The sequence below is a fragment of the Amia ocellicauda genome, chromosome 3 (assembly GCF_036373705.1).
Source record: "Amia ocellicauda isolate fAmiCal2 chromosome 3, fAmiCal2.hap1, whole genome shotgun sequence".
NCBI lineage: Eukaryota > Metazoa > Chordata > Actinopteri > Amiiformes > Amiidae > Amia > Amia ocellicauda.
In genome coordinates this window covers 31,396,046-31,456,397 of record NC_089852.1, presented here as the reverse complement: position 1 = coordinate 31,456,397, position 60,352 = coordinate 31,396,046, and the positions used below count along the sequence as shown (strand labels likewise).

General features: G+C 40.8%; 3 protein-coding genes across 3 annotated transcripts; all 3 read left to right on the top strand.

Annotated features, from left to right (window-relative positions):
- Nucleotides 1–14,709: 14,709 nt before the first annotated feature.
- Nucleotides 14,710–15,639, top strand: LOC136747039 (olfactory receptor 8B3-like). Its single transcript, XM_066699994.1, has one exon. The coding sequence runs from the start codon at nucleotides 14,710–14,712 to the stop codon at nucleotides 15,637–15,639; it is 930 nt and encodes a 309-aa protein (XP_066556091.1).
- Nucleotides 15,640–25,115: 9,476 nt separating this feature from the next.
- Nucleotides 25,116–26,021, top strand: LOC136747038 (olfactory receptor 52B2-like). Its single transcript, XM_066699993.1, has one exon. It carries the CDS (start codon nucleotides 25,116–25,118, stop codon nucleotides 26,019–26,021), a length of 906 nt encoding a protein of 301 aa, XP_066556090.1.
- A 9,474-nt stretch (nucleotides 26,022–35,495) lies between these two features.
- On the top strand, nucleotides 35,496–36,428 carry LOC136747037 (olfactory receptor 8I2-like). Its single transcript, XM_066699992.1, has one exon. It carries the CDS (start codon nucleotides 35,496–35,498, stop codon nucleotides 36,426–36,428), a length of 933 nt encoding a protein of 310 aa, XP_066556089.1.
- Nucleotides 36,429–60,352: the final 23,924 nt, after the last annotated feature.

Sequence of the window (60,352 nt, the reverse complement as noted above, 5' to 3'; positions counted from 1 at the left end):
AGGACAAAAATCCAGGTTTCCATCCACGCTTTTTTTTTTTTGTAAAAAAAACTTTATGACAGGCTTGATGGAAACAGCAAATGTCGATTGAATTTCGTGCCGCAGGCAACAGAACAATAATAAATCAATCACCCTAATTAAAGAAAGTCATAATAAAACCACACAAAATAAGAATAAGAGAAGTAGTGCTTCATTAAGAATAAACAACCCATGAATCAAACAATGTGTACAAATGTCAAAGAAAAATAAAAAAGTGAAAAGAACCATAACAAGTAATTAAATAATTAGTGAAATAATTTAGCCCATCATGCCCCGCCCGTGACACTTACTTCAGAGATCTCCTTGTCGAATACACTCCAGGTCGGCTGTAAGATCCCAGGAAGCCGGTTACTTAGTGGTCCCTCTGTCTTAGCCTTTAAATCATGGCTTGTTAGTCTCTGTTTTTCTAGCCAATAGTGCTGCTGCTGTATTTGTGTTCAGGTACTGGTCATGCAATGCAGGACATCTCCAATTTTCTTTTTGTATACACATGTACTGTATACACAAAATACTTTTCATTAAAAAAACAAACAAACAAATACTTGGAGCACAAATAAACGCAACAAAACAAGGTAAAAACACTGTGTGCTCCCAGTCAGCCATGCCCACAAACCCAGGTCTTCCTCCTTTATAGGGTCCCCTCCGACCTGTAGAGGCATATAGGTGGAACAAAAAACACACATATATAAACACACACTTAATATACATACAAACACAACAAATGGCTCCTACATAACCGGCCCCTATTTGGGGTTCTACAAAACAATTACAAATTACTTTACATAGGAGCCTGTAACTATTAACATAAAATATCAATACAATATAACAATTATGCATAGGAGGTGTGTAGTGTGATATATAATACTAATCTCTTAAGTAGTCTTCAGATCAGGCTAGTTCAGGATTCATGGACAGCTGCTGAGCTTGTAACGGCCCAGCTGAAGCAAAGACCTTTAGTCTGTGTCTTCTTGCAGCAAACATATCTTAGTTATTGTTCTCTCAAGGATGTTGGTTTGTGTCTCACCAATCCTTTGGAGTCTGACTTCACTTCCAACATGCTTCCTAAGATCCAAGATCCCCTTGGTGCTGAAGGATCCACCACCATAACCACATCACCAGGTGTAAAGTTTATTTTACTTTTGTTCCATTTCTGCCTTTCCTGCATGAGAGGCAAATACTCAAGTGTCCAACGTATCCAAAACAAGTCAGCCATGTATTGTCCCTGTTTCTAGCGACATCTCATGTATATATCAGTTTTATCAAAAACTCCAGGTGGTATAATGGGTTTGGACTTCAAGAGTAAAATATGATTGGGTGTAAGGGGTTCCAGGTCTTGTGAGACATTGAAGACTGTAGTGATTGGGCAGCTATTTAAGATAGCTTCTACTTAACATAAGACAGTTTGTAGTACCTCTTCATCTAAAGTCTGCTGTTTTAAGAGCACCTGCCTTATTGCTCTAATGAGTTACTCCCATACACCTCCATGTAGACTGCAAGGAAACCTGTCCCCAGTCCTTTTCTGCCTTCCAGAGCATATCTTGGCCATGAATCCATCTCCTGTTCTTCATAAATTTGTCTGCCTTCTGTCCTCGAGAGGCATCGTCTGCAGGGTTAGATTTTTTATTAATATATCTCCATTATCTTTGTAGCTTCCCTAATTACAGAAATCCTATTGGCAACAAATGTATGGAACCTTGTGTGTTCATTTGCTATATACTTAAGAACTGACTGGCTGTTGGTCCAAAACATTGAGTTATCCAGCTGCAACGGTTACTCTGATTGAAGTATTTTATCCACTTTAGTATGCAAACTGCAGCTGCAAGCTCCATCATTGGAATTGTAATTTGCTTTAGGGAGACACCCTTGCTGTAATGTACCATGGGGCACGGGAACAGGAGACCCAGTTGTGGTGCAGGATAGAGGTGGTCAGACAGGCGTGGGTCAGAAACCGGCAGAACAGAGCAATCAAGGGCAAGGCAGAGACGTGGTCGTGGTCACAGGCAAGGGTCGGGCGATCAGGCAAACAGAGTCAAAAGGAAAGTCCAAAGTTGTGGTCGGGAGGTCAGGCAATGAATCAAGGTACGGAGAGAAATGCTCGGAGATATAGTAAGAACTGACAAAACTTTGCAGTGACTGGGAGTGAGTGAAGGGTTTAAATGTGGAGCAGAGAAACAAGATGAGAGGTGCGTGGCAAATGGGAGCAGGGGGTGATCACAGGAGTGCACAAGGGTTCCAGGAATGTTGATTGACAAGGCAGGGTGATGGTGACATCTAGTGGGGGACAGTGGAAGTGCTTTGAACTGTGACACTTGCCTTCCCCATCATGAAGGCAATGTGAACTTCCTTTCTGTCATTTACCAGTCTCAAGTAGCTCACTGTTCCATACCCTTGATCACTTGCATCCGAAAAGCTGTGCTTGTCTCAATGCACCAAAATTGTTAGGTTTAATACATTGCGGGACCTTGAAGTCAATAATCTGCTTGAGGTCTGTTGTCGACCTAATCCATTGATCACAAAAAGCTCTAGGTACTTCTTCATCTCAGCTAATGTTTATTCTGCAAAGCTCTTGTAGTAGCAATTTAGCTGGCAGAGTGAATGGTGCCAAAAACTGTAAAGGATCATAAATTGAGCTTATCATGGATAGCATACCTCTCCTGGTATAAGGTTGTTGCTTGCTGGTGGCATTAAATGTGAAGTTATCACTTTCTACACACCATTGCATTCCAAGTGCACTCTCAATTGGAAGTTTATCCCTGTCCAAGTTCAACTCTTTGCCCTCCTTTGCTCTTTCTGCTTCGGGTATAGAAGATAGCACATGACAATATGTTGGAGATATTTTATTACATGGATTTTAAGCAGTCATCGACATAGAAATTATACAGGATTATGTCAATTATCTTAGACCGGAAATATTTCCGATTGTCCTCTGCTGTCCTCTTGAGCGCATAGCTTGCGGAGGATGACACAGCTCCAAAGAGGTGCATGATCATTGTGTATTCCACAGGAGAAAGCCGAACATCTCCTCCAGACCACCACAGAAACCTCAACAAATCCACATCTTCTTCTGAAACATTCACTTGATGAAGGTTATGGCAGCCATCATCTCAACCAGCTTCTGGCGGAATCTAGTAAGAACACCTACTGTATGAGACTGTTGGTGAAGTCAGAACCTTTATGCAGCTCTGAATTTAGTGAAGTTCCATTATAAGTTGCCCCACAATCAAAAACCACTATTAATTTTCCTTTCTTGGGATGGTACACCCCACGATGACGTATATACCTGACCTTGCCATCGGTTCTCCTCAACTACCTTTGTGGCATTGCCTCAGCATAGCCCTCACTAATAATATCAGTGAGGAATGTGGTGTATTCTTCTTGAAACTCTTTGTTTCTCATGAACCTCCTTTTCAACGATCATTAGGCAGTGAAACATCATCTCTCTTAAATGGTAGCCTAAGGCTATAATGTCCTAGCACCATCTTGACTGATTCATTAGCAATCTTCATGAACCATTTGTCCTCCACAGACATTTATTTATTTTCTTCATATAATTTTTCACTAAAATCAGTGTTGTACTGTGTGATTAGTAACTCTTGAATATTGATTAATGAAATTCTATTCATAGGGATTATTGAGACTTTTGTCCTTTCCTCCCCTCAACGCCCATTAACCACCCATCCTAGTAAAGTCTGGACTGCATATGGTCCCTCCCCTTGGCTATTTATTACTTGCCATGTTCCATTAACTTGGGTGCATTAGTGCCAATCAACAAGTCAATTTCTGCATCTATGGTAGAAAGTTTAACATTTTTGAGGTAAGGCCACTTTGCTTGGGAATGTTACTCTTAGGTACTGGCATGTTTCTTGAGTGTAAACTTCTGGGAGAGCTATGAATGTGTTGCTATGTAGCTCACTCACTTCTAGACCCACAACTATATGACTGGGCACTGTCTTTTCTAGACTCATGGTACGAAGAAGTACATTTGTCCTTTTCCCTTTCATATTCAACTGATGCATAAGTCTGTCTGTACAGAATGTGGCTGAGCTGCCAGGATCAAGAAATGCATAAGTTAAAAAGGTTTTGTTACCTTTGTTGGCTTTCACTTTAACAAGCACAACAGACATCACACAATCCTCTTTACGTGCATTTAGGGGATCCGGTAGATTGCTCTTTGATGTTCCATACTCTTCTGGTGCTTTTAATGTTCCTGTTTCCTTTTTCCACTTTTCCTATGTGAAGCACAGTGGAGTGAGATTGATTGCACACTGTACATAACAGGCTTTTAGTGCAGTTTTTACTCATGTGCCCTGGCATAAGACATCCAAAGCAAATTCCTCTTTCCCTTAAGAAACTTATTTTCTCTTTGTGCATTTTTCTTTTGAGCTGTGGACACATGTCTACTGTGTACCCACCTGAACAGAACAAACACAAATCCTGAAAAATACCATCTTGAGACCATGTTGCTTTGGGATTTATATCAATGGTTGCCACACTGGTGGTAAAGCTTCTGCCAATAGATTTTGGCCTTTGGACTTTGTAAGTGTACATTTTGGCACTGTGCTGCGACTGTTAAAAGGTAGATCTTGAATATCAATGAATACAGGATCTGTTCATATCTGAACTTGTTTCTCAATGAACTTGAGCAAGTCACTGAATCCAACCCTGCTGCTCCACATTTCCTGACATTTACATCTCCATCTCTTTCTGAGTTTATAGGGCAGCTTGATGACTACAGATTTTAATTTCTTCCATATATCTCATCTCCTCCATAGCATTACAACACCCTTTGAGGTATAAGGCAAATGATCCCAAGTCTTTGGAGTCCCTTTGGAGTGGGGTTTAGGGGAATGACAGGGGCGGCCGAGCCTGCTTCTCCGGAAGAGTCAACAGAATTTGAGAAACGGGCGCCAACTGTGTAAATGGGTTAATTTATATATATATATATATATATATATATATATATATATATATATATATATATATATATATATATTGTGCAGGCACATTTGTAAATGGTTTATTTGAAGTAGACAATACAAAGGTTAAGGTTCCCAACAGGTTTTGTACAGAACACTACAGACAGTACATGGTTTTAAAGCAGAAAAGTACATTCAGTATAAAACGTATGTAGAATTAAGATAAGTTAGAGAGACAATGCAAAATTCCTTATTAATAAAATAAAAATCCATCCATTTTCGAAGCCACTTATCCTGGTCAGGGTCGCGGTAAAGCCGGAGCCGATCCCGGCAGGCATGGGGGATCGGCAGGAATACACCCAGGACAGGACGCAGCCCATTGCTGGGCAATTTAGCTTTGCCGATCAACCTGGCGGATGGTGGGAAGAAGCGGGAGACCCAGGGGAAACCCGTGCAGACAGGCACCCGAGCCGAGACCCGAACCCAGTGCCTCTGGAGCTGCCGGGCCACCGTGCCGCACCTAAAATAAAAATACTATTTTATATGAATGTGCTATTTATTATTGTTTCTTAGTTTTTTGGAGTTATTCATATTTGTTAAAGCCGTCTCTCTAATTTTGCATTTCCCAAATTAGCTTATGCTCTTGTCTATTAAATCAGTAAACTGCTCCTTCTGATGGAATTGTTAACGGATGTTTTCTGTTAGTGCTTAAGAATAATAATAAAAATAAAGCACTGTCACACTGCCTTGTAATAATTAAGTACAGTTGTGAATTTAGTAAATATAGCTACTTTTAACCCCATTCTGTCTCCTACCTAAGCTTTCATTCATTTCTAATACATTTTAGGACAGCCCTATAACTCTTAATATGTCACCACAAAGTGGATAGAGAGCAGAAGATCACAACAATATTAATATGACACTTCGTGCACTGCGCAGTTGGCGCCCGTTTCTCAAATTCTGTTGACTCTTCCGGAGAAGCAGGCTCGGCCGACGTGACTTGCTTGCTGTCCAATGGCATCAGTCAAATATATTTTACAATGTACCCTCCCTTTCCGTAATTGCTTCTGAAAATGGTGCAGCAGCTGCTTTATTTTTCAGCACTTCCAAGTCTCACAGCCACTGCAAATCTCGCAGCCCCTGCTTTAATTTTTCAGCACTTCCAAATCTCGCAGCCGCTGCAAATCTCGCAGCTGCTGTTTTACTTTTTCAGCACCACAAATCTCGCAGCCACTGCTTTATTTTTTCAGCAGTTGCACTTCAGGGCCACCGTATTGGACAAACACAAAAGTGTTGTGCAGACGTCACCTTTTATACAAACAGGAAGTGGAAGAGTCCTGTTTCAGTGACAGGCACAAGGGCCAATGGCAGCTTTGATATACAAATGTCTTCGATACATTCCAGCGATGTGCGCTGAAAACCCCTCCCCCTTGGGCAGTGCTTCTAACTCGAAAGACAACCGCAGTGTTTAAAAGCTGCTGGATAGATCAATTGTACTTTGCCTCTTCTGCTTCCACAACAATCCACTTCTCTCGCCGCAAATCCATAGCTAGTGTTTTTACAAATGTAGTGACTATGAGTCCTTTTGTATTCCCTGTGTGTCAATCCTGGGCTGTTGGGAGATTTTTTACACTTGTTTGTTACAATGTTTCAGAAATCGAATGTCCAGATGAAACTCAGGGTGCAAGCCAACGGAGGAGCACCTCACACGGGCGAGATCTCTTACAACAAACCAAGGCGGCCAGGCCTCGGATTTTACTGCTGACAGTCTTGCTGTGGAGAAAAAAGCGCTGTACAAAAAACAACACAGCAAGCAGGTGGATACTATATGACATTATATTAACAGGACTATTATTTTTAAAACTGTCTCTGTGTAAACCAAAACTGAACCGAGGTGCAGCTGGACCTCCAGTGTGTGGACGGAACACAAAGCAGAATTAGTTATAATAACTAACAACACACAGACAGACAGGCACTGTAGTGATAAAACAGCAGTTGACAACACTACAACACGAAGCCAGCTACTGAAATACGCAAGTATTGAAGGGTCTTTTTGCAAACACACAAGACACAGAGAGTTCACATTCTCGAGCCAGCGCCAGTCCAAATGCATGTTCCGATCAGAATCAGAAATGGCAGTGTAAATTAGCTTGCTATTCCATTTCGATTATGTCTGTATGATTTGCCCAAATTGTGTTTTTGTTTGCATTGCTGTTTTTCATATAGACTGTATATATCTATGTATGTATCATTTAAAAAAACATTTCAAAGTTGTATTAAGTTTAACTATAATCGGGGATATATCTGATTTTTTTTTTTTTATTATACGCTCCAGACTACATGTAGCTATGTGATATAAACAGCTTTATTGAAGGTTTTGTATTACTTACAGTACTGTTCAAACGTTTTAGGCAGGTGTGAAAAAAGGCTGTAAATTAAGAATGCTTTCAAAAATAGACATGTTATTAGATTATATTTATTAACTAAATGCAAATTGAGTGAACAGAAGAAAAATCTAAATCAAATCCATAGTTGGTGTGACCACCCCTTGCCTTCAAAACGGCATCAATTCTTCTAGGTACACTTGCACAAAGTCAGGGATTTTGTAGGCATATAGTCAGGGGTATGATTAAACAATCATACCAGTTGCTAATGATCATCAAGTCTGGTCAGAAGTGGCCTTCATGGAAGATATGCGGCCAAAAAGCAATACCACCGATGTGGCAATAAGGCCAAGTGACTCAACAATGCATGAAAACACATGAACTGGGGTGCAGAAAAATGGCAGCAGGTGCTCTGGACTGATGAGTCAAAATTTGAAACATTTGGCTGTAGCAGAAGGCAGTTTGTTTGCCGAAGGGCTGGAGAGCGGTACACAAATGAGTGTCTGCAGGCAGGGGCATCGAAGTGGGGGGAAAAGTGGGACTGACTATGCTTGGCCCCAATGGGGGGAGGGCCCTCGAAAAGCTTGGAATGAAAATTTATTTTTGTTTGCAATTTTGTATTTCTAAGTAATTTGTGTCATAACTTAATATAAATTGGCTGAATAAATAGGTTGAGTGAGTGAACTTTGTATCCCAAAAAAATAGTGGAGGCTCTCTGAGGCCACTCTCACCCCTTACAAAAGGCACAAATTGGTTTAGTCAACCCCTGCACTAGGAGTCGTCTCTAAACACAGCTAATCGAGCTGAGTGACTGCTACTATGATAGTCATTTTTTTCCCCAAGAAAGGGAAATCGGGGTACAAAAAAGAAAAGAAAGAAAGGAAAGAGAAAGAAAGCAAACTGAGGGGAAACAACTGCTAATTAATCTCTTTGAAATGAAAGGTGAGCACAACAGCACAACTGACACAGTTTGAAAATGGTTTAGGCTGTGTGTCTACCAAAGCATTTTCCGCAGCTGAAAAAGATGTGGAGGCGCAGCGCTGTTTCAGGGCTGTGATACGGAACATCCGCGGAAGTCATATGTTGAAGTACCTAACAGATAGTTTGTGTTGCTAATAAATACTCAATGTACAATGTCGGCACAAGGTAGAGGGAAGGCTGAAGTGCATAGAGAGAGAGGACGGATGGTCAGTGTGATATTTGTCCCGCCCCTCCTCCACTGTGATTGGACAGCTGGGTAAAAAGTGACAGTGACGAGTGCTGCATTTTACCCAAAGTTGAACATTTTTCAACTCTCGGCGACCAGAAAAAAAAAAACAGTGCTCAGCGCGAAAAAGACACTCAGCACCGCGTCACGCTGCCGGCGTTTTAAAAACGCGGTGCTGCCATTGCAAACAATTGAAAAAATACGCCGACCTCAGGAAAAAATGCTTTGGTGGACACACGGCCTAGGCGAGTAGTTTACATTTCGGGCGAGTCGAAATTTAGAGCCCATCGTCCGTTCACTTTTCAGCGCCGATTTTTTTTTTTAATGGTAGAAAAGGCCGGAGCCAGAGCTGCTGTCTGTGTATATGAGCGCAAGAACACACAAACTGCCAAGAATATGACAGATTAGACAGGATTAATGCACAGCTGATTTATAAATAAATATCGTAGCCTACATCTTATTTTGTCATAGCTGGGTAGGCACTTAATCCTTCACATATGTGAAGTCAGCTCCAATAATGTTTTGTTCACTGTAGTTATGTGTTTTTTTTTTTTGTATGCACTATTTAAATAATATTTAAAATACATTTTTGCATTATACATTGCCTATTTACACTTGTTTGGATATTCTTGGGTTACGTTCAGTTCAGAAAATATTTGTCTCATTCTAGTGGATATATAATATTGTGCACAGACTAACTTAATATGAATACTGGGAAAATATATATTGAAAACATGTGTTTCTAAACTACTCATTAAATACTTACTACTCATAAATACTTCTCTCATCCCTGTTATTGTCCCCCTTCATCTATTACTTTTCTTATTTTCTGAAATACTCATTAAACTTACTCTGTAAATACAGTTACAAACAGGGCTAGTAACATTTTAGCCGTGCTAGTGGAAATGTTGGTATACTAGCCCGGCTCACTAGTGCCAAAACTGCTTAAAATCCACCCATGGTCATATGACATTATATATAGGGTCTATCAAAATTACCTAGAAAAGTGACGTTCCGGGGGAGCGGGGGCCCCAAATTGCAATCTCTTCATGGGGCCCAAAATTCTTAGCGGCGCCCATCTGCAGGCAACAGTGAAGCATGGTGGAGGTTCCTTGCAAGTTTGGGGCTGCATTTATGGAAATGGAGTTTGGGGATTTGGTCGGAATTAATGGTCTCCTCAATACTGAGAAGTACAGGCCGATACTTATCCATCATGCATCATGATAATTCACACCTGCCTAAAACTTTTGCACAGTACTGTATATTCAAGCGTTTCAGTTTTATAGTAGTGTATATACATGATACTTTTTCTTTTCTATCCAGATTTTGTTTTATCAGTTTTTTATTTTTTTGCTGTTATGCTGTCACGAGTGGGGTGTGACTGGCATTAATCACCTTATTATTTAATTATTGCTTTTTGGGTTATTTTTCACTATTGTTTTTTTTTTTTCTGTTCATGGATAGTAAGTGTTATTTCCTAATTGCTTATGCTTCAAAAGTATAGAAAATGTCCATTATTCCCCACAAAGTTTGCTTTTGTGACCAGGACAGTGATATTTTGAAATTTACCTATTTCCAATTAGAAAACAGGTGAATTTGTCTTTTTGTTCACATAAAGTCAGATAAAAAGAACACATGAATTCAAATTAACATGTATTTATACTAAAGTAATACAAAAATAAATACAGTATAATCATTAATCTCGAAAAACGACTCACTTCTAAATCTTTTTTAGTCATTTTTGTACACCTTTATTGATGTTTTAATACAGGACCTGAGTTTTATTAATTTACTGATTTTATGTATTCTGATGTAACATATTGCTTAAAAATGCTACGGTCTCTTTGAAGATAGACTAGCCATGTAATACTGCACCTAGCTACAGATGGGTGACAAATTAAAGGAAAAAACAACATAAAGTGATTGAGTAATATATTGGGCCACCACGACCCACCAGAACAGCTTCAATGCTCTTGGCACAGATTCTACGAGTCTCTGGACTCTACTGGAGGGATGAACACCATTCTTCCAAAAGATATTCCCTGGATTTGGTGTTTTGATGATGGTGGTGGAGAGTGCTGTCTAACACGTCAGTCCAAAATCTCCCATAGGTGTTCAATTGGGTTGAGATCTGGTGACTGCGAAGGCCATGGCATATGATTTGCATCATTTTCATACTCATCACACCATTCAGTGACTCCTCATGCCCTGTGGATGAGGGCATTGTCATCCTGGAAGAGACCACTCCCATCAGGATAGAGATGTGTCACCATAGGATAAAGGTGATAACTTTGTAATGATTTGCAGTGACCCTTCCCTCCAAGGGGACAAGTGGACCCAAACCATGCCAGAAAAATGCCCCCCACAGCATAACAGAGCCTCCGGACCCCCTCACTGTAGTGGTCAACCAGTCAGACCTGAACCATTCTCTTGGTGTCGCCATACACGCACTCACCCACTTGTCGAGAATATGGTGAAGGATGACTCATTTCACCATATCGCTTTTCTCCACATTTCTGTAGACCAGTGCCTATGGGAAGTCACCCTGGATAAGGGTGTCTGCTAAGAAATTGGGTAACAACATTAACTTGTTTTTTCCCCCACCAGTAATCGTTGGACAACAAATTTCAAAATGAAGAACTCTACACTGGTTACCGTCTTTACTCTTTCTGGACTGAACAAATCAAGGACAAATAAGAATTGAAAGTTGTTGATAATTTAACCCTGATCACTACAATCCTCACTGAGAAAACCCTCCATGAGCCCATGTACATCCTGCTCTGTAGCCTGTGTGTCAATGGACTGTATGGAACTGCTGGGTTCTATCCCAAACTGCTGGCCGACTACCTCTCTGACTCTCATGTGATCTCATACGCTGGATGTTTGACTCAAGCATATGTGATAGGCACTTCTCTTATGTGTGAAATAACTATTCTAACTATGATAGCTTATGACAGGTATGTGGCAATATGCAGACCCTTACAATACCACAATGTCATGACTCCTCTGATTATGGGGAAATTGCTACTATTGGGTCATTCCTAACAATCTATTTAACCTATAGACTACCTCTATTTGGATCTCACATGTCAGTAGTGAAGCTTTCATGTACAGCCACCACACTAAACAATGCTTATGGATTAATTCTTATAATTGCCCAGTTTGCACATGCCTTCTTCATTGTATATACTTACATACAGATCATTAGAGCATGTTTAAAGTCTATCGAACAGAGGAGTAAATTCATGCAGACCTGCCTGGCCCATCTGATGGCTCTGATCAATTTTGCCATTTCTGCTTTTATTGATATGATGTACAGCCAGTACAGCTCAGAGACTCTTTCTCAAAGCCTGCGCAACTTCATGTCTGTGGAATACCTAGTCATCCCCCCCTCTTCAACCACCTCGTGTATGGACTGAAACTGCATCAGATTCGAAGGAGAGTCTTCAGAGCGTGTGCCAGAGACAAGGTCACTCAGATGTGAGAGTGAGGTGGCAGTCAGGAGGCATCAAAGGCCCAGAGGCACCTGCATGTTAAGATCCAGTACAGAGCTCCAGTACTTCTAAACGACAGAAACTGATTAATTAAGAATACTGCTGATCACAACCATCATCTCTCATCACCACAAATCTATCTTATAAAATGCAGACAGAGAGCAACACTGAGTCAGATGGCACCAGTCCTTATCTTGTAAGTCCCCACAGGTTTCATTTCATATCAGCGAGGGATACAATACTCTGTAATACAGCTGGCATTCCATCTGGTAGTGTATTGTTTTACATTCAGTTGGCGACCTCATGTGTCCAAACAATGTATGACAGCAGAATGAAACAACAGAAGCTAGACATAGGAACACACAGTGGGTCATCTCTGCCCATCCAGAAAAAAACTGTTGAAATCAGCAAGAAAGGTTAACTGGAGTGTAAGATCCTGACAGACTTGGTTAAACCAAAATGTTCTTAAATCACCTGTCTCCTTGTACTAAATGACAGTGCCACCATCCTAGTTAAAAACAAGCTGAGCCACACGAGAGAGAATCACAATCATGTCAAATGTTCAAAACAACAGATCATGCACCCCCTTGGGCATGGCTTTCACTGAGAGCTGGATACCATACAGATTCATACAGCACTTCTTTAGCTGCGTTCTGGAGCACCGTGACGTGCTTCAAACAAGTCGAACTCGGCAGAAAAAAGAGAGAGTCAGAGAGACATTGACAACAGCAGCGTGATGAGTGAAGGAACAATTATACAATAATTGCCTGTTAGAAAACAGTAGCAGCCCACTGAGGTCACACTGGGGAATGGGTCCAACTACAGAGGCAGTGCAGCAGACTGAATGGACACAGCAGCTGGAACACAGAGATACCTTCTCCACATCACCCCCACTTAGATCCTCATCCACAGTCTTGGTATCTTTCTGCTCGGGTGATAAAATGAGCAAGAGGTCAGGACAGCTAATGAAATGTGCAAACTTGTAGGCCAAGCAGATACAACCATCCTGTCAGTTAAGGACATTTTAGCCTTTGTTGAACTTGTTGAGGGTTTCTTTCCACTGAATTAGACGACAGATTAATTACAAGTGTATAAAATTTGAACATGAGTTTGTGGGAAACATGACCCTGCAATGTATAATCCCTGAAAAGTGTCCCTTTCAGTGTTGTTCAGTTAATGTTGTATTTTGGAAATATACTTTGTTTTCCCCAAAAATATTATGATCAATCACAGTAGAAGAATGAAAAAGAAAAAGAAAGTCAGCAGACCTAAGGAGAAAAGGGATGTTTTATTATTTAAAACATCCGCACTGAAAGCCTATTAATGCAGAAAATCAGCATATATATATTTAAATAATTTAAAAAAAAGTGCAAAGTCTCTGAGAAATATTTTGTTTTTCTCACGTGCCTCACAAAGGAATGTGCCTGTACTGGTGGTGTGTATCTATATAGGCCGTGTTCACACACACCCAACAGGGCTACATTCACTTTATTCCTCTAGAGCTCTTAATGGAACTCAGGAACAGATTCACTTGTATCTATCAAGGCCAGAGAAAGCTCTTGAAAAACTGTTGTTATGATGATCCAACAGTTTAATCATTAACACAATTTCATACTGTAGATTAGAGCTAGAAGCTTTGTTTATGTACAATTCCATTCCAGGTGACACCAGGGGATTCCAACACGCCAGCCCTAATTTCACCTTCTCTGGTTTAGTGTTTTCCCCACACCTCATCATTGAATAATTGCCCAATCTCTTCAGATCATTTCACTGACACCTGTCCCCAGTTACTCATCCACTTCCATAGTATATACCCCTGTTTGTTAACTTCTTTGTAAAGTCTAGTCTGCCTTACTTAGAACCTTTTCTGAGCCTTATTCACAGTTATACCTATGTTTTGACCATCACTTTTCCTCCTTAGACCTTGCCCTTTGGATTTCCTCTCTTGTATGTCTGTCCGATTGCCCAACCTTATGATAGTCTCCTGACCGCGATTAACAGATTACCTCTGATATAGTATTTGCTGGCCCCAAACCTTCCACTTGTTTTCCAAACTAGATAGCCTCTCCACTCCTGGATCCTTTACCTCTGTCCATCCAGGCATAACATTTATATAATAATTTTTGTTGTTTCAAAATATATTTACTTTGTTATATCTTTGTTATTGGGCTCATTAAAGAATGCCTTGTGGCACAGCTCTCTTAGGATGTGTTGATCATTGCAGATCCCCACAGACCGTCCCCTCGGAGGGAAGTATAAAGATCATAAACCTGCTGAGTTCAGTGCAGTCTAATGCTTCCCTCGCAGAAACATTCCTGGATATATCAATGAGGTAAACTAAGTGAACATGATCATCAATAGTATAGTATAAAAAAATACAAAATGAGTGTGAGTAAGAAATTGTGTTTATTTTAATTACAAATGTTTGGCACATGGGTGCTTTCTTTATCTTTGGTGAAACTGAGAAAATACATTAATTATTTGTGAGACATATTTAAACATAAATACATTCTGCCACTTAATTAATAAATGTAGACTCAGATCTGGTTATGAACTTTGCCCAACTCTGATTAGCTTGGTCCTATTTCCAGGTGGCATTCAAATGTATCTACATGTTAACATAAACTTGTTGTTTCCCCACCAGAAATCGTAGGACATCAAAGTTTAAAATGGAGAACTCTACACGGGTTACAATGTTTACTCTTTCTGGACTGAACGAATCAAGGACAAATAAGAATATCTACTTTGCTTTCACTCTGCTTCTTTACCTATTGATGGTTATTGTTAATTTGACCCTGATCGCTACAATCATAATTGAGAAAACCCTCCATGATCCCATGTACATCCTCCTCTGTAATCTGTGTGTCAATGGACTGTATGGAACTGCTGGGTTCTATCCCAAACTGCTGGCTGACTTCCTCTCTGACTCTCATGTGATTTCATACGCTGGATGTTTGACTCAATCATATGTGATCTACACTTCTCTTATGTGTGAAATAACTATTCTAACTATGATGGCTTATGACAGGTATGTGGCAATATGCAGACCCTTACAATACCACAGTGTCATGACTCCTCTGACTATGGGGAAATTGCTACTCTTTGCCTGGGGCTATCCATTATCTGGGACACTCATTACTATTTATTTAACCTACAGACTACCTCTATGTGGATCTCACATTGACAAACTTTACTGTGACGTGTCAGTAGTGAAGCTTTCATGTACAGCCACCACACTAAACAATGCTTATGGATTAATTCTTATAATTGCCCAGTTTGCACATGCCTTCTTCATTGTATATACTTACATACAGATCATTAGAGCATGTTTAAAGTCTATCGAACAGCGGAGTAAATTCATGCAGACCTGCCTGCCCCATCTGATGGCTCTGATCAATTTTGCCATTTCTGCTTTTATTGATATGATGTACAGCCAGTACAGCTCAGAGACTCTTTCTCAGAGCCTGCGCAACTTCATGTCTGTGGAATACCTAGTCATCCCCCCCCTCTTCAACCCCCTCGTGTATGGACTGAAACTGCATCAGATTCGAAGGAGAGTCTTCAGAGCGTGTGCCAGAGACAAGGTCACTCAGATGTGAGAGTGAGGTGGCAGTCAGGAGGCATCAAAGGCCCAGAGGCACCTGCATGTTAAGATCCAGTACAGAGCTCCAGTACTTCTAAACGACAGAAACTGATTAATTAAGAATACTGCTGATCACAACCATCATCCCTCATCACCACAAATCTATCTTATAAAATGCAGACAGAGAGCAACACTGAGTCAGATGGCACCAGTCCTTATCTTGTAAGTCCCCACAGGTTTCATTTCATATCAGCGAGGGATACAATACTCTGTAATACAGCTGGCATTCCATCTGGTAGTGTATTGTTTTACATTCAGTTGGCGACCTCATGTGTCCAAACAATGTATGACAGCAGAATGAAACAACAGAAGCTAGACATAGGAACACACAGTGGGTCATCTCTGCCCATCCAGGAAAAAAACTGTTGAAATCAGCAAGAAAGGTTAACTGGAGTGTAAGATCCTGACAGACTTGGTTAAATCAAAATGTTCTGAAATCACCTGTCTGCTTTTACTAAATGACTATGGCACAGTCTTAGTTAGAAACAAGCTGACCCACTCAGTATAGAATCACAATCATGTTAAATGTTCAAAACATCAGATCATGCACACCCTTTGGCATGGCTTTTACTGAGAGCTGAACACTGTACAGACTCATACAGCATTGCTTTAGCTGTGTTCTGGAGCACCATGACGTACTTCTAACCAGTGGATCTCAACAGAAATTAGAGAGAGACATGACAGACCTTAACAATAGCAGTGTGAGGAGCTAAGGAATAATTACACAATAATTGCCTGCTAGAAAATAGCAGCAGCCCACTGAGGTCACACTGGGGAATGGGTCCGTCTACAGAGGCATTGCAGCAGCCTGAATGGACACCTGCTCCTCATCACCCTCACTTAGATGCTCGTCCATAGTGTTGCTGTCTTGCTGCTCTGGTGATGAATTGAGCAAGAGGTCAGGACAGCTAATGAGATGTGCAGAACTTGTAGGCCAGCCAGATATAAACAAAATATATTATTTAAAACAGGGGTGCCCAGACTTTAGTTACATAGGAGCTACTTTTCCCACCATCATCATCATCATCAACAATATTTTTGTCTTTTCCTTGCACCTCTAAATTGAGCTCATTCAACTAAACAGTTAAGTCAGTCAAAAAAGCTAAATCTAACAGCCAGACTCCATCTTCCAACTGCTTGTATTCCACAACTTTTGGGTCCAGAAACTCCTTGATTTCTGATAACAGATCACTAAATCTCTGCAGGAATTTACCTCTACTAAGCCATCTTACATCCATTTGTAGCAAGAGGTCTGTGTGTTCAGCTTCACATTCTTCCAGATAAGACCTGAAGAGACGCCTCTGCAGACTTCTGGCCTGAACTGAGCACACTATTTTGATTGCAATATCCATGACATCTTTCATATTCAGCATTTTACCACACAGAGCCCGTTGATGGATTATGCAGTGATAATTGAGGAAGGACGGAAAATCATCATCACTTTTGCAAAATGCAATAAACCCATTGGTAAGACAGGTCATGGCTGGTGCTCCATCTGTAGTTATGGACATGAGTTTCTAAATGGTATAACTGAGTGTTATTAATAAAGTCCTTGAATGCCCTCAAGTTCTTCCTTTCAGTAATATGATTTTTAGCAGTTCCTCTTTTGCAGTCAAATCTTCAAACACCATTCTAATGAAAATGCACAACTGAGATGTGTTGATCACATCTGTGGAGAAAAGAACACACACTCATTTACATATTTTTTTCAGCTGTTCTCCCAAATCCTCACCCATCACTTCACAGTGCTGTGTAGCAGTATTTCTAGAAAGCTGAACATCCTTAATAGCGGAAATGATTTCCGATTTATTTTTGAAATCATCAAACAATGTCTCTTCTAAAAAGGCTTTAAAATCAGCATATATACAGTCAAAAATGAGACAGACCAAAAGTGCAAAGACTGCAACAAAGGAATGTAATCACTTTTTACAATGTGCCTCACGTGAATGTGTCTGTGCTGGTGATGTGTATCTATATAGGCCGTGTACACACACACCACAGGGCTACATTCACTTTATTCCTCCAGACCTCTTAGTGTATCTAAGGAACAGATTCACATGTATAACTTAAGACCAGGGGAAGCTCTTGAAAAACTTATCTTGATATGATGATCAGGTTCAAACTGTGGATTAGAGCTAGAGGGTTTGTTTCTGTACAATTCCCTTCCCGGTGACACTAAGAGCTCTGCAATTCTGTAGTCTGAACTGAAAAGCTGTTTGTTTTAAATGCACTCTTCCTGTAACTGGAGAGGGACACATTTATGAGCTTAACTGTCCTGTTTTTATTTCTGTGTGTTAGAGCGATCTGCCATGGCTGGGCCTTGAAGGTTGCTACATAAAAAAATATATCTATTTATATTGTAATTATGTTTTATTGTACTGCTGCTTTCTGATTTGATTTCCTGGTTGCCTTTCACTCTGGCTTTCATGTGATCTTGTATTCTGGGTGGGATCTCCACGTATTTGATCTCCACTCTTCTCTTTGTTATGTGTGGATTTACTATTGTTACAGTAGTGGATTCTGACAATTGAGTAACAATAAGTGTATTCTTCTTCTTCTTCTTCTTCTTCTTCTTCTTCTTCTTCTTCTTCTTCTTCTACTTCTACTTCTTCTTCTTCTTCTTCTTATTATTATTATTATTATTATTATTATTATTATTATTATTATTATTAATAATTTCTTAGCAGATGCCCTTGTCCAGCAAGGACTTGGAGCAATACCAAGTGTAATAATACATTTGTGTAACAAATGCAATTTTAATATGCACTGTTACTTTATTGGTTTTGTTTTGTTTTTATTTTGCTTCTATTAATATAAGATGTAGCAGCTATAGTTACTCAGTCTGAACAAAAGATAAAGTAATATATAATACAAATTGTTATTTTTATTGATAAATAATGCACCACAGAGTCAGAGAGGTCACCAACAGAGGAAATTCTGGAGTTTTGGGAGCCCTAGGCAGAAAGCCCTCTTGGAGCCCCCCAAACCCACTTGCATCCACCCCCCTTCTTGATTTATCTTGAAAAACATTGTATAATACCACACCATCATAAGTCTCAGTGCCAGTCACTTACCATTTTGACTGCATATCAGTGCATCTCAGAATCTCTGTCTGTGGCCCTTGCCTTTGCAAGAGCTCCAATAATGTCTTTCATATCCATTTTGCCGGTGTATTATTTGGGATACTCATGTTTTTGTAAATGGTTAGCCATGATTTTCCATGCCAGTGATACAGTAATAATTACTTTTCACTTTTTTTTATTATATTTTTTTTTTGCTTTTTACTGCAGACATCATGAACAAGAAGACTTCTTGTGATCAACAAGTTTTCTATTAGAAATCAATACTTATAGTCACAAATTAATGAAAAAATAAATATTAAATATTAAAAAAACTTTCCATGTAGCAATAATTTTCTTTACATACTATGTACTTGAAATATGTTCTTATTAATGTCTACTTTAGACTTATTTAATTAATATACCTTTATGTTTTGCCACAGAAGTAAAAAAACACACATTTGCAAAATAAAAATAAAACCTTTTCAGGTGCATACATGAGCAATGCCTCACCATTCTAGGTTTTATAAGGTTAAAAGCAATCTTTTGTAATGTATAATTTGAAAGAATCATCACATTTCATTTTTTTTTTTTTGTATATCGTGATATCATATCGGACAGTCGAAAATAATCTGATACCAATTTCAGTTGATATCGTCCACCCCATCTGCATCTTTTTCTCCTCACAAGCTCTTAATTTCTTTTGAGTGCTGCTTGGCGTTTCATTATCTAAGCTTGGCATACTCTGTCTAAAACAAAAGTTGTTTGTGAAGTTATATGGTCAGATGTGTGTAGTGACATGTAGTAGCTTGGGCTAATGTAGTGAAGTTTTTGTTGCAGAATGTTATTGTAGCAAAATGAGAGTAAGGGGCTCAGAAAGGGGCGGTATTGACCATCACTACATAATGATAATGATCAGATTAAGAAACAAAGTTATATTGAATTATAGTAATGATTATTCATTTATTCAGTTATTTTTACAAATCTTAGATACATCAGTGTTGATGTAGGCTCAGCTATTTATAAAGCTTGCATAAGTGACTAGAGTTAAACACTTAACTCAGCCGTCACTTTCTGGGGCCTCCCTTCAGCTTGGGGCCCCAGGCAATTGCCAATACTACCTCCTAGCTGTGCCTCTGGTCAAAAATGCAGCGTGTGCAGGTCAGAATTTGATCTACGCCGCTCCAGTGAGCACTGCACACCACAAGCTCTGCCCAGTAAAGAGATAATCCTACTACACCAAATGACTGGTCTCCAGGAACAGGATGTTTATAAACTCTACTGATTTCATAGAGGGCTTACATTAACATAAGAAGCTCATATACACAATTGGTACTTTTACATATGCAGACTCCTACAGTGACTTACCAAGGCAATAATGTTGAAGCTTCAGATTCTTTATATTATTATTTGTATATTTTTATATAAGGGAAAATTACCTGGACTACGAGCATCACAGAGAAGGAGAAATTATTCTGACAGCTGACAAAGCTTACTGGCATTTTATTGGGTAAATGAACACCTGCATGTAAAGTGACTTTTGATTTATATGCAATAGAATGTTAAATTAGGTCATTCTGTTGACAGGCTTTTTTACCTTAATGAGTGTACCTATACTTTCTAAATATGTACTGAACGTTTCATTCACATCCGCTGCTTATAAGTTGGTAGACCAACTTGGATTCCTCACATCAGGACATTCAATAGTGTAAACAGACTTTCAATGGCAGATGACAGTGAAAGCGATGTTACTGGTTCATGTGAAAGTTTTGATGTGGAGGACAAATCACCCCCACAGTCCCCGACATCAGATACAGGGGAGCAGGAAGACACATATACACATTTTATTTTATTAATATGTGGTTGTCACAATTCCCCCATGATGTCCCTATTGTCACCACCAGAGGTCGCCATTCACAAACTGCTTACCATTCCTCCTCATCTCCTCTATCATCTCATTGCCCCACACACCTGTTTCTAGTTTCACCTGCTCTTCCCACCACTATATATTCCAGTCTGCTACCACAAGTCTTCACAAAGTTTTGTTTACACCCCTGTAGCAATCCCAAGCCTGTTATCTAGACATATCTCTGTTTATTGACCTTTGCTTGTTTCTACAACCCTGTCTTTTGGATTTCGCTGTATAGTTTGTTCGCTTGATCACCTGACTCCTGCCTGCCTACTGACCACACCACTTGCCAGACCTTCTTTGTTCTTCTTGCTGGCCCTAGACCATTTGTTTGTATGACACTGCCTTTTCTCTGCATCTGAGTACTGAATCCTGTCCGAAGCCAGAGGTGACAGCAATGGGGCGCTGTTGTTATCCTTACCCCTTAACTGAGAGAAATTAACCTGATAATTACTCTTACACCTTCGTTAAAATGTATAATTGTGCATAATTATCATGCATGGTAAACAATGGTAAATTTGATTACTAATAATGGATACAATCTATTACTTTGCATTGATTTCATTATTATTAATCATAATATTTCCTTTGTTCGTATGAAAACACTAATACCTTACATTAATTTACTTTCTGTTTGTAAATACTATATTGTCTTGCCTTTTTCTGGTCGCTGTGGAATTGAAAACACTTGAAGCAGGGTATTCTGGACAGGTCACCTGGTTCAGATGAGCTGCTCCCTTCCGGTGCTGGATAGTGTATTGGAAGGTCTGTTGTTGTTCAATCCAGCATGCCACCTGCCCTGCCGGCTCCCTGAAAGACATAAGCCAGCATAGTGCTGCATGGTCTGTCCTAATGTTGAAGGGCAACCCACACAGATAGTGGCAGAAATGAAGGGTTGTCTGCATCACAGCGAGCGTTTCCTGAGCCAGCATACCTCCGATGGCATCATCACTGGCATCCGTGTCAAGAATGAAGGGCCTCTGGGGGTCAGGTGCAGTGAGTACAGGAGTGGTGCAGAGGGCTTGCTTCAGGGCGTCGAAGGCCTCTTGGCGGGCAGCTGTCCATTCAAAGGGGAGCCTTTGCAGGTCAGACTGTGAAAGGGGGAAGCGACTGTAGCAAACCCGGGGACAAACCACCTGTAGTAGGAGGCGAGGCCGAGAAAAGCCCGCAACTGGAGGAGATTGGCGGGGCGGAAGGCTGTCTCTCACAGCATCCACTTTGTCCTCCTCATTAGTGATGCTGGCCTGACTGACTCGGTGGCCCTGGAAGGAGACTTCTCGTCGCAACATCCGACACTTCTCCGGGTGCAGCTTGAGGCCTGCCTGGCGCAGTCATTCCAGCACTTTCCATAGCACCGAGAGGGCGTCGTCAAAGCTTCGTCTGTAGACCAGGAGATTATTAGATAGACCAGGCACTCCGTTGATGGCACCCCTGACAAAACCTACTCCATCAGGCACTCGAACGTGGCGGGGGCATTGCAGAGACCAAACAGCATGGCGCAGAATTGCCACAGTCCCTGTCAGGTGGAGAAAGCCGTCTTGGCCGCACTTCCGGAGTCAGGGCCCCTTGCCAAATAACCTTCCCTAACCCAACACAATAATGCCTCGGTTCCACTGGCTTAAGCGTTGTGTCTGCCATGCCGTCCTCAGACGTGTCCCAGAGCTTTTACTGCAAAACCAGGCCGCTGTGATCCGTCCCTCTGATGGAGGAGCAGCGACTGTGGGTTTGGTTTGTGTTTGTGTTAAAAACAGACAGAAATCAATACCAGCGACACAGCCTGACGTGGAGAGGACTTCTGTGTCTGTTTTATTATTTGTGCTTTACATGATTGTAAACAGCGTAATACATACACGTTTGTGTTCAGAGATATTAGGAAGAGCTAAACGTGTAGAGACAACATTATATTCAGACAAGCATGTTCACATAAGAATACGGTTCCATGTGCAACAATAATACTAAATAGCGAATATGTATTGTTATTATTATGGTCATCATTTGTGCTGGTATATATGTATTTTAAACGGCACAGCGTGACTCTCTTAATATATTACTCTTACAACAGATTTGTAACTGTAAACAATACGTTTTGCCGTATTTTTATTTATAATTTACTTTATCAGACGTCCTTAACCAGGACAAGTTACAGTTGGAACAAAATACACACGTTTCACGATTAATCATCCAGATACAATAAAGCAGGTTATAATTGAACTAAAGTGTGCACGTCACAGTAATGGTGTTTATGGACGCATTTATTTTACCAGTCCTTAATGTTTTAGAGGGAACCCCACATCTGCTGTATTAATGTATTCATTAATTTAACTTGTAATCGTACACGTTAACTAAATCGTGTTCGCCTTCACAGACAGTCATCTGCAGATTGTCCTGCACACCATTCACAAAACACAGCCTGAAACACCGGCCAGTTATTCATAAGATGTTAAGAATATCGGCTGCTACCACTCTGATTATTATCCTTCAGTTTATTTTAACTAGTCAGGCACTGCACCGGTCCTGTTCAACCCAAGTTTTTAATACACTCGGATATTAACTGCAAACAGTCATTGTTTCTGTACGTGGATTTCACTCCATGCTGCTAATAAACTTGTAATTTCTTCGTGATCGCACACGGCACTTGACATTATATCTTCCGACACAATGTATCTGATCTCTTCCCTGTGTCTCAAGTCAAACACACACCTCCAATTCTGAAAGCGAATTATGTCCTCAGTGGGGACGGACGCTTACGGACGCGTCCAGCACCAGCAAGTTGACCTCTACGCGTCCGGACACTCAGCCAGTGGAAACACGGGCAAACGGGGCATAACACCTCACATATAACACACATTCACGCTCATGCACACACACAGTCAGGGTCCCCGAACTGACCCACCCACACTGCAGACACATTTTTACATCCCCCCTACATTTGGGCTGCCCTATTGGCACATACACACAGACACAGACGTGCAATTAATCTCCCAGTCTGTAATATTGCACTGCACTGTATAGTGATGTACAACATTGTGGCAACGTAAATTATGTTGTTACAACATTGTGGCAACATTGTGTGTTAGCAGGGTTGTTTGATGCACAGTCATTCAGCAACGGGATTCATTTTACCACAGGTGCAGAAATAATTAACACATTTATTTATTTCAATTTAGCAGCTAATTTTAAATCCTGTTCTTTCTCACAATGCCCCAGGATTACAGGGTCGGGTTGGAGCCCTACAGAGCAGCACATCACAGAGGTGTGTCTCCCCGCTTGGGAATTCTCTACGAAATAGCTAGTCTCTTGTTTCTTCACTGTAAGTGTAAGATTTTAAGGCTTTAATAATGCACAGACACTGTTGTTATGTACCTGGATGGAACCATATAGTATACACATATTTACCATGGGATCTCCCCCATGGGTTATTTTTGGTCAAGTGTTTTAATTAGCATTAATGGAGCAAAACAGCCCGAGACACAGTGAGCTTGCCCTGGTGTGATGTGTCAGCTGGACTATTCACAGAGGGGTCAACACTTCAATTCAAAATTCAAATAAAAACTAAACATATTAAGCCATATTAATCATGGTAATTCTGCTGCAAAACTTTTTTTTTCAACTGTCTCCTGAAAATTTGAGTGATGAGAGGGGTGGGGTGGCCAAGCTTCATAGCAGGGTGGTTATGGCCCCCCCTTGAATCGCTCCTGCACTTTACAACTTCAACATACTTCTGTGGAACTGTATTGTAGGTCCAACTTAAAGTGTTCTTTGGCTAATTTGATGATTTTATCTTACTGTACAGCTGTACTTTATCTGGTAATCTGACATGATTGGTTCTTTATATATTTTTATATATTATTATCAAAATATATTTACACAAATGATAAGAGTCGGGACTAAATAAAGGCAATGTGTCTTCTGTATCATCACTTCTCATCCTCGTTCTTGGGCTCATTAAAGAATGCTTTGTGGCACAGCTCTCTCAGGATGTGTTGATCATTGCAGATCCCCACAGACCATCCCCTCGGAGGGAAGTATAAAGCTCATAAACCTGCTGAGTTCAGTGCAGTCTATTGCTTCCCTCACAGCAACACTCCTGGATATGTCAATGAAGTAATGTAAGTAAACATGATCATCAATAGAATAGTAGAGAATATAAAGAAAGACAAAATGAGAGTTTAAGTAAGTAATTATGTTTATTTTAATTTCACGTGTTGGGCACATGGCTGCTTTCTTTATCATTGGATGATACTGAGAAAAGCCATTAATTATTTGTGAGATATATGTCAAAATGTATACATTCTGCCACTTAATTCATAAATGTAGACTCAGATCTGGTTATGAACTTTACCCAAATCTGATTAGCTTGGTCCTATTTCCAGGTGGCATTCAAATGTATCTACATGTTAACATAAACTTGTTGTTTCCCCACCAGAAATCAAGTTCAAAATGGAGAACTCTACACGGGTTACAATGTTTACTCTTTCTGGACTGAACGAAACAAGGACAAATAAGAATATATACTTTGCTTTCACTCTGCTTCTTTACCTATTGATGGTTATTGTTAATTTGACCCTGATCGCTACAATCATAATTGAGAAAACCCTCCATGATCCCATGTACATCCTCCTCTGTAATCTGTGTGTCAATGGACTGTATGGAACTGCTGGGTTCTATCCCAAACTGCTGTCCGACTTCCTCTGTGACTCTCATGTGATCTCATACGTTGGATGTTTGACTCAATCATATGTGATCTACTCTTCTGTTATGTGTGAAATAACAATTCTAACAGTGATGGCTTATGACAGGTATGTGGCAATATGCAGACCCTTACAATACCACAGTGTCATGACTCCTCCGACTGTTGGGAAATTGCTACTATTTGCCTGGGGCTATCCTTTCTGTTCCATATTCATTTCAATTTATTTAACCTACAGACTAACTCTATGTGGATCTCACATTGACAAACTTTACTGTGACGTGTCAGTTGTGACGGTTTCTTGTTCAGCCACCATACTAAGCCGTGGCTATGGTTTCATTCTCATAATTGCACAGTTTGCTCAAGTCTTCTTCATTATATATACTTACACCCAGATCGTTAGAGCATGTTTAAAGTCTATCGAACAGAGGAGTAAATTCATGCAGACCTGCCTGCCCCACATGATGGCTCTGATCAATTTTTCCATTTCTGCTTTTATTGATGCGATGTACAGCAAGTACAGTTCAGAGACTCTTCCTCAGAGCCTGCGCAACATCATGGCTGTGGAATACCTGGTCATCCCCCCCCTCTTCAACCCTCTCGTATACGGACTGAAACTGCATCAGATTCGAAGGAGAGTCTTCAGAGCGTGTGCCAGAGACAAGGTCACTCAGATGTGAAAGTGAAGTGGCAGTCAGGAGTCATCAAAGGCCCAGAGGCACCTGAATGTTCAGGTCCCGTACAGGGCTCCAGTACTTCTAACCAGAGAGCCAGAAACAGTAAACATGAATGTGATACTGATTAAATTACAGACTGGAGTCAAACTGGATTCTGTCAATCCTGACAGACTTGGTAAAATCAAAATGCTGTTAAATCACCTGTCTGCTTTTACTAAATGCCACCATCTTAATTTGAAACAAGCTGACCCACGCAGGATAGAATCACAATGAATATAGCCAATCAGCATATATACAGTAAAAAAAAAATGAAACAAAAAGTGCAAAGGCTCCAACAAAGAAATGTAATCATGTATAGGCTGTGTACACACACACACACCACAGGGCTACATTCATTTCATTGTTCCAGAGCTCTTAGTGTATCTCAGGAACAGATTCACATGTATAACTTAAGACCAGGGGAAGCTCTTGAAAATCTTATCTTGATATGATGATCTAAAATTTTAAACATCACAGGTTCATACTGTGGATTAGAGCTAGAGGGTTTGTTTCTGTACAATTCCCTTCCCGGTGACACTAAGAGCTCTGCAATTCTGTAGTCTGAACTGAAAAGCTGTTTGTTTTAAATGCACTCTTCCTGTAACTGGAGAGGGACACATTGATGAGCTTAACTGTCCTGTTTTTATTTCTGTGTGTTAGAGCGATCTGCCATGGCTGGGCCTTGAAGGTTGCTACATAAAAAAAATATATCTATTTGTGTTGTAATTATGTTTAATTGTACTGCTGCTTTCTGACTTGATTTCCTGGTTGCCTTTCACTCTGGCTCTCATGTGATCTTGTATTCTGGGTGGGATCTCCAAGTATTTGATCTCCACTCTTCTCTTTGTCATGTGTGGATTTACTATTGTTACAATAAGCCTGCAACTGACGATTATTTTTTCAATCGATTTTAATTCTTGGCACTTTCTTTTTTATGTTGGGATTTTTTTAATTTGTGAAGTATTTTTATGAGAAAATGTTTGAATAAAACGTTGAAAGATTAGTGGAAGAAGTTATGGTTATTATTTATTTGTATGGCCAGCACACCTGAGAGAAGTAACCAGATTCCTCTCTTCCAGCATCCTTAGAGCAGCAACAACATTAGCAGCATTATCATGTACAACAACCATTACTTTAGTCATGGATATACCACATTTCTCTGCTGCTTTTTCCACCCAAGCAGCAATATTTTCAGCTGTATGTCGCTCTTCAAGTGGCATTGTGGTCAGGTTATAAGTCAGTTCCCAGTCTTCATTAATAAAGTGGCAGGTGACGCCTAAGTATGCCTCAGTGGCAATACTTGTCCATGAATCAGTGGTGAGAGTGATTTTAGTTTTTACCTCTTTGAGTGAAGCTTTCACTCTCTCAAGTGCCTCTTCATATTTCCTCTACATCAGCTTTGTGAAGTGGACCCTGGAGGGAAGTGTATACCCTGGGTAAAATGTGTTGACCATCTCACAGAAGCCCTCAGAACCCCAGAGCATAAACAGCATCGGCGCAGTCCACGCAAATTGACGTATTTACGTAATCGACGTAATCGATTACGTCCACGGGTTGTTCCGGCCCTACATCACAGTGATGGATTCTGACAATTGAATATACATATATAATACAAATTGTTTTTTTTATTGATAAATAATGCCTTACAGATCCAGAGAGGTCACCAACAGAGGAGATTCTGGAGTTTTGGGCAGAAACTCTTCTGGGAGCCCCCCAAACCTGCTTGCATCCACCCCCGCTTCTTGTATAAGGGCGGCACGGTGGCATGGTGGTTAGCACTGCTGCCTCACAGCTCCAAGGGTTCGAGTCCCGGCTCAGGGTACCTGTCTGTGTGGAGTTTGCATGGTCTCCCTGTGTGGGTTTCCTCTGGGCACTCCAGTTTCCTTCCACCGTCCAAAGACATGCAGGTTAGGTTAATTGGCCATGCTAAATTGCCCTGTAGGTATGTGTCTGTGTGTGTGTGGGTGTGTGTTGCCCAGCGATGGCCTGGTGTCCTGACCTGGGTGTATTCCTGCCTTGTGCCCTATGCTTGCCGGGATCAGCTCTAGCTTCCCTTCAACCCTCACCATAATGAGTGGTTTTGAAAATGGATTAATGGATCATTGTATAATATTTTATCATACCACACCATCGTCTCAATGCCAGTGATCTTACTTACCATTTTGACTGCCTCTCAGTGCATCTCAGAATCTCTGTCTGTTGCCTTTGCATAAGCAAGAGTTCCAATAATGTCTTTCATATCCATGTTGCTGATGTACTCATGCTTTCGTAAATGGTTAGCTTTTCCATGCCAGCGATACAATAATAATTACTTTTCACTTTTGTATCATTATTTCTCAGTTTTACTATAAATATACTGTATGTTATAATACTATTGCACTATTTTGTTCACTGCCTGCTGCCTGGTTGACTGAAAGGGGTTTCAAGGTTCCTCTCGAGAATGTTCATATTCAAAGCAGATATTTTTCAAAAACAATAATGCGTAATAAATGTATTTACCTATAATATACATTCATTTCTTTAGATTTTGACTCAAGACCATATCAATGCAGATGTATTGGATAGTGTTTCAGACTATGGGGGACACTTCATATATTTGTCTAGGTCAAACGGCTTCAGAGTCATGACTGTCGAAAAATGTCACCTGGTTGCTATGGGCTGCCATCTTGGATTTATGGTGATCTAGCCCCCCAACGACCTAAAAAACCCTTCAATCAATGAGGCAAACTAAATTTGGTGGAAAAGACACCTGATTTTACATTCTAGATCAAATAGTTTCTGAGTTATGACTATTTCATCTGGTTGCTATAGGCGGCCTACTTGGATTGTGGCAGCCATTTTGAAACACGACCTTCAACTGCCTCATTTTAGTATATTTTAGTCTGTCATTGTTTGAGCTTAATTTCAAAATATTGGTCCATTTCCTTTGTCACAGATAAATTTTGGACACTATAAAAATGTAAATGGATGTTTAATATTATGTTTTATCTAAATACTGATGAAGTTTCATGATGATTAAATGGTTATAACATAGTTATTTAAATAAATTCCACTGTCTACCAAAGGGGTTACTGGCCCATTCTTTTTAAGATGTTTTAACCTGGTTTTGCTGAAAGTTTAATTCAGTTATCTTTAATTTTAACTGTGATATGACCTTTTTTTAAAAGGTTTTTGGCAGTTTTTGCTCAATTTCAATGGCAAATCATTAGAAGGAAATAGTAGAATTATATGAGTGTTAATTGGCAATAACTTTCTTTATTGTGTGCTGCAATTATGAGTGACACATTTATAATTCTGTTGATTTATTGACTGTATTTAGTGACTATTTCATTAACCAAGTTTGTGTCTTTGTATGTAGGCTTAATGTTATAAGAGCTCTGCTCTTAAAATGAAGGGTCTTATTTAAATAAAGTTGTTGATGAAATATGAATAATAGGTATTATTTAAAAATCAATTTAAGTTCAATTTTAGTGAGTTCCATTGCATTTTCTGAAAATATGTATTTCAAATTCTACCACATATATACACTCACCTAAAGGATTATTAGGAACACCATACTAATACTGTGTTTGACCCCCTTTCGCCTTCAGAACTGCCTTAATTCTACGTGGCATTGATTCAACAAGGTGCTGAAAGCATTCTTTAGAAATGTTGGCCCATATTGATAGGATAGCATCTTGCAGTTGATGGAGATTTGTGGGATGCACATCCAGGGCACGAAGCTCCCATTCCACCACATCCCAAAGATGTTCTATTGGGTTGAGATCTGGTGACTGTGGGGGCCAGTTTAGTACAGTGAACTCATTGTCATGTTCAAGAAACCAATTTGAAATGATTCGACCTTTGTGACATGGTGCATTATCCTGCTGGAAGTAGCCATCAGAGGATGGGTACATGGTGGTCATAAAGGGATGGACATGGTCAGAAACAATGCTCAGGTAGGCCATGGCATTTAAACGATGCCCAATTGGCACTAAGGGGCCTAAAGTGTGCCAAGAAAACATCCCCCACACCATTACACCACCACCACCAGCCTGCACAGTGGTAACAAGGCATGATGGATCCATGTTCTCATTCTGTTTACGCCAAATTCTGACTCTACCATCTGAATGTCTCAACAGAAATCGAGACTCATCAGACCAGGCAACATTTTTCCAGTCTTCAACTGTCCAATTTTGGTGAGCTTGTGCAAATTGTAGCCTCTTTTTCCTATTTGTAGTGGAGATGAGTGGTACCCGGTGGGGTCTTCTGCTGTTGTAGCCCATCCGCCTCAAGGTTGTACGTGTTGTGGCTTCACAAATGCTTTGCTGCATACCTCGGTTGTAACGAGTGGTTATTTCAGTCAAAGTTGCTCTTCTATCAGCTTGAGGCCCATTGTCCTCTGACCTCTAGAATCAACAAGGCATTTTCGCCCACAGGACTGCCGCATACTGGATGTTTTTCCCTTTTCACACCATTCTTTGTAAACCCTAGAAATGGTTGTGCGTGAAAATCCCAGTAACTGAGCAGACTGTGAAATACTCAGACCGGCCCGTCTGGCACCAACAACCATGCCACGCTCAAAATTGCTTAAATCACCTTTCTTTCCCATTCAGACATTCAGTTTGGAGTTCAGGAGATTGTCTTGACCAGGACCACATCCCTAAATGCATTGAAGCAACTGCCATGTGATTGGTTGATTAGATAATTGCATTAATGAGAAATTGAACAGGTGTTCCTAATAATCCTTTAGGTGAGTGTATATATATACATACTACACACACAGAGCTAGCTAATATAGCTAATAATTTACCTTTGTTTTTATTGTCTATGCTAGTGTGTGCTTGCCAATATTTTGATAGTAATACATTATTTTGTATTAGTATTGTTATTATATATTATTGTTATTGTCACAGTTCCCTAGCCCTGACCCTCTTTCCCCACTAGAGGCCACCAATGTTCCCTTGCCTTTTCCTGCTCCCTTCACTACTTTCCTTTGTTCACTCTGTCAATTAACATTCCTCCACACCCTTGTGCACTTCTGCTCCTGTCCTCTGTTCTCATTGGTTCTGCTCCTGCCTTCCTAGTTTCTGCTCTCCTTTATAAACCCCTCACTGCCCTCACTCTGGGTGAAGTGTTGTCAGCTCTACCTGCATCACCAAGCCTGGTTCCTTGTTTGCCTGAGTGCCTGTGGTCGCTCTATCTTTGTCCTGTATCTCTGTCTCTCTCACGCTCCCAGTCCTGTCTTTGTCTCTCTCTCTCTCTTTCTGTCCTTCTTGACCACCTGGATTTCGACCTTAGCCTGTGACCTCGACCACGCCTATGGTCCTCCCCCAAGGCAACCGTGACAATTATGTTAGTAGTATATGAAGCACAAAATCACTATTTACAGCAATAAACAATGCAAAGTGCTGTAAATATAAGATATGAATGTAATAGAGATTTATTTCTTTTTTTTAGGGGGGAGAGGGGTGGTGCCATCCCCAGATCTGCAGAGCCGGCCCTGATGCCACAATATATATATAAGCTGTTCTAAAAACAAATACTGCTATAATAAAAAACAACAGATACAGTACATATTCACTTACAAATTACATAAATAAAACCCCAATAGAGCTATAAATGAATTGTAATGAACAGATTCAGTATGTATTCAATTCAGATGCTACATAAATAAAACCCAGTCTCCTACTGAATCTTTTGATTTACATAGAATACTTAATGTCCTACAATGATTCCAAAACAGCCTTCTGTTGAATCTTACAGTTACCCACACGTTGTAACCACAACTCTTTAATCTCACCCCTTTTTTTGATAACTCTGGCTGCATGCCTGTTGTCAGACTTCCTACAGAAAACAACCATGCCCAGAGTACATCACTCTGTCGGGCATGTTTACATGGGGTGTTTTCATGTCATGCAGACTTCCATCATTCTTCACAGAAGCTGCGCAGAATATGACCATTTTTGCCAACGAATACTCTGACTTTTCACAGATTCTCATACAGAGTGATGCATGTATTTAAAAAAAAAGGATTTAAAAAAAAATATTTTCCATGTAGCAATCATTTTCTTTACAAACTGTATTTGAAATATTTTAATATTCAATTCTACTCTATACTTATTAAATTAATAAAGCTTCATGTTGCATGTTGCACAGTATTGCCACAGAAGTAAAACAAAAACACATTTGCTCAATTAAAAAAAAATACTTTTCAGTTTCATACCTGACCAATGTCTCACCATTTTAGGTTTTATAAGGTTAAAAGCAATATTAAAAATGTATTTTTATTTGAAAGTATCATCAAATTTCATTCAGATTATATAATTTTTTGTATATCATGATATCATATGGTGTGGACATCATCATCTCATACTAATTTCAGTTCATATCGTCCACCCAATCTGCATCTTTTTTCCTCATAGGCTCTTAATTTCTTTTGAGTGCCGCATGGCGTTTCATTATCTAAGCTTGGCATACTCTGTTTAAAACAAAAGTTGTTTGTGAAGTTATATGGTCAGATGTGTGTAGTGACATGTACAGTGAGGGAAAAAAATGTTTGATCCCCTGCTGATTTTGTACATTTTCCCACTGACAAAGAAATCATCAGTGTATAATTTTAATGGTAGGTGTATTTTAACAGTGAGAGACAGAATAACAACAAAAAAATCCAGAAAAACGCATTTCAAAAAAGTTATAAACTGATTTGCATGTTAATGAGGGAAATAAGTATTTGATCCCCTATCAATCAGCAAGATTTCTGGCTCCCAGGTGTCTTTTATACAGGTAACGAGCTGAGATTAGGAGCACTCCCTTTAAGAGAGTGCTCCTAATCTCAGCTCGTTACCTGTATAAAAGACACCTGTCCACAGAAGCAATCAATCAATCAGATTCCAAACTCTCCACCATAGCCAAGACCAAAGAGCTGTCCAAGGATGTCAGGGATAAGACTGTAGACCTACACAAGGCTGGAATGGGCTACAAGACCATCGCCAAGCAGCTTGGTGAGAAGGTGACAACAGTTGGTGTGATTATTCGCAAATGGGTGAAACAAAAAATAACTGTCAGTCTCCCTCGGTCTGGGGCTCCATGCAAGATCTCACCTTGTGGAGTTTCAATGATCATGAGAACTGTGAGGAATCAGCCCAGAACTACACAGCAGCTGGGACCATAGTCACCAAGAAAACAATTGGTAACACACTATGACATGAAGGACTGAAATCCTGCAGCGCCTGCAAGGTCCCCCTGTTCAAAAAAAGCACATGTACAGGCCTGTCTAACATTTGTCAATGAACATCTGAATGATTCAGAGGAGAACTGTGTGAAAGTGTTGTGGTCAGATGAGACCAAAATCGAGCTCTTTGGCATCAACTCAACTCGCCGTGTTTGGAGGAGGAGGAATGACCCCAAGAACACCATCCTCACCGTCAAACATGGAGGTGGAAACATTATGCTTTGGGGGTGTTTTCCTGCTAAGGGGACAGGACAACTGCACCGCATGTTGGACGGGGCCATGTACCGTCAAATTTTGGGTGAGAACCTCCTTCCCTCAGCCAGGGCATTGAAAATGGGTCATGGATGGGTATTCCAGCATGACAATGACCCAAAACACACAGCCAAAGCAACAAAGGAGTGGCTCAAGAAGAAGCACATTAAGGTCCTGGAGTGGCCTAGCCAGTCACCAGACCTTAATCCCATAGAAAATCTGTGGAGGGAGCTGAAGGTTCGAGTTGCCAAACGTCAGCCTCGAAACCTTAATGACTTGGAGAGGATCTGCAAAGAGGAGTGGGACAAAATCCCTCCTGAGATGTGTGAAAACCTGGTGGCCAACTACAAGAAATGTCTGACCTCTGTGATTGCCAACAAGGGTTTTGCCACCAAGTACTAAGTCGAAGGGGTCAAATACTTATTTCCCTCATTAACATGCAAATCAATGTATAACTTTTTTGAAATGCGTTTTTCTGGATTTTTTTGCTGTTATTCTGTCTCTCACTGTTATAATACACCTACCATTACAATTATAGACTGATCATTTCTTTGTCAGTGGGCAAACGTACAAAATCAGCAGGGGAGCTTGGGCTAATGTAGTGAAGTTTTTGTTGCAGAACATTATTATAGCAAAATGAGAGTAATGGGCTCAGAAAGGGGCGTTATTGACCATCGCTACATAATAATGATGATCAGATTAAGAAACAAAGTCATATTGAATTATAGTAATGATTATTCATTTTTTCAGTTATTTTTACAAATCTTAGATACAGCAGTGTTGATGCTGAGGCTCAGCTATTTATAAAGCTTGCATAAGTAACTAGAGTTAAACACTTAACTCAGCTGTCGCTGCCTGGGGCCTCCCTTCAGCTTGGGGCCCCAGGCAATTGCCAATACTACCTCCTAGCTGTGCCTTTGGTCAAAAATGCAGCGTGTGCAGGTCAGAATTTGATCTATGCCGCTCCAGTGAGCACTGCACACCACAAGCTCTGCCCAGTAAAGAGATAATCCTACTACACCAAATGACTGGTCTCCAGGAACAGGATGTTTATAAACTCTACTGATTTCATAGACGGCTTACATTAACATAAGAAGCTCATATACACAATTGGCACTTTTACATATGCAGACTCCTACAGTGACTTACCACGGCAATAATGTTGAAGCTTCAGATTCTTTATATTATTTTTATATTTTTATATAAGGGACAATTACCTGGACTATGAGCATCACAGAGAAGGAGAAATTATTCTGACAGCTGACAAAGCTTACTGGTATTTTATTGGGTAAATGAACACCCTTGCTGCATGTAAAGTGACTTTTGATTTATATGCAATAGAATGTTAAATTAGGTCATTCTGTTGACAGGCTTTATTTATGACACTCACATTACAGCTTCACCATCCTTCTGTGCAACTCTATTGTAGGTCCAACTTAAAGTGTTCTTTCTTGGTTCATTTGATGATTTTATCTTACTGTACAGTGACTTTATCTCGTTAGCTGACATGATTGTTTCTTTCTATCATCATGTTTTATATATTATTATCAAAATATATTTTCACAAATGATAAGAGTCTGGACTAAATAAAGGCACTCTGTCGAGAATGTGTCTTCTGTGGCTTCACTTCTCATCCTTGTTATTGGGCTCATTAAAGAATGCCTGGTGGCACAGCTCTCTCAGGATGTGTTGATCATTGCAGATCCCCACAGACCGTCCCCTCGGAGGGAAGTATAAAGCTCAAAAACCTGCTGAGTTCAGTGCAGTCTAATGCTTCCCTCACAGAAACACTCCTGGATATATCAACGAGGTAATGTAAGTAAACATGATCATAAATAGTATAGTATAGACTACAGAGAAAGACAAAACTCTGATTAGCTTGGACCTATTTCCAGGTGACATTCAAATGTATCTGCATGTTAACATAAACTTGTTGTTTCCCCACCAGAAATCATAGGACATCAAAGTTCAAAATGGAGAACTCAACATGGGTTACAATGTTTACTCTTTCTGGACTGAATGAATCAAGGACAAATAAGAATATCTACTTTGCTTTCACTCTGCTTCTTTACCTGTTGATGGTTATTGTTAATTTGACCCTGATCACTATTATCCTCATTGAGAAAACCCTCCATGAGCCCATGTACATCCTCCTCTGTAATCTGTGTGTCAATGGACTGTATGGAACTGCTGGGTTCTATCCCAAACTGCTGTCCGACTTCCTCTCAGACTCCAATGTGATCTCATACGCTGGATGTCAGATGCAAGCATATGTGATCTACACTTCTGTTATGTGTGAAATAACAATTCTAACAGTGATGGCTTATGACAGGTATGTGGCAATATGCAGACCCTTACAATACCACAGTGTCGTGACTCCTTCAACTCTGGGGAAATTGCTACTATTTGCCTGGGGCTACCCTTTCTGTTCCATACTTATTGCAATTTATTTAACCTCCACACTACCTCTATGTGGTTCAAACATTGACAAACTTTACTGTGACAACGTGTCAGTTGTGAAGCTTTCATGTACAACCACCACACTAAGCAATACCTATGGATTTATTCTTATAATTGCCCAGTTTGCACATGCCTTCTTCATTGTATATACTTACATACAGATCATTAGAGCATGTTTAAAGTCTATCGAACAGAGGAGTAAATTCACGCAGACCTGCCTGCCCCATCTGATGGCTCTGATCAATTTTGCCATTGCTTCACTTATTGATGTGTTCTACAGCCAGTATGGCTCAATGACTCTTTCTCAGAGCCTGCGCAACTTCATGGCTGTGGAATACCTGGTCATCCCCCCCCTCTTCAACCCCCTCGTATACGGACTGAAACTGCATCAGATTCGAAGGAGAGTCTTCAGAGCGTGTGCCAGAGACAAGGTCACTCAGATGTGAGAGTGAGGTGGCAGTCAGGAGGCATCAAAGGCCCAGAGGCAGCTGAATGTCCAGGTCCAGTACAGGGCTCCAATACTTCTAACCAGAGAGCCAGAAACAGTAAATATTATTCTGATATTGATTCTTTACGAGGACGGTTATTTCTACTACTGCTAATAACCATCATCCCTCGTCAGCACAAATCTCAGTCAGATGGCACCAGTCCTTATCTTGTAAGTCCCCACATGTCTAATTTCACATCAGTGAGGGATATAATACTAAATATAGTAGTAATACTTTAATATAGGTTGGATTCCCTCTGGTAGTGTATTGTTTGTTATGCAGTTGACGACCTCATACGTCCAAACAATGTATGACAGCAGAATGAAACAACAGAAGCTAGACATAGGAACACACAGTGGGTCATCTCTGCCCATCCAGATAAAAAACAGTTTAACTCAGGGAGAAAGGTTAACTGAAGTGAAAGATCCTGACAGACTTGGTTAAAATGTTTTTAAAACACCTGTCTGCTCTTACTGAATGACAGTGCCACCATCTTAATAAGAGATAAGGTGACCACGTGAGAGAGGATCACTATATTTATATAATTCTAAGATACAACATTAACTGAATCACAGTGAAAGAAACACATTTCAGGGATTATACACTGCAGGGTCATTTTTCCTACAAACTCAAATTCACCTTTTATACACTTGTAATTAAGGAGAAAGTAATGTTTTATTACTCCCTCTGAGCCCCCCCCCCCCACCATTTTCACCTGATTTTACTGTTGTCATATTTTTACTTATAACTCTGTAACTACAAGGGCTAGAGCCAAGTGTCTTATATGGAAACACTCAGCACAAACTGGAGATTCGGAAAATAACATAAATAATTGTGTTTGCCCCACCAGATTTAAGAAATAAATCCAAAAAAGTGAAGAAAAACAAAAAGTGAATTTATGGTCAATATAGCACTTTTTTAGTGCTCCAGGCAGACTTCTCCTCACATACATGTTTCACTGCTTATACGCGAATGGCTGTAACTAGGTTCATTCAAAAGCTAGAGACCTCCGGTTTTTGGAAGTGGCAGCCTTGAGCACCTATGGGAGACAGGATTAGAGTAAAATGACGTAGAACGCTCGGCCCCGAGACATTTTGCAAAGGGCAGACCCCAGAGAGTTAAAACATCAGCACTGAAAATATATTAATGCTGTACATCAGCATATATACATTCGAATACAATTAATTCCAATGTATTCGAATGTATTTCTCCAACAAATAAATTAAATCACTTTTTATCATATGCTGGTGGTGTGTATCTATATAGACCATGTACACACACACATCACAGGGCTACATTCACATTATTCCTCCAGAACTCTTAGTGTAACTCAGGAACAGATTTACATGATTCACAAGGCCAGAGGAAGATCCTGAAACACTGTTGTTATGTTGTTATGATGATCTACATTATAAAAATCAGCAGTTTCATAATGTGTATTAGAAATAGAAGGTTTGTTTCTGTGCAATTGTTACTCTGGCAGGGGACGGGGTAAGAACCGAAGCGCAGAGCAGAACAGGGCAGTCGATAAAAGTACAGGGTCTTGGGCCGGCAATAGGAACAATGGAGATCAGGCTATAGGCAGTGTCAGTAAAACAGGCAGGAGATCAAGTGCTTAGGGGAACTCGATAGAGCAGGAGATTCGAGAAGTGATGGTCAAAACAGCAAAAGCAATGGTCGATAAACAGAAAGCAAAAACACACAAAAACACTCAGAAAAGTAGCTAGAGTGACTTACAAGACTTAGCAAATGGTGTTAGAAATAAAGGGGATTAAGTACTATAGATAATGAGCAGGGTAATGTGAAACAGGTGTGTTTGATGAGTAAATTTGAATAATTGTGACAATATGTGTATCATAGGCAGGTTTACCGCGGGGCACGGGAGCTGGGGACCCAATTGCAGTGTGTGGTCGGGGTGGTCAGACAGGCGCGGGTCAGGTGTTGGCAGATTAGGGCAATCAAGGGCTGTGCACAGAAGTAATCGTGGTCACAGGTGATGGTCAGGCAATCAGGCAAACAGAGCAAGCAAGGGAGAGACAGAGTTGTGGTCGGGAAGTCAGGTAAGGGGTCACGAAAACAAGGAAAATCCAAGGCGCAAGGAAACAAGGCTTCACAGACAGTGCACAGGGAGAATGCTTAGAGTTGCAGTAAACACTGGCAAAACTTCACCCAGACTGAGGGAAGTGAGGGGATTAGGAAACTAGGTTGGGAGGTGCAGGGTGAATGAGAGCAGACAGTGGTAACAAGAGTGCGCAAGGGTTTCCGTAATGTAAATAGATTGATTGAAAGATGAAAGCAGGGAATTGAAAAGGCAGGGAAATGGCGGCCTCTAGAGTGCTTGGGAACCATGGCAATGTGTAAGAAATGCTATTTTAATATGCACTGTTGCTTTATTGGTTTTGTTTTGTCTTTCTTTTTCTATTCTATTAATCTAGGAAAAAGCCTTTGTTACTCAAACGGCACAAAATAAAGTTGCCAAAAAAAGAAAAAAATTGGCATTATCCTTTGAAGAGGCCCCAAATACCTCACCCGTACATGAGGTTAGCAAAGAGCACATAATGAGACCAGCTTCTACCGGTTTGTATCAGATGCATCCCTCTGCAGACACACAATACAAATTTAGTACAGAACGTACGTTCTAGTAAAACCACAAGAAGATGGGGAAGTGGGCACACAACCCCCCTTTGCCTATCTAGGCATGCGTTAGATATTTGATCCCCTGCTGATTTTGTACGTTTACCCACTGACAAATAAATGATCAGTCTATAATTTTAATGGTAGGTGTATTTTAACAGTGAGAGACAGAAAAACAAAACAAAAATCCAGAAAAATGCATTTCAAAAAAGTTATAAATTGATTTGCATGTGTAGCGTAAGGTACACTTATAAATTTCAATTAAAGAAGTGAATTTATAGTATCACCTTATCACGAATCCTGGAATCTTGTAGAACTCAATTTCTGTAATAATTGGACGCAGACACCAATTCCAAAGATATAAATTGTCAAATTTATTCAAAAACAAAGACTAAATGTAGCACTACACTAATTATACAAAAGGGAAAAACTAATTAAAATTCAACTCTAGATCAACAAATCAAAGACAAATCACTTTCGTGACCAAATCAAAGACCATGGGATCGCATATGATAACACACAAATTGTTAAACAAAAAAGGTTATAAACACATTGACTACAATACCGGTTAGTAAGACGAAGGTGAGTCTCTCATTAGTATTGTTAGTCAGACATTAAATAACTACGCAGGTTAGTATTTATGTCAGGTAACTTCTCGTTATATATATATATCAGTCTCATTTACGTTTAGGTGCCGAGAAAGATCCTATCATTACTTGTTACCACAATTTCCCTTAACTGATTATTATTCAATGATTAAGGATAGGCAGGGCCACCAATAATCTAATGTCTATTAACTTGTGTCAATTTCAGACTAAACAGTTAAACAGGAATAAGAAGATATTTCTCGGCGTTGACAGATTTTATTTCTAAAATTATGAACAAAACAGTTTAATGCAACACACATTTATATTTAAGAAAACTAAATGATATTACACATTCTAGAGTTATGAATCACAGATTAACATTTCTAATTGATTTCTCAAATGTCATGAATCATGAACTCCAAACTGTTAAACTTATCTGAACTTCGTCGCAGAGAGGCCTCTCTGGCTTCGGGCTCAGATAACAGCACACGGCACGAGGTCCGTGTGGTTTGGAACAGGGCAGTCCGGTTCGGCTTTGTCCAAGAACTTCCACTCAGTCGATGCTCCTGGAAGTTGGGGTTTCGCGAATGTAGAGTCTTTTCCAAACAGATTTTCCACTGGTTTGAAGGCTCCAAGGTTGTGCACAAAATCTTCTTTGTAAGCAGGGTTCCACCATAGTTACTTGAAGACGAAGTCTTTGAGGAAAGCAGGGCCCTGTTTGTTCCAAGGGTCAAGTTTCTTAAGACTCAAATAGCTATTTAAATGACTGAACACTTGCGTATACAGTCGACTTAGTCAATTGTCCAGCTGTAAAACTCCACTGGTCAGGTGGGCACAGGCGGGCAGCGCAGTCTGTAAAGTTCTTTATTTAATAAAGTCCTTTAAAAGAATTCTTCGTACGGCTCAATCTCCTTCTCCCAGTTTAACTCTTCTGTTGCCGGCAAAGACTTGGTTGGTTTCTGGTTCCGGTTCGGGCAACAGAGCTACAAGTTGAGCTGTGGCAGCGAGTTACTGGTTCAGGTGAGAGAGAGAGAGAAAGAGACTGTGCGCTGTTCTTTATAGTCTGTCAGATCAATAGGTGATTGGTTCCTGAGTTCTTGAGATTGGATTTCGGTTTCAGCCCCCAGTGTCCTATTGGGGGGGGGCTTGATTTATGACTGATGTCAATCCATGCCATCTTTTGGAAATGCCGGTTGGCCCGGGTTCGTACCTCTATGTCGGGATTTCGGCTCTCGTCCACTTCAAAGAGTTTTTATTACCCACAGGCCCCTTTCTCCAGACATCTCATAGCAGGATTCCAAACCATTTGGCCTACTCTCGGTGCCATCCTCCGCAAAACTGTCACCCCGATGCAAACCAGCTCCAAGCAGATGAGCTAAGGAAATCTGATAACTTTGGGGGGGAGAGGTCTTCTTTAGATCAGTGCTTCAGCTCAGAGCCAAAATGCTCTTATCAAAATACACCCAACATAACGCTACACATGTTAATGAGGGAAATAAATATTTGATTCCCTATCAATCAGCAAGATTTCTGGCTCCCAGGTGTCTTTTATACAGGTAACAAGCTGAGATTAGGAGCACTCTCTTAAAGGGCACAGAAGCAATCAATCAATCAGATTCCGAACTCTCCACCATGACCAAGACCAAAGAGCTGTCCAAGGATGTCAGGGACAAGATTGTAGACCTACACAAGGCTAGAATGGGCTACAAGACCATCGCCAAGCAGCTTGGTGAGAAGGTGACAACAGTTGGTGCGATTAGTCGCAAATGGAAGAAACACAAAATAACTGTCAGTCTCCCTCGGTCTGGGGCTCCATGCCCCTCACCTCGTGGAGTTTCAATGATCATGAGAACGGTGAGGAATCAGCCCAGTACTACATGGGAGGATCTTGTTAATGATTTCAAGGCAGCTGGGACCATAGTCACCAAGAAAACAATTGGTAACACACTACGCCATGAAGGACTGAAATCCTGCAGCACCCGCAAGGTCCCACTTCTCAAGAAAGCACATGTACAGGCCTGTCTGAAGTTTGCCAATGAACATCTGAATGATTCAGAGGAGAACTGGGTGAAAGTGTTGTGGTCAGATGAGACCAAAATCTAGCTCTTTGGCATCAACTCAACATCGCCGTGTTTGGAGGAGGAGGAATGACCCGAAGAACACCATCCCCACCGTCAAACATGGAGGTGGAAACATTATGCTTTGGGGGTGTTTTTCTGCTAAGGGGACAGGACAACTGCACCGCATCAAAGGGACGATGGACGGGGCCATGTACCGTCAAATTTTGGGTGAGAACCTCCTTCCCTCAGCCAGGGCATTGAAAATGGGTCGTGGATGGGTATTCCAGCATGACAATGACCCAAAACACACAGCCAAGGCAACAAAGGAGTGGCTCAAGAAGAAGCACATTAAGGTCCTGGAGTGGCCTAGCCAGTCTCCAGACCTTAATCCCATAGAAAATCTGTGGAGGGAGCTGAAGGTTCGAGTTGCCAAACGTCAGCCTCGAAACCTTAATGACTTGGAGAGGATCTGCATAGAGGAGTGGGACAAAATCCCTCCTGAGATGTGTGCAAACCTGGTGGCCAACTACAAGAAACGTCTGACCTCTGTGATTGCCAACAAGGGTTTTGCCACCAAGTACTAAGTCGAAGGAGTCAAATACTTATTTCCCTCATTAACATGCAAATCAATTTATAACTTTTTTGAAATGCGTTTTTCTGGATTTTTTTGTTGTTATTCTATCTCTCACTGTTAAAATACACCTACCATTAAAATTATAGACTGATCATTTCTTTGTCAGTGGGCAAACGTACAAAATCAGCAGGGGATCAAATACTTTTTTCCCTCACTGTATTTGTATTGACTTTCCGAATTCAGACACTCAGTTGCCCCGGGTGAGTCTCTGCAGGAGAATACTGGCTTAGACATTCGGACTGGACTATTTCAAATCATGTCTGACGAAAGTAAGATTGAATTTTTGAGGGGAAAACATTAGAAGGTAGAGAAACAGATGTTAGATAATGGATGGTCACAGGACTGGTCCCCCGGAATCATAGAGAATGGTGAAATCAAGGAAATACAAGATAAAACCGACAAAGTTTTTTTCATAAGCCTTTGTCAGAATAAAAAGAATTTAGAGAATAACTTGATCACAATGGATCAAGAAAACTGAGGCGATGAAATAATTAAATAATCAAGTGGGATTATTTGACATTTTATTCTAAATAATAAGAAGCTTCATAAATAAACAAATACCATCATAAAGAGGTTAAAGGGCTGTTTGAGACACTGCAGGGTCAATAAAACATGCCACAGATCGGATATCTGAATTATCTTTGGATATCCATGTGTATGTACTTAATGTGTTTATATATATTTGTATATTTTGAAGGTGATATGAAGTAAATGTCTATGTTGTGTATGTGTTGTATTTTTAATATTGTCCATAGTCCAGAATAAGGCTAACAACTGAAGTAACCAGTAGTTTCAGAATTATATTTAAAACTGTCACAACAGATTTATCAGATTCATGAGGATCTCACCATGAGGACTTTTAACTCTATACAGAGTGCCTCAGGCATCAGAAATAAGAAAGAAATAATATGATTCTACAAGAAAAACGTTAAAACAATACCAAATGTACTATGAATAAACAGATCAATAATAATAGTAATGAATATATAGTCATAGTGTCCCCACAGAATAACCAGAATTTGTTTGTTAAACATCATGTTATGGACAAGTCCGCTAAAGTCAATTTAAAGGAAACAAAAGGCTACACATGAGACAGACAGCCTGATGTAAAATCCAAGCAGGAGAATGTTACCTGTTTAGTGACATATTATAGTCTTTCAGAAAATGTGGTGAAGACATGAATACATAGAAAACCAGATACTCTAGGAAATTAAAATGTCGTCATTTGGTAGCTATGAGTTCCACAATGAAGAGTTTTAGAAATCCCTAGATTTAGATTTAGATTTAGAACGCAAAGCATGGGAATATGAGCGAAATAATAATAGTGGAGGCTTTGGCGCGGCACCCCTACCAGGTCATTCGGGATTATATCCAGACCTGTTGCCTGTCCAATGCAGTCATAAAGAGCCAGATGTGAAAACAGTGCCTGCCGCTCCGATGCAGGTTAAAACCCACACTAAAAGAGACCAGGATAGTAAAACCACAGAATATACCTCCTTAGTACATACTCCCTTACCCAGGGGAAAAGTAAATGATTTGCGCTTCATTACCTAAATTGAAAATAAATCAAGGTAATACATTATTTTGGGATAACCTGAATGAAATGAGGTTGATTCATTTTCTTCACCCAAGAGATGTTCACGTCATAGTGAAAGTCTAAGCCCTTCCAATGTATGGCTTCAATTAGAAAAACTCAGACATAGGACTGGGAACTGGGCTTGTGTGGAAACAAAAGACATGCAAGAATGCACAGATTTGATCGAGGCATTTGGTGATGACGTAAAGCAAGCCCTAGGACAAAGTAAGGGGAATGGGGAATAGTAGTAGGCATTAAACAAAATCAAGGCGAGTCAGTAATAGATCATGCCAAAAGAAAATTCACAGCCTACCAAGCCTATCAAGAACACTCTGAAGACGATAGAGCCGACAGAGACCAAGCTGTGTTTCTGTCAATGTTGAAAGATGGCATGTCACAGACATCAAAACATCCTAGCTATGGGAATATCTGGAAACACGTATCAGGAGATGGTGCGGTGGGCTGCTGAGGTAGAAACTCAAGCAAACAAACAAGAAGAAACTAACAAAATAATCCCCTTCTGGTGTGGGGGTGCTGCTCTCGTCGCATTTTTAAGCACCCCCCAGCTTTTAGGGATTGGAGATCTCTTGATCCCCGTCTCTTCTGGGGTGTGCAAAACCCAGAAGGAACTATATTACACTTATGTGGACCTGGATAAGGGTGTCTGCCAAGAAATAATAATAATAATAATAATAATAATATATTTGGCATTGCCATTCTCCACGAAGCACGGGGTTTCGTAGACGCAAGGAATAATCAGATACATTGGACAACCCCTAGGGCTCGCACAACAGCTTAACACACACACCGCGACACTGTGTGTCAGTATCAGCCATTTCTCCCACAGACATTACGCCCCCACAGTGGCCTGTTGATGGCTGTGGAGCTGTCTGTCTGTGCTGCACTTCCCCATATCTGGGCCAGACACAAACAAGATTGCGTATAAATAGTAATAATATAAATCGATCAAATATAACTTGAATTGTCTAGTAAGAAATTGGGAAAAAGAGAAGACAGCTGTTGGGGTACAGGGCAATGTTTTATGAGGGTCTGAGCGATGTTAATGAAGGTTTGAGGAAGTTGACACGGGGTTTGAAAGTTAATGAGGCTTGGGAAGCTTGAAACAGGGAGTTTGATATGTGTGACAGTAATGTGCTGACACTACCAGCACAAGAGTTTTGATGTTGATTGAATTAAATATGAGGGAAAATAAGGCAGTTACTGAAGATATAACTCGATGAAAAATAATTCAATTGAAAAAAGCATGAGATATTAGGAAGGGAAACCCCCCAGCAAGGGGGGGTGGAACCGGTCTGTGACATGGGCTTCCCCTGCTCGGCGCAGACAGCACTCTCAGTGGAAATACATAAATTACCCAGTCTAAGGGACTGAGATGAGGAAGCTGCCTTATTACATACTGTGTGTGTTCTACTGCAAACAGGTGCCACTGTGTCTTTACACTGTGGTGTCCTGGGATATGAGGAGTAGTTACATTACTAATGCTAAACATATTGATGCTAGTACTGATGGATAGGTAATTGACTACTATTATCTGTCTTCACAGGAGCCAGCGACACTGAATATCTCCCACAGGTTGCTATACCTCTGCTGATTGCCACGGGAGGGTGGCGATGCCCAGGAATAGGCGGACTGAGCATTAACGATTTATTTCTCAGGTGCTGAAACTAACATCATTTTATCTTTCAGAAAAATTGAAGAAAGGCCTGAAGAACTCACCGTAAAAGACAACACATTGAAAAGGGAATTGCGGTGTATGCAAACAAATAATTATGGATATAGATTAGAAAGGTATCATGCATCTCTTTCTTCTTATTCTTATTCAGGCCCTCTCGCTGTCGCACTACAGCCTTGTCTGTGTGGACAGCCGAGGGGTGGGGGGGGGTGGGTATATAGAGACGTATGAAACCTCGAAGCATATAATCACTTCCTTTTCAACAGCACATCTTCCCCAAATGCTCTGCATGACAGACACAGTTCACAGGACGAATGGAACGAATTCCATCAGTTCACTGCAGCATATGGACAAGTATTAAATGTGTCAAACTGTTGGATATGTATGCATGTACCTGCAGTGGCTGACAGTGGTGCCCCACTAGGGGCAGAACCCGTAGAGTGTGGGTTTTCACGATATTGGTGCACATTTTTAAGGCATCAATCCCAGTCTCACACAATGGTGACAAAAGAACAATCATAGCAACTCCCTCTGTACTCATTACCCTAATCAAACCTGGTATAGTCGACCGGTGGGGGGATGGGGAGTTGCCCGACTTAATGTAACAAGACGGAGAATGTATTCTCTGAAATTGGCCTATTCTCTCCCCTCCGAGGAATGTATATGTCAAAACGCCTCCCTCCGGCGAGTGCTAGGGTTTAGTAGTTGTATCACTATTGGAGTTCTCGGCTCACGTAACATGACGGGAATAAATCCAAACATATGCTCTATCATAACTTCACCTATAATACCCTAATGCCATTCACCAATGGAACATACTGGATTTGTGGCCTCAAGGCTTATTGGATACTCCCTGTAAATTTCACTGGTTGCTGCTATTTGGGATATGTGTATCTGGCAATAAGCCATGTGCCCCCGCTCCCGGGCATCCCTGTCAGCCATCTGCATGCAAGAGAAATATATGAAAGTACTAGATTTTTTTTATGACATTATTTCCTAATTTTGGGGTAGCATGGAATACTAAAGAAATCCGCGTGATTGCATCAGTGCTAGAATGTCATGGTTTTCAGCCATCATCCTCCATCTCCACTAGAGGCCGCTGTCTCCCTGTCTTTCCATTTCCCTTCATTGTTCCTTTTCATCAATTAACATTCCTCCACACCCTTGTGCACTTCTGCTCCTGTCCTCGGTTTTCATTGGCTCTGCACCTTTCTTTCCTGTTCCTGCTACCCGTCTTAAACCCCTCACTGCCCTCACTCGTGGCGAAGTTTCGTCAGTACTGCTTGCGACTCCGAGCCCTGTTTCCTTCCGAGCCCTGTTTCCTTCCGAGCCTTGTTTCCTCTCCTCCGACCCCCGCCTGTGACCTTGACCACAACTCTGCCTTGCCTCTCTGGTCCTGACCTGCCGGTACCCGACCCATGCCTTCACGACTACCCCTCGATTCAGCTCTGCACCTGGGTCCTCTGTTCCTGAGCCCAGAGGCACACGTGACATAGAAACTGTTGCTAATGATACCGCTGACGCTTTGTCTAACATCACCACTGAAGTGGTGGCCACCAGGACAGTTACACTGCAGAACCGTGTAGCTTTAGATTACATGTTAGCTGCCCAAGGAGGTACATGTGCCCTCATAGGTAAGGAGTGTTGTACATACATACCCGATTCTTCTGAACATATCTATGATTTGGCTGATCACATATGTAAAGTGGGTAACCAATTACGGGACACCAACCCCTCCACAGGAGGGTGGTGGTCCTGGTTAACAAATCTGGGTGGCGGCATTCTACACTTGGTCGTCTATGCGCTGGTCTTCTTCATTTGTATCTATCTGGCTTTACAACTCATTCATTGTCTTATTAAAAAGGCCTCATATGCTCTTTTCCCTGTCTCCTCCGCAAGCACCTTTCCTTCCTCCGTCTTGCCCGCTGGTAGAACTGGCGGGCTGAGGGAGATGGATACTTTTCTGTAATACATATATATACACTCACCTAAAGGATTATTAGGAACACCTGTTCAATTTCTCATTAATGCAATTATCTAACCAACCAATCACATGGCAGTTGCTTCAATGCATTTAGGGGTGTGGTCCTGGTCAAGACAAGCTCCTGAACTCCAAACTGTATGTCTGAATGGGAAAGAAAGGTGATTTAAGCAATTTTGAGCGTGACATGGTTGTTGGTGCCAGACGGGCCGGTCTGAGTATTTCACAATCTGCTCAGTTACTGGGATTTTCAGGCACAACCATTTCTAGGGTTTACAAAGAATGGTGTGAAAAGGGAAAAACATCCAGTATGCGGCAGTCCTGTGGGCGAAAATGCCTTGTTGATGCTAGAGATCAGAGGAGAATGGGCCGACTGATTCAAGCTGATAGAAGAGCAACTTTGACTGAAATAACCACTCATTACAACCGAGGTATGCAGCAAAGCATTTGTGAAGCCACAACATGTACAACCTTGAGGCGGATGGGCTACAACAGCAGAAGACCCCACCGGGTACCACTCATCTCCACTACAAATAGGAAAAAGAGGCTACAATTTGCACAAGCTCACCAAAATTGGACAGTTGAAGACTGGAAAAATGTTGCCTGGTCTGATGAGTCTCGATTTCTGTTGAGACATTCAGATGGTAGAGTCAGAATTTGGCGTAAACAGAATGAGAACATGGATCCATCATGCCTTGTTACCACTGTGCAGGCTGGTGGTGGTGGTGTAATGGTGTGGGGGATGTTTTCTTGGCACACTTTAGGCCCCTTAGTGCCAATTGGGCATCGTTTAAATGCCACGGCCTACCTGAGCATTGTTTCTGACCATGTCCATCCCTTTATGACCACCATGTACCCATCCTCTGATGGCTACTTCCAGCAGGATAATGCACCATGTCACAAAGGTCGAATCATTTCAAATTGGTTTCTTGAACATGACAATGAGTTCACTGCACTAAACTGGCCCCCACAGTCACCAGATCTCAACCCAATAGAGCATCTTTGGGATGTGGTGGAACGGGAGCTTCGTGCATCCCACAAATCTCCATCAACTGCAAGATGCTATCCTATCAATATGGGCCAACATTTCTAAAGAATGCTTTCAGCACCTTGTTGAATCAATGCCACGTAGAATTAAGGCAGTTCTGAAGGCGAAAGGGGGTCAAACACAGTATTAGTATGGTGTTCCTAATAATCCTTTAGGTGAGTGTATATATATATATATATATATATATATATATATGTAGCGTTATGTTGGGTGTATTTTGATAAGAGCATTTTAGCTCTGAGCTGAAGCACTGATCTAAAGAAGACCTCTCCCCCCAAAGTTATCAGATTTCCTTAACTCATCAGCTTGGAACTGGTTTACATCAAAATGACAGTTTTGGGGAGGATGGCACCGAGAATAGGCCAAATAGTTTGGAATCCTGCTATGAGATGTCTGGAGAAAGTGGCCTGTGGTAATAAAAAAACTCTTTGAAATGGACGAGAGTCGAAATCCCGACATAGAGTTACGAACCCGGGCCAACCGGCATTTCCAAAAGATGGCATGGATTAACATCAGTCATAAATCAAGCCCCCCTCCAATAGGACACTGGGGGCTGAAACCGAAATCCAATCTCAAGAACTCAGGAACCAATCACCTATTGATCTAACAGACTATAAAGAACAGCGCACAGTCTCTTTCTCTCTCTCTCTCACCTGAACCAGTAACTCGCTGCCACAGCTCAACTTGTAGCTCTGTTGCCCGAACCGGAACCAGAAACCAACCAAGTCTTTGCCGGCAACAGAAGAGTTAAACTGGGAGAAGGAGATTGAGCCGTACGAAGAATTCTTTTAAAGGACTTTATTAAATAAAAAACTTTACAGACTGCGCTGCCCACCTGTGCCCACCTGACCAGTGGAGTTTTACAGCTGGACAAGTCGACTGTATACGCAAGTGTTCAGTCATTTAAATAGCTATTTGAGTCTTAAGAAACTTGACCCTTGGAACAAACAGGGCCCTGCTTTCCTCAAAGACTTCGTCTTCAAGTAACTATGGTGGAACCCTGCTTACAAAGAAGATTTTGTGCACAACCTTGGAGCCTTCAAACCAGTGGAAAATCTGTTTGGAAAAGACTCTACATTCGCGAAACCCCAACTTCCAGGAGCATCGACTGAGTGGAAGTTCTTGGACAAAGCCGAACCGGACTGCCCTGTTCCAAACCACACGGACCTCGTGCCGTGTGCTGTTAACTGAGCCCGAAGCCAGAGAGGCCTCTCTGCGACGAAGTTCAGATAAGTTTAACAGTTTGGAGTTCATGATTCATGACATTTGAGAAATCAATTAGAAATGTTAATCTGTGATTCATAACTCTAGAATGTGTAATATCATTTAGTTTTCTTAAATATAAATGTGTGTTGCATTAAACTGTTTTGTTCATAATTTTAGAAATAAAATCTGTCAACGCCGAGAAATATCTTCTTATTCCTGTTTAACTGTTTAGTCTGAAATTGACACAAGTTAATAGACATTAGATTATTGGTGGCCCTGCCTATCCTTAATCATTGAATAATAAGGGAAATTGTGGTAACAAGTAATGATAGGATCTTTCTCGGCACCTAAACGTAAATGAGACTGATATATATATAACGAGAAGTTACCTGACATAAATACTAACCTGCATAGTTATTTAATGTCTGACTAACAATACTAACGAGAGACTCACCTTCGTCTTACTAACCGGTATTGTAGTCAATGTGTTTATAACCTTTTTTGTTTAACAATTTGTGTGTTATCATATGCGATCCCATGGTCTTTGATTTGGTCACAAAAGTGATTTGTCTTTGATTTGTTGATCTAGAGTTGAATTTTAATTAGTTTTTCCCTTTTGTATAATTAGTGTAGTGCTACATTTAGTCTTTGTTTTTGAATAAATTTGACAATTTATATCTTTGGAATTGGTGTCTGTGTCCAATTATTACAGAAATTGAGTTCTACAAGATTCCAGGATTCGTGATAAGGTAATACTATAAATTCACTTCTTTAATTGAAATTTATAAGTGTACCTTACACTACATATATATATATATATATATATATATATATATATATATATATATATATATATATATATATATATATATGGTGTCACATCCCAACCATACTTAAGCACAATTATATTTGGGGTTGTGGCGTTGTGGCCAGATTATCCTTTCTGTTTCGGCTTACTCTCGCTTTGCTCCGCTTGGCCGACAGGAGGGACTGAAGAGGTTCTTGAAGAATCCCCTTTTCATTACTTTCAGAAAAATCAGTCTGTAGAGTACAGAGTCTTTATTCAAGCCGCTTGGAGAAAAGTAATACACACAGACACGCAGGTCTCTGTTCTTACTTCCCTAAAATCATAGAGCTTACATGATGTTATATACATACTGCGATATCCTGGACAGTGTGAGTTCGAACCAATAAGGAGGAGACAACTCCCTATCTTATGATATCCTCACTATCTTCCTGATTAAGCTTAAACACAATGTTTTCTATTTTATGCCCAAATATGGAGACATATGTAGCCATTTTGTTATTTATATTCCACATGTATCTAATGCATGTCTAGATAGGCAAAGGGGGGTTGTGTGCCCACTTCCCTATCTTCTTGTGATTTTACTAGAACGTACGTTCTGTACTAAATTTGTATTGTGTGTCTGCAGAGGGATGCATCTGATACAAACCGGTAGAAGCTGGTCTCATTATGTGCTCTTTGCTAACCTCATGTACGGGTGAGGTATTTGGGGCCTCTTCAATTATTATGATTGTAGTTTGGATATGTGCAAGTCGACGACATATTTTACAGTAAATGGAAAACAAAGCATTGAAAAGTGTGATTGTAGTTCCTTGTCTGCAATATATTTCTACAACATCAAGAGCGGGCTCTGAAAACACTGAGGCTACAGGATGAGGACAGCGAAGCAATGAGCAGCACTGGAAACAGGAGAAGAGAATGAGGGGAGGTGTCGTATGCATATGTTAACATATAACGTTATTTCTGTTAAATGAGTAATTACTATTTGTCTTTTAAGGATAGTCTTGGATTTCCATTGCATATTCTTCAAAATATTTAAAGGCATGATCAATACAGTAATTTAAACAGATCACAAGGCTGTTACATAAACACAGCACATTTAATTGCGTAAAAAAGCATTTCTATTAATTAAGAAAGGTAAAAATCAAAGTATTGTATCAATACTTCCCAGAGCAGGATTCAAACCCATGTCTTTCATGCCGCAGTGCTATAAGCCAACCGCATGTCTAAGACCCACACCTTATGTAAATGAAAATTGACTAAATCAGCGGGCGAGCTGTGATTTCGTAACAAAAATAAAAACAGCAGTGAGGCGTGAGGAGCAGACCTGATGCCTGATGCCTGATGCGTGATACGTGATACTTGACACCTGACACCTGATGCGTGATACCTGATACGTGATAACTGATACCTCTGATACCTGAGCAGGAGACTTGATGTCGGAGCATTGAGGCTGAGAAGGAGGAGGAGACGTGAGGAGGAGCAGTGACTACTGACTGAGGGAGGGGTGAGTAAAGATCCTGATACCGGAGACTTGAGTGGGTGATGCTTGCTACTTGACTCGTGGACTACTGATGCGTGAGGATATCCTAAAATGGACACCATACTCGCACGTGGGTCCATGATGGCAACGAATTGACGTGCTCCCCACGTGCACATGTTTAGAATGTCACTGAAGGAAAAAAACTCAAATCTGGAACACTGATGAAAATTGGAAGAAGCCGACAAAGTTGTCTCATGTCAGGGCATTCATTTCAATTTTTTTTTTTTTTTGTCAATGAAATATTGGGACCCCCCAAGTTTTCTCTCTTATTGGGGGTCCCTTACCTCTTATGGGGGGTCCCGGACCCCCACAGCACCCCCCCCCCCCCCTCAATTTGAACACTGCTTGGACCAGAGGCCAACACTACACTTCCCAGAAGGCTTGGGAGGATGAATCATACTAAGGAAGCACATGAAAATAGAATCGGTCCCATTACATATGGAGACCCCTAGCGTAACACTTAATTTCCACACTGATCATGCTGATGCTTCTGATTCCTTTCAGTGTGAATCAAAAAGTTTAATTAATATACAGACGTGTTCAAATTTGTTCGTACCCCTCCACAAAAAACGGAAAAGGCACAATTTCTTCTGAAATAACTTGAAACTGACAAAAGTAATTGGCATCCACCATTGTTTATTCCATATTTAATAGAAATCAGACATTGTTTTTGATTTTGTTTTTCAACATAATATTGTAAATAATAAAACAAATGAAAATGGCATGGATAAAAATGATGGGACCCTCAACCTAATATTTTGTCACACAACCTTTAGAGGCAATCACTGCAATCAAACGTTTTCTGTAGCTCTCAATGAGACTTCTGCACCTGTTAACATGTAGTTTGGCCCACGCTCAAAAAGCGATGGATGGTGTGATCAGAAACTGACGTACCTTCATCTTGGAGTTCAGATTGGATCTCTTTGTCAGTTATCCTTGGTTCTTTTCTGCCATTTGCACTATCCTTCTGTTAAATCTGGGGTCGATTTTCCTCTTGTGGCCGCATCCAGGGAATTGGCTACAGTTGGTTATAATTGTTTCACATTTTTTTCCATTGTTAATATATTTTTTTCCCAAAAGAAAATTAACTAAACTATGAGAATCACAAGGAAGGATAAATTATACTGACAGTTATCAAAGTGTATTGGCATTTTACTCGGAAGATGAACACCCTTAAAGCATGTAAACTGAATTTTGATGTATATGCTGTAGAAGTGGGGTGGCCAGCCCTGTTCCTGGATGGCTGCAATCCTGCAGGTCTTACAGGTCTCTCTAAATAACCAATCACTGGATACCTTCAACAGAGGGATCACTTGACTAATTTAGACCAGCAATTGAATAAATTACAAAGCCAACGATCTGCATAAACGAAACATCTGCAGGCCCTGTCATTTTCTGGGGGCAGGGTTGTCCACAAATGCCTGATAGTTTGATGAAGAAGTTAATCTTCTGTTCATGGACATTATTTATGACACTCAGAATAAAGATTCACCATGCTTCTGTGCCACTGTATTGTAGGTGAACATTACAGTGCTAATGAGATTTATTGTTCTTTAGTTTATTTTATGTTTTTCTATACCTTGTCAACAGTGTCCTTGTCCGGTATGTTGACATAATTTGTTCTGTATATCATCATGTGTTTTATATTAATGATAAAACTCTTGACTGAATAAAGGACATCTGTCAAGAATATGTCTTCTGTGGCTGTGGCTCATGCTTGTTCTTGGGCTCATTAAAGAATGCCTTGTGGCACAACTCTCTCAGGATGTGTTGATCATTGCAGATCCCCACAGACCGTCCCCTCAGAGGGAAGTATAAAGCTCATAAACCTGCTGAGTTCAGTGCAGTCTAATGCTTCCCTCGCAGAAACACTACTGGATATGTCAATGAGGTAATGTCGGCAAACTTGATCATCAATAGTATAAGATAAACAATGACAAAATAAGATAAATGTATTTTTTTATTTTCATGGTAAGTGTTGGGCATGTGGGTGTTTTTTTTATGTATGACTGAGAATAACCATAAAATATTTTAGAGATATATTTCAACTTCAATAAATTCTGCCACTTAATCCATAAATGTAGACTCAGATCTTGTTATGAACTTTATCCAACTCTAATCAGCTTGGTCCTATTCTCAGATTGCATTAAAAAGTATCTACATCTTAACATAAACTTCTTGCTTCCCCCCTAGAAATTGTAGGATATCAAATTTCAAAATGGAGAACTCTACACAGGTTACCATCTTTACTCTTTCTGGACTGAACGAATCAAGGACAAATAAGAATATCTACTTTGCTTTTACTCTTCTTCTTTACCTATTGATGGTTATTGTTAATTTGGCCTTGATCACAACAGTCATCGTTGAGAAAACCCTCCATGAGCCCATGTACATCCTCCTCTGTAACCTGTGTGTCAATGGACTGTATGGAACTGCTGGGTTCTATCCCAAACTGTTAGCCGACTTCCTCTCTGACTCTCATGTGATCTCATACGCTGGATGTTTGACTCAATCATATGTGATCTACACTTCTGTTATGTGTGAAATAACAATTCTAACAGTGATGGCTTATGACAGGTATGTGGCAATATGCAGACCCTTACAATACCACAGTGTCATGACTCCTCCGACTGTGGGGAAATTGCTACTATTTGCCTGGGGCTATCCTTTCTGTTCCATAGTCATTGCAATTTATTTAACCTACAGACTAACTCTATGTGGATCTCACATTGACAAACTTTACTGTGACGTGTCAGTTGTGAAGCTTTCATGTTCAGCCACCACACTAAGCAGTAGCTTTAGTTTTATTCTCATAATTGCACAGCTTGCACAAGCCGTCTTCATTATATATACTTACACCCAGATTGTTAGAGCATGTTTAAAGTCTATCGAACAGAGGAGTAAATTCATGCAGACCTGCCTGCCCCATCTGATGGCTCTGATCAATTTTGCAATGTCTGCTTCTATTGATGTGATGTTCAGCAGGTACAGCTCAGAGACTCTTTCTCAGAGCCTGCGCAACATCATGGCTATGGAATACCTGGTCATCCCCCCCCTATTCAACCCTCTTGTATATGGACTGAAACTGCATCAAATTCGAAGGAAAGTCTTCAGAGTGTGTGCCAAAGACAAGGTCACTCAGATGTAAGAGTGAGGTGGCAGTCAGGAGGCATCAAAGGCCCAGAGGCACCTGAATATCCAGGTCCAGTACAGGGCTCCAGTATGTCTAACCAACAGAAACTGATTAATTAAGATTAGTGCTGCTCACAACCATCATCCCTCATCACCACAAATCTACCTCGTAAAATGCAGAGAGCAACACTGAGTCAGATGGTACCAGCCCTTAGCTTGTAATTCCCCACAGGTCTAATTTCACATCAGTGAGAGGTACAATACTGTCATATATGCTTGGATTCCCTCTGGTAGTGTATTTTTTTACATTCAGTTGGTGGTCTCATGCGTCCAGACAATGTAGAATGAAACAACAGAAGCTAGACAAAGGAACACACAGTGGGTCATATCTGCCCATCCAGATAAAAATAGTTTAAATCAGGGAGAAAGCTTAACTGGAGTGTAAGATCCCAACAGACTTGGTTAAATCAAAATGTTCTTAAATCACCTGTTTGATCTTACTTAATGACAGTGCCACCATCTTAATTTGAAACAAGCTGACCCACGAAGGATAGAATCACAATCATGTTAATTGTTCAAAACAACAGATCATGGGGCATGGCTTTCACAGAGAGCTGGATACTGTACAGATTCATACAACACTGCTTTATCTGTGTTCTGGAGCACCGTGCCATGCTTCAAACCAGTGGAACACAACAAGAGAGAGGCCTGAGAGACCTTGAAAACAGCAGCGTGAGGAGCGAAGGAAAAATTGCACAATAATTACCTGTTAGAAAACAGCAGCAGCCCACTGAGGTCACACTGGGGAATGAGTCTGGCTACAGAGACACTGCAGCAGCCTAAATGGACACTTAGATCCTCGTGCACACTGTAGCTTTCTTTCTGCTCAGGTGGAAAATGAGCAAGAGGTCGGGACAGCTAATTAAATGTGCAGAACTTGTAGGTCAAGCAGATACAACCAGCCTACCAGTTAAGGACACTGTAGCCACTGTTGAAATTGTGAAAACGTGAATATGAGTTAATGGGAAACATGAGCCTGCAATGTATAATCCCTGAAAAGTGTCCTTTCACTGTGATTCAGTTCATGTTTTATTATAGAATTAGATCATTTCGTCCCAAAGATATTCTGGTGAAGAACCCCAAGGGTCAATAAGTCTGGACATTAATTTATATGTGATATTTAGCTCTGAAACCCTGTCAGAAATATCTTTCTGATGCCCACCTTGTATTAAATGTCAACTTGTCTGTATGTCTGGTTTCTAACCTTAAACTTTCCTGTCTTCTTGACTTCTGTCTGACCGCTGTTTGCAAGAGCAACAGCACGTTTCCTGTGTCTGTAGAAAGGAGCATATATATGGCCCTACAAGGAAACTTGTATGAATCTTCCTATATGCTAAACTTAACCTTGTTGTTCTGTAGAATAGACAGTCCTGCCCTTGATGCATGATGTCATATATTCGCTATAAAACCCTGTGCAAGACGTGAATTGATTGAGACCTCTTGCGAGAGTTACTCAAAGAACATCTGCTTTGCATGCTTCAATAAAATAATAGATCTTCAACACAACAACTTGTCCTAAATCCCTTAATCAACTCTTCACTGGTGCATCACATTAGAAGAATTGAAAACAAAAAGAAAGTCAGCACACAAGGAGAAATTGATGTTTTACAACTTTGAAACATCAGCATAAATTTAGGAAGCAAATCAGCATATTTACATTCAAATAGACTGAAACAAAGTCTCCAACAACATGTAAATACTTTTAATAATGTGCCTCATGTTGATGTGTATGTGTTGGTGGTGTGTATCTATACAGGCAGCACTATGGAGTATAGGCAGCACTGTGGAGTAGTGTTAGGGCTCTGGACTTGTAACTGGACGGTTGTGGGTTCAAATCATGTGATAACAAGCATTTACATAGATATTGGCATTGGTCTTACATTCAAGGGGGGCCCTGCCTGCCATTACTTTTGGCAACGCTTGCATGCCTGACAGCCCTTGACATGTGAAGAGCCCAGTAAAGAACTGAAGTCTTTGAAGCACAGAGGGTAATATATTTATTTAAAACATGCCCGGCCTGGAAGGCTCCAACATGTAAGCTCCCCACCTGAGTGGAGTCTCTCTGAATCATAAAATGTAACAGCCTTTATCGAAAGCATGACATCTGGTTCTGTGGGCAGTGTCCAGTCACATGCTCCCAAGAAGTGTAGCTTTGGAATGTTGGCAGCACTGTGGAGTAGTGGTTAGGGCTCTGGACTCATTATTGGAAGGTTGTGGGTTTCAAGTCCTAGGTAGTGCAGTGTTGTTGTACCCTTGAGCAAGGTACTTCACTTAGATTGCTCCAGTAAAATGCCCAGCTGTATAAATGGATAAGAGCATCAGCTAAATGACAAATAATGTAATGTAATGCAGCTGGGAATGAGGCCGCAATTGTGGACAATCAAGCAACCTGTGCACATTAACATGGCAGTGGACCCCTGATCCAGCAGGAGCAAGGCCACAAACCCGCTGAAATTCAACAGAAATACACAGTCAATCAGAGTAGCCGAGCTGAACAAAACAGTATATACAGCGTGGCAGAAGGAACATTCATGCTGCCTCTGCACATCACAGGAGCTTCCACACTCAACTGACAGCTCCACTGTGATGATAACTTACAATGTCGTACAAACAAACTATATACAACCAGTTCATGTGCCGAACACAGAAGCAGTGGATGCCTGCCAATTAGCACAGCTAACACAGGGCAATGACAGCAGCAGTGGTCTCTTGCCCAATGGCCATGACTGGACTACAGACCAAGGAACTACTGTATATACACTGCAAGGCAGTGAGAACAGCTTGAATGCCATCAGCTGGGAAAAGCAGCAGTGATGCTCCAGTCTATTAGCAAGCTGGGAGGGAGCCACAGTCCTGCTGTTTACACATACTATATACAGACAGGTGACAAATTAAAGAAAACCTGAATAAATTAGTAGAGCAACATAATGAATGCAGATGCCTCCAAAGAGGTATGATACAATTAAGCAATTAACTTCATATCATGCACTGTGGCATGTATAAAACTGCTGAGCACACCCAGTTGACTTCAATTTTGGATCAAGATGGAAAGAGGAAAGGATCTAAGTGACTTTGAAAGAGGGGCATGAATGGCAGGAGCTTTCACAAAGACAATTCAACTGGCTAGTATTCTTGACTAAGTGGTGAGTGCATGTGTGGCGTACACCAAGAGAACAGTACAGGCCTGACTACTTGACCCCTACACTGAGTGGGTCCATCTACCTCGGACACCTTGTCCATCATAGACTACTCCCCAACCTTGTTTGGAGGCGTCTGTTGTCATTACTACTTGGTGGCAGACTGGCCCCAGGGGCACACCAAGGGAGCGCCACCAATGGAGCACCTTTCTTGGTGTGCCCCTGGGACACTAGGAAGTATGGGGAATAGAATCCCTCGTGCCAACGAGTAGCCAACTCATATAATTTGGAGCACCCAGGAGTTGCTTGGGGGTGTATTGGTGGGCCAGAGGCTGCTGGAACACCTTAGGACCACGGCTCAGGTGGCGGGGGAGGCGGGGTCGGGCCAGGCCTCCTCCTACAGCGAGCTGCCGTGGGCTGCGAGCCTGGGAGGTTCTCCGAGATAGGGGGCGAGGCTGGTGATGCATCAGCTGAGTCCAAGTGCTCAGCCAACTGGGCCAGGTAGAGAGCCAGCAGGCTTTCAGTGTTCTGGTGGCGAGCCATTTGGGCTCCTGTCTCGTACGCCCTTCAGAGCAGTCTCTGTCACACAACACTGCGTGTTGGGGCAGGCCAGGTTGCGTGGCTCCGCAGACAGTGGAAGTAAGGAGACAAGAGGAGACAAGAGCAGTGATGGTGGAGTTTACATCACTGTCAGCAGAGTGTCTCTGAGGGAAGCGGTGCGGCTCCGGGCTGCATCCAGTCCTGTGTCGCTCAGGGAAGTTTGACACATGCTATAAGCCAATGGAAGCAACGGATAATCTCTCGGAGGTAATACTGGGCCGGAACCATTGTAATATTGATTGAGTAGGCCGGCTCACTGATTAAAAAATAAACACCAAAAAACGTCGATGTAGTTCAAAAATAGATTGGACATGATCCTTGGATCACTTAGTTATTAATGGTCACCAAATGAGCATGATGGGTCGAATGGCCTTGGTTTGTGCATTGGCATGGGAAAAACACGTATATTTAAAAATGTATCTTTAATTATGCTAAGTTTAACGACTACGCCACTCTGACTTGTACAGAGAACTCAGTCCACATCCTCCCTGCACAGGACGTTTTGGATCTTGGCACACCAACAGGACACAAAGTAAATCAAAGTACAAATTTTATTATAACAAGAAATGCATTAATTAAAGAGGGAGGAACCACAATCAGTACAATGCAATTCAATAAATAGAGGAATAAATGCCTTTAGTTGCCCTGGCCAATATCAATAAAAATCCCTACCCAAATCTATAAAGAAAAAGAAAAAGGACATTACAACAAAAAGCCCCCAAAACCCTAATCTAAAATACTCTCTTTTTCTCTGAGTATTTAAAGTGCACATACAGTCTTGGCTTGTCCCCAACAGACACACCACACACTGCCACCAATGTTCCCTCAAATTTTTTACAGCACTGAGTAAATAAAAATGTATCTGAGCGAAAACTTCAAAACTGTGAGCAACTTGCACAAAAATGTCTTCTATGACCGTACCAGTAGTCTACATAAAAATGTTACCAAAAACTAATATAGTTTTGGATGACTTACTCACTTCTGTTAACTGTTTTACAACAAGTACAGCAACTAAAAATAATATGAACCCATATGCATATCATTATATATACAGCTCTGGAAAAATTAAAAGACAATTTAACATTGATTTCTGAACTTGGAGTGGTCTCTTAATTTTTTCCAGAGCTGTATTTATATATACCAACATCATGGTGCTGAGACCTTCATCAGTCCCTGGACTGGCCTT

Coding starts and splice junctions, on each gene's coding strand:
- LOC136747038 (XM_066699993.1), top strand. CDS start 25,116: ATGTTTACTCTTTCTGGACTGAACGAAACAAGGACAAATAAGAATATA.
- LOC136747037 (XM_066699992.1), top strand. CDS start 35,496: ATGGAGAACTCAACATGGGTTACAATGTTTACTCTTTCTGGACTGAAT.
- LOC136747039 (XM_066699994.1), top strand. CDS start 14,710: ATGGAGAACTCTACACGGGTTACAATGTTTACTCTTTCTGGACTGAAC.